The 72,089-nt window shown below is 46.9% G+C and overlaps 2 protein-coding genes across 2 annotated transcripts; one reads left to right on the top strand and one right to left on the bottom strand.

Annotated features, from left to right (window-relative positions):
• Window positions 1-24,239: 24,239 nt before the first annotated feature.
• LOC149337227 (uncharacterized) lies at window positions 24,240-29,420 on the top strand. The gene is made up of 2 exons (XM_089553638.1): window positions 24,240-25,260; window positions 29,416-29,420. Exons 1-2 carry the CDS (start codon window positions 24,312-24,314, stop codon window positions 29,418-29,420), a joined length of 954 nt encoding a protein of 317 aa, XP_089409764.1. The 5' UTR covers window positions 24,240-24,311.
• A 7,546-nt stretch (window positions 29,421-36,966) lies between these two features.
• On the bottom strand, window positions 36,967-60,238 carry LOC149337226 (uncharacterized). The gene is made up of 6 exons (XM_089554358.1): window positions 60,181-60,238; window positions 55,800-55,817; window positions 47,365-47,454; window positions 47,170-47,250; window positions 46,293-46,385; window positions 36,967-37,073 (listed from the first exon to the last, which is right to left on the bottom strand). Exons 1-6 carry the CDS (start codon window positions 60,236-60,238, stop codon window positions 36,967-36,969), a joined length of 447 nt encoding a protein of 148 aa, XP_089410484.1.
• Window positions 60,239-72,089: the final 11,851 nt, after the last annotated feature.

The following is a 72,089-nucleotide window of genomic DNA, read 5'->3' as shown; positions in this document are numbered from 1 at the left end:
TCGTGACCATTTTAGACCAAAAAAAGTTCGATAATCATGTTACTAGATATGATTGGGATTCATTTATTCATCATAACACTATTGATACCGCGTTCGATAGCTTCGTCAAGGTATCAGGCGAAATAAAGGAAGTGTGCAAAAAAACTTTGGCTGTGAAGGGACGTAAAATTGGCTGTAAGTGGCTGACTGCTGAAATCCTGGCTGCTATCAAAGAAAAAGAAGCTATCTGGTCTCGATGCCGCAGGGCACCAAAAAATTACAAACTTCGAGCAGGATATCGTTGCATTAGAAACAAGGTAACTGCACTTATTCGCTTATCAAAGAAGAAGTTCTTTGCACAGCAGTTTCGCAGCACTCGTCGCGATGTCAGGAACACCTGGTCTCTGATTAATCAGTTACGTGGCAACCAATGCTTTTGCATTCAAGAATCAGTGGAGCACTATTTCAGTGTTGTGTCGCATATTTTAGCGAATGAGTTTAATAACGTTTTTCGCGCTGAGCGACGGATCGCAGTCCAAACTGTGAGCTCGACGAATATGATAAAAAGCGCATCGCCATCGGCTTTCCTTCCTCTTATCAGAGAATCTGATCTTTCCAGCATTTTGTCTAGTCTGAAACGTAACAAATCTGCCGGACTTGACAACATTTTCATAGGTGATCTGATGAGAAACATTACAGGTCGGAAAAATGTTTTTCTGCTTATCTTAAACGGCATAATTAAAAGTGGTACATGGCCAGAATCACTGAAGAGCGCTCGCATTATTCCTCTGTACAAAAGTGGGAAGAAGAATGATATTGCAAACTACCGCCCTATATCTATTCTTTCCTGCGTATCCCAGATATTGGAAAAACATATACTTTCTGTGATGAATGCATTTATTACTAAACATGGCCTAATGAGTGGGAATCAGTACGGTTTTGTCAGTAGGTAAGGAACACAGGTGCTGTTGGAAAATCTCTCTGATTTACTGCATCAAAGTCTGGAGAACAATGGGGTGGCATTTGCACTTTTTTGGACGTAAAAAAAGCTTTCAACCCAGTAAATCATCAAATTTTGTGCTCTAAGCTGTACTCATATGGATTTAGGGTCCTTTTTTGTCATTAATTGAAAACAATCTTCACAATCGTTCTCAAGCAGTCATGGTTGGGCCTATCTGCAGTGACGCTGTAAGTCGGTTGTGTGGTGTCCCGCAAGGGTCCATTTTATATTAAGGCGGAAGCCTTTAATGCCTCATCGTTGTAAGCAGGAGTTGTCGACAGAAAATGTCACGCTTTTCAATTGGTCGAAATGCTCGTGACGTCACAGTGCGCGAATTTCAAATGGGGCCAATTGTACTTTGGCTAGTAACCATGCAACCAATCAAAAGGATCGTATAGTGATGCTCCAACTAAGTAGGACTGAGTTTAGTTAATTGCTTAATTAATCAATTAGCCTAATTAAGATAGAGGAGAATGAAGAGGTCAGAAGACAGAGGAAAAGAAATGAAAGACGCGCGTCGCAGCAACAGCGTCCGCGAAAGAAGACGCTGCTGAAAAAACGGTACGAAGCCGCGTTCGCTCCACCACCACGCACTTCCCCACTCAGTTCGACGTTGCTCGTTTGATATACGTTGTGTCGAACATCCTAGACAGTTCCAACATTTGACAGGTGAATGACAGAACACGATGGATAGAAATACAATGATATAAATATGAAATAGCCTAATTAACCTTTCTAGTTAGACCGCATAAATCAATAAAACCGAGAACGAAATTGGTCAGCCGCCGCGGTGGCTCAGTGGCTATGGTGCTCGGCTGCTGTCCCGAAAGACGCGGGTTCGCTCCCGGCCGCGGCGGTTGAATTTCTTTGGAGGAGAAATTCGAGGCCCGTGTACTGTGCGATGTCAGTGCACGTTAAAGAACCCCAGGTGGTCGAAATTTCCGGAGCCCTTCACTACGGCGTCTCTCATAGCCTTAGTCGCTTTGGGACGTTAAACCCCATAAACCAAACCAAACCAAACCAGATTGGTCGAGTTGGGGAATCGAACCACGGTCTCCGGAGTGCGATACGAGCACGCTAGCCACTCCGTAATGCCAGCTGAATGGTTTGGAATGAACAAAGGCGCGTCTAGCTAATACGGCGTCTTCGTTCACTCCCATCTTCCCCCTTTCCCTTACGGCGAGGTGCAGGTGTCCACCCAGATATGCGAGAGAGATACATTTCCTTTCCTCAAAAAATAAATTTACCGTCCAGCAAGGCGTACAGCCGAATTGGCGATGGCGTTCTGTGGACTCCCTGGCAGCGTTGCAAGACGCTGTCGCGTTCCACTCTTACAGGCGAAGCTTAACATGTTAACCACACATCAGTAACACACGCAGACAGCCAATGGACGCGTCATTCGCTGGTAGCACTTGAATCATCATTCACAACCACATTCGTGGCAGAATGCTGTACTCAGGCTTTCGCCTTGCACCACTTTAGTCGCCAAAGTGACTCGTAATTTTTCTTTGTTGTTTAACTTATATGTGCACGATATATGTGACCATAAGAAAGCATCCACCATATTCCTTTACGCCGACGACATTTCACTAGTTTCAAGCAACCCTTAGTTTTCATATGCCCTGGCTAACCTTCAGGAGGACGCTATTAAAGTTAGTGATCGGTTTGCCTCAAATTTAATACAATTAAATAGCACGAAATCCAGACTTAGGTTGACGAGAACACAAAGAGCAGTATGAGGTGTGTAAATATATGGAACGTACACTTGGTACATCTTTATGCGGGTTACGAAAACATATAATTAGCGTCCCGTCGGTTAAGTATCTTGGTATTACATAGACAGTGATTTGGCATGTAATACTCACATTACTCACATTTGTAAGAAACTCAGAAGTGTTGCATGCTTGTTGTTTAAATTGCGAACTATGATGCCATTTCCTATTAGAAAATTAGTCGCACAGGCTCTCGGCTACAGTGTCTTAAGATACGGTGTGTGTTGTTTCTTTAACTGCTCTTTCGCATGGAAATGTCGGGTTAATAGGATTTTGAAAAACATTGCTACAAGCGTTCTCTACTTGCCGCAGGAAAATTTGCCCAACAGTATTTTTAACGCAGCCGGTTTGCCTTCTGTTGTCAATCTTTTTAAACAAATTGCAGTACTGAAATACTTTTGAAACAGCGCATACAGGCACATAAATACGAAACCGGTACCGTTGAGACATATTCCTCCTTATCATAAACCGAGAGTGCGCACTCACTACGGCAAAGCAACTAGACAATATTACGTGCCAGCTATCTTTAACGAAATACCGGACCATTTATTTTCTTTAACCGCCCGCAAAAAACTGCGTGTTGCTGTTCAAGCGTTAGAAAACCTAACTAACCAATGGTGAGAACCTAAGAGAACCATGTACTGAAACCTTATCAGTGCTTTTTCATTCTGTTCTGTGCCAAAATTTTTATGTTATTTATATTTACGTCTTTTCATTTTCTTTTGCTTTCTGATGGAGCTCTAACGTAGCGCGAAGATTGCCGCGGCGGCCAGTTGTCGCCGCACAAGCCCACTTGTGGCTGTGGCGCTTCCGTTTTCTGTATGTTCATGTTATACTGAATAAAGATTATTATTATTATTAATTGTTTTCTCACTAACGTGCCTCCTGTAGCCACGGAAATAATATTCCGATTTATCAACGAGCCACTGCATATTCAAAATCTTAGGTAAAAAAAAAAATTGAGTGGTAATGATTATATCACAGCCCTGGCTGTCGGCCTCATGTGGGGCCAGGATTTGTGAAACAACAACAGATTTGGTGATTGTTGTCACGGACTAGAGGACGACGAAGCAGGTAATTGTGCGGCACTGAGTGTTCCCGCTAGGTCAGCAGCCATTGAATCATCTCCATGCCATCAGTCAGCTCCTTTCATTTTTTGGCTTGCCGCAACATAACAAAATATATGTTCCTTTGAGTTGTTAAGCTAAAGCATTAAATAATCACGAGGTACAATGAGTCCTGTGGCTCGATTAGCGGCGAATAGCCAGCTGACACAGTTTCCACAAACAATGGACCCGCACGCTTCTAATATCGTTTGCCATATTTGAAGATCGAAATAAGTTTCTAAATAGCGTTAGATATTAGCATTCAATAAGGACCGAAACGATACGCTAGCTTAAGTTCCTTTAGGGACAGCTAAAATTACCGAGTTCAGCAAGTAAAAAGAATGACGGCTTATACGGTAGCCATGGAGTAGTAGGAAGCTCGCAGTCTCTCTAGGTGACGCCGCAACCTTACGGCGTGGACACATATCGTGTCAAGTAATGACGACAGATTGGCACTCTTTTCAAGCGGTGTGATACACAGGGTGCTTCAATGCGGGGAGCATCACAACTCCTCTAGAATTATTTTATGTTCTGACGTGGGTAAGAGAACAGTGGTATTAGGGAATGCATTAGAAGCAAATTCAAGGAGTTTGCATCATTGGAATTCAGTGCAACTACGCATTATTTTCTTGGTGGTTTGTCCCGCATTTATGCAGCTATATATGACGCTTAACTTGTATTTTACATCTAGATAGCCTCGAAGCTGCGAGCTAGCTTCGGATCAACGCTCACGCTGCTGGCTATACCATTCTCTTCTAACTCATCGGCTGAAGCAGCTGCTGAGCAGTTCAGGTAAGAGTCGTATTTGTTATTAATGCGTTGAAATTTCTTAGGACCACCGCCTCAAAAAAAAAAGGGGGGTGGGGGGAGGGTACCCTCTCGCGATCGAGTAAAGGCACATGTAACGCTGTCACTTTGTAGTGCGTCTGTGGTTGCGCGATTTGTAATAGTACCATGGAGAATATAAATGCCCTTCAGAGTCATTAATATTTGGAATTCATTTTTCTCGATACAAGAAAAGTTTCGAATAAGCTTCCTATTAATCCAGTATCAGCAAGAAGGCGAATAACAATGTGTGCTGCATTATCATGAAGATTTTAGTGACAGCGACTACATCTGCACACAAATCCATCCCTTCTGTAAGCAATATTTCTGCCTAATCGAGAAGCGTTGTTTTATTAATGGCAGGGATAAATTTGAATTAGTTCAGGCGGAGAAATAGGGAAATAGGAAATAGGGCCGCCTCCTGAAATTCTGTCTGCAGAATACATATTCTCACGTTGGTAATAAGCGGCCGAGGGTGAACACCGGCGCAGCCCAGGACGTGCGCTTCTAGAACACACACACACACACACACACACTTCCTCCTCTTCTTGATAGGCGCTGGCGTCATTAACACCCCTCCTCCGAAGGCATCGACCCGATGCCGCCACGAACGCAGGAGTGGTCGTGTCTAGAACAGTTAGTGCGCTTTTTCGTAGTAGGGCTTCAGACGAACCACGTGGACCACCTCCAGGCGGGGTTGGCCTCGAGAGTGTTGAGTCTCGTGAGAGTCGACGTCATAATTCAGGGCTTCAAGGCTCCGCAAAATTCGGTAAGGACCGAAATACCGGCGCAAGAGCTTTTCACTTCGGCCGCGTCGTCGGATTGGGGACCAAACCCGGACAAGATCACCCGGGAGGTATTCAACAAGCTGCCTCTGTAGGTTGTACTGTTGCGCGTCCTGGCCCTGTTGGTCCAGAATGCGAAACCGTGCGAGTTGGCGGGCAGCTTCGGCGCGTTGTATGGAGGATCCAACGTCGTCATTTGGGTTGTCGTCTTCATGAGGCAGCATGGCCTCGAGTGTTGTCGTCACGTGACGGCCATAAACGAGGCTAAACGCCGTCATGTTGGTGGTTTCTTGTACGGCTGTATTATACGCGAACGTCACTTAGGGCAGAACGGCGTCCCAGGTCTTACGTTCCACGTCCACGTACTACATGCAAAGCATGGCTGCAAGCGCCTTGTTTAGACGTTCCGTCAGTCCGCTAGTTTGGGGATGATAAGAAGTCGTCCTACGGTGACTGGTGTGACTGAAAACTAGAATATGGACCAGGAGCACGGAAGGGATGTTGTCTCTGCATAACGCGTGAGATAATCAGTGTCTACGATTATTCACCTTTTTCCGGAGCCTGATGGACGGAAGGGACCCAGCAAGTCCATGCCGACTTGTTGAAACGCTTGCGAAGGCGGCTCAATGGGCTTGAGGAATCCGGCTGCCTTCACGGGCGGAACCTTACGGCGCTGGCAATCCCGGCAATTGCGGACGTAATGTGCAACGTGATGACACAGGCGAGGCCAGTAGTACTTCTCTTGATTCCTGGCTTCTGTTCTAGTAACACCAAGGTGGCCGGAAGCTGGTTTGTCATGGCAGGCGTGAAGAATTTCATTGCGTAGGGTCACGGGATGACCAGCAAGTATGGCCTAGTGTTGGCAGCGAAGTTCTTAAAGAGAACACCCTTACGTATGCAGAGAGACGAGAAAGCGCGCCTGAAGGCTTTAGGAACTCTTCTGCTGGCACCTTCAAGATAACGAATGACGTCGCGAAGATCGGGGTCGGCGCGTTGGTGCTCGGAGAAATCGTTGGAATGTATTACACTAAGGAATACTTCATCATCGTCAGCAGCGTCACCCGGAGCTGGTTGCACAGAAGCACGATATAAGCACTTTGCGTCTGCGTGTGGGCTACTGGATTTGTAAATGACGGTGATATCGAACTCTTGAAGTCGGAGGCTCCATCTAGCTAGGCGGCCGGCAGGATCTTTGAGATTGGTCAGCCAGCACAGGGCGTGATGATCGGTCACTACTTTGAAGGAGCGGTCATAAAGGCGTGGTCTGAATTTGGAAACTGCCCGCACGATGGCGAGGCATTTTTTTTCAGAGGCAGACTAGTTGGCTTCTGTCTTGGAGAGTGCGCGGCTGGCATAGGCGATGACACGTTGTTTGTCCCGCTGAACTTGAACGAGGACAGCGCCCAAACCAATGTTGCTCGCGTCGGTGTGGATCCTTGTGTCAGCCCGGGCGGTGACTGCAGGCGGAGTTGAAGCTCCTGAAACGCCTTCTGCTGCGGTGGTTCCCACTTGAACAGTACATGCGCTTTCGTCAGATCAGTAAGGGGAGAAGCAATTTTATAGAAATTTTCCACAAAGCGTCGGTAATACGCGTATAGCCCGAGGAAGCGACGAACTTCCTTTTCGTCACGCGGTGGTGGAAAATGGGCAATGGCGGATATTTTTTCGGGATCCAGAAGGACCCCTTCTTGGTTCACGACATGGCCTAAAAACTTTGACTCTTCGTATGCAAAATGGCATTTTTCGGCTTTTAGAGTAAGGCCTGATGACGTTATGGCCTGCAAGACCTCCTCGAGGCGACGAAGGTGCTCCTCGAAAGACGGGGCAAAAACGATGGCGTCGTCCAGGTAAACCAGACAAGTTTGCCACTTGAAATCCGCAAGAACGGTGTCCATGAGCCTTTGGAAAGTCGCGGGTGCCGGACAAAGACCAAATGGCATCACCTAAAACTCGTACAACCCGTCTGGAGTGATGAATGCTGTCTGTTCGAGGTCTCTTTCGTCTACCTCAATTTGCCAATATCCAGACCTGAAGTCCATGGAGGAGAATTAACTTGTGTTGCATAAGCGATCCAAGGCGTAGTAAATTCTGGGCAGCGGATACACATACTTTTTAGTGATAATGTTTAACCGACGGTAGTCAACGCAGAATCGTAAGGTGCCGTCCTTCTTCTTCACAAGCACTACAGGTGCCGCCCACGGGCTCCTAGAAGGGCGAATAACGTCGCTTGCGAGCATTTCTTTCCCCTGTGTGCTAATCGCGTCACGTTCTTTGGTAGACACTCGATAAGGTGACTGTCGTGGTGGCGGAACATTTTAATCTGTAATAATGCGATATTTCGCAAGATGCGTCCGCCCGACGCGTGGCGGGGACGCGAAGGCACCACGGTAGCGATTGAGCAGTTCCCGCACTTTGCCTTGCTGCTTGAGCGGCAGGGTTGGGTTAATGTCGCACTTAACACCAGTAAGTCCGTCGGGCTCAGTTGTTGAAGCAGTTGTTAAATTGTGCACACACCTAGTTTGACTAAGAGCAACAATATACGCCACAGTCGTCCCCTTGTTAAGGTGCTGTTGTTCGTTGCTGAAATTGGTGAGAAGAAAGTTGGCTTTGCTACCTTCGAGGAAGACAACCGCCCTGGCAACGTAAATTCCTCTGTCCAGAAGGAACAGCTGCTTGCTTTCGACGACACCCTCAATTTGCCGTATGTGCTTTGAGCCCATGGTTACCACTACACTGGAACGTGGAGGCGCTGTCGCGTGTTCGTCCAGAATGTGCAGCGCCGCTGGGAGAACACTATCCACGGATATGGCCTTCTCGGTCGAGAACTTGACGGACTGAGATTGCAGATAAATAGCTGCACCGTTTTCGGTCGGAAAGTCCATACCGAGTATGACGTCCCGGGAGCACTCGGCTAACACTACGAACGTTGCCAAGAATGTTTGGCCTTGCACAGTTACCCTCGACATGCAAGTTCCCGTAGGTGTAATCAAATGCCCCCCTCCAGTACGCATCGGTGGGCCGTCTCAAGCGGTTGTAATTTTTTTAGTGCCGCGGTGAATTGTCCACTAAGTACGGAATAATCGGCTCCAGTATCCACTAGCGCGGTTACATCGGCGTCGTCAACCGAAATCTCTAAGTCGGCAGTGGGTGGTGTCTTACTTTGGGGATGTCAAGGCATTCGGTCTCGGCTGCGGTGCGTCGAAGGAGTTCGGCACCGAGGAAACGTGTCGTGGCCATGGAGGGGTGCGTCAGGATATCGGCTAGTTTTGAGGTACGTGGGCTCAGGAAACATCGGTACGGCTACGGAATTCGGCGTTGGTTGAGAACTGTCTTGTGGCGATGAAGGATCTTGCATATTTTGCCGTTGAGCAGCCGCACCTCCAGAGGCTGCTGCATCTAGTTTCCCCTACGGGGACTCCGAGACCGACCTCGTGCTGGAGAACTGTAGCGACGCGGTGATGGAGATCGAGAGAAACAGCGCTGTACGGAGTTCGCTTGCGAGATCACTGGAGATCTTGCAAGCGGAGATCGCAGGAGATCGCTTGCGATCTCCTGCGATCTTCGCTTGCAAGATCTCCTGCGGTCGTTCACCATACATTGGACGAGGACAACCGACGGGGAATCCTCGAAGGCCCATATCCTTGTATGGCAAGCGGCGCCAAACATGTCCAGCCTCACCGCAATGGTAGCACAGCAGCTGATTGTCTGGCGCTCTCCAGACATCCGTTCTGTGGCGTCCTAGCCGCTGTGAAGAATTTGGCTGGGGAGATGGAGTTCGTGTAGCGGCGGGGGCGGGTGTTTCGTAACGTGGTTCGGGTGGGATGGAATAAAACGGCGTGTGACGGCGGCGTAGCTGAGATTCGGGGGCTGAGGCTGCACGGGGCCGGGAAAAGGTAGTGGTGTACAAGTACCTAGAGCTTGCTGCACCTCCTCACGGACAGCGTCAGCAAGTGTGCTAACCTGAGGCTGTTCCTTGACCAGAAAGAGCTTCGCCATTTCTTCCCTCACGATGCATCGAATAATCTCACGTAGAGAATCTGCCGAATTCACCGTGGCGCCCTACACAATGGCCGTGAGCATCAAAGCTGTTGTACGGTCGTACTACCGACCCTCATGTCAAGAGACTTTTCGATGGGGCTCGCCTCCTTTACGAAGTCAGCTACAGCCACTGGAGGACTTCGAACCAGGCCAGCGAACAGCTGCTACTTGACACCTTTCATTAAGAAGCTCACCTTCCTCTCCTTTGACATGCTCGGGTCCGCACGTCGGAAGAGTCTTGAAGGGGCGTACGGTGCATTAACGACGTACCCAGCACCTGCACCAGATGTCACGTTGGTAATAAGCGGCCGAGGGTCAAAAGCGGCGTAGCCCAGGACGTGCGCTTCCAGAACATTTTCACACACGCACTTCCTACTGTTCTTGATGGGCGCTTTCGTCTGCACGAGCGCTGGCGTCAAATTTCACTTTCAACAACCAGTTCTAGAGGCAGATATTTGGCACGGCTATGGGTGCGTCGGTATCCGTAACCTGTGCCAGCCTCGCTCTGGAATCTATTGAAAATTAGTCTCTGCAATCGTTCCATACTCGTCCAAAGCTCTTCTTGCGGTATGTGGACGATTGTTTCTGTCTAATTCCCCGCAAGGACGCCAAACCGTTTCTGGGTCATTTTAATTCTTTTCAACCGAAATTTCAAGTCACAATGGAAGAAGAAGTCTCCGAAAGGATTGCTTTCCTTGACGTCCTTGTTCTCCGCACTCCCGGTGGCCTTGCCACTACTGTTTCCCGGAGACCCACACAGGGATCTAGACGCTTGTATCTAGAGTCTTCGATGATACAGACCACTCTCGCCACACTAAATAGGACGCAAGGAAATCTGTCATCTGATTACGCAAGATCATTTCGACGCACTTTGAAGAAGACATAAACGCATGCTTTTTGCCTGGTTTCCCCACTGTGAACAAGGAAGCCGTAGGGCTTCCGAAACGTTAGTACGTTTCATTAAACTTTCACTTGGTCATTGACCCTTGTTTTTATTATCGTCAGAACTTTGTGTTATCTGGCTCTATTGCAGGAATATATACACTCCAGACATCGTGGTCTCAATCGGCCATTTTTTTAGCACGGACAGTCAATTATCTGAGTGCCGTATTACTCCTCCCACATTCCTTGAAGTCCCAACATCCCATGTGCCTTCCTACAGTCTGGTGAGTACAAATGCTTCCTTTGTTGTAGCCGTTGGTGTAAGGCTGCCATTAGTCAGCCATCTCTGTACTGCCTGCAAGTGAACATATGGTACCATAGCTCATTCGAGGTACAGCGAACATTTGTTGCTCGTATTGCATAGATATTTATACCAGGGGGTACTGCTTGTGGAAAAAATTGAACCTGCAAAGCCACGCAGACAGAGAGTAAAGTCCGATGGATGGAACCAGCTTCTATAAATAAGCGAAATGGAATGGAAAAGTACTTGTTCACTGAACTTCCATGCACGCCAACGATGGCGGACTGGTAGAAAACACTTTGCAGCCATCAACAACCCCCAAAACTGAGGAGTGAACTAACTGGGAAACAAAGTAAAACGGTTGACCTGGCTGCGATCTATTGCTATCGAAGCGGTACAAAACACGATTATATGAGGGAGCTAGATGCAAGAGAGGCCCCGAACGCTTGAAAGAACCATTATTAGTCCTGCTGCGTATTTAGACGCATGTGTGATAGGAATCTCAGAGGCAACCGACCTCAACAAAGAGAAAGAAACACGAGTGTTCCAAACAGAAGATCTGACTTTCTCATAGTGTATTTGGTTTTTCTGTTCCATTGCCTTTGCTATTTGTTGAGTTTTATTTTCTCAACTAACAGAGGCATTTACGCGCAGGGATAACGAATTCAGTCGAGGGTACAGCGCAAGTTCTTGATTTGTTTTGTATTTTCATAATTTTTTTGCAGCGCTTTGTAAACAATGTAACGCACAACACTTTGATATTGATATCGTCAGTGGGAAGCTTACTGGCGTGACCAGAGCAGTCCTTCATGCCTCAGTGCAGGATGTTTTACATCCAGCATTACATAAAAGACAGATTTAGTGGATGGTTATCATAAGAATTACGAAAACATTTTTTGTGTATAATATGACACGTTTGCCCATTCAGCGAAGGGCTTTCAGTGCGGCGCTCCTCAAGCTGCTGCCGCCAGTCTGGGCTGGTCAAGCTGCGTTGGTCATCGAGGCCAGAGCTGCATAACATGGCTTCTAGTTGGGATGTGTTGGGTTTGGGGATAAGAAGGAGTGCCAGTTAGAGCAGTCGGCCCGCTCAGGGGCATCGTATGGGAGCGGTATCCATTACAGTGCTAACATATAGGAATATGTTAGGATAGTGTGGGGTGTAGTTTGTGTAACAAGCTCAGATAAGTACATACATTGATTTATATCTCTCGCCTGATGACGGCCTCGTCTCGCGTGAGTCGTTTGCGGGATGGTGGATATCTGTGCGTACCCAAGCTTGATGCTGTAGCATACTCGCGTGCTGGTTAGACACTAGCTCCGGTTGCTTCGGTGAAAGACGGCAGTCGCTGTCGAATCCTAAGCCGTGGTGGCGCTTGGGGGGAGGGGGGGGGGTGACAGCATACGCACGCTTGTTGCCAGGTGGTGACTCAGAACCAGGGGCCTTACCAGTACGTTCTTGGACGAGGCCGTGGCGTAGGATCTGAGGATTCTTGCCGCGTATCTGGATAAGAGGTCCTTTCGGTAGTTTCTACATGCAGCCTGTGGGTCTGTAACGACGTATTTGGAGCTATTTTCGGGGCCATAGAGGATGACTAAAGCTATGGCTGCTTTCTCCTCTTCCAATTTTACAGTGGTTGCGATGGATGCTGTCGCGACTGTATACCTAGCAATTGTACCGCGTACCAGCGCTTCATTTACAATATGCACTGAGGAGTGACTTACAGTTTAGATGTTTTGCTGTGGCTCACAAGGAGTTAATGAAGGATTATAAAAAAAGGCCTTTAACAGTTTCGTATTGCCAGTTCTGCTACATTTAACAAGAAGTGATAGCTAGCCTAATATCATTCGTTAGGAAAAACGTGTCACTTAGGCTCATTTAAGGTTCTTCATATTCGGAAATTGTTGGGTTAGAGTTTGATTTAGGATTGTTTTATTCTTCTGTGAAACACGAAGCGCTGAACCTATATTCAAAATAAATACTGTGTCACGAGATTACAGAGGTCTTATACTGCTCAATGCGTGTGAATAGCGATAATAAGATACCTACGGGGCGTCAAAGACACTTCCACGACTTGTTTATTGCGGATTAGTTATTGGGATAGACAAGGAGGAAATCAACACTGATCCGAACAGCTGCGGAGGGGCTGTCACGCTTCCGAGGTTAGGAAGCCTAAGATAACGGCTTCCCCAGACACTCACAACACAACAGCAACAGCCTGCAGACGGCTAAAAGCTAACTCATTCCAATGTCGCTGCATATACAGTAAGATTTGGCCTACGCAATACACCTGAGAACGCGTGTGCTACGGAGAGATTGCCACCCTCTACCACTCGACATTGAACTATAGGGCGTACCGGATAGAACCCAAAATTGGGAGGGGCGTACCGGATAGAACCCAAAATTAAAAACCCCTCAGTCGAGCATTGGGAGGGGCTTGAATCCAACGCAGACCCGCAATATCAGCTAGCGCTGGTTGAGCAGGCCGAAGAAGCAGCAAGAGCCAATGTGATCCTGAACCTAGGAACACCACCCCTGGCTCTAGACCCAGACCTCTAACCCCTTCCTATTTAGCATAATAAAGTTTTAGGCTACTATTATTAAAGCGAAAGCTTTACTACTTGCACTTTCAGCCTTTGCCGTGGCGCAGCGGTGCCACCACCACCGGCGCCTAACGCCTGCGCTCTCCGCTAGGAGCGCAACAGGTGCTTTGTGACGTCACGCCGAAGAGAACGGCGACCGACCCGCGCCGTCGCAAGCCGCGGCGGTGCCACCACGGCGTGGCCTCCGCGATCGAAGCGCTTTTGAGCGACGGCGCGCGCCGCCGCCGGAGCAGATCGCGGCGGCCACGACCACGGGCGCCTACTCCTGCGCTCTTCGCTAGGAGCGCGATTGCGGCGTTACGCTGAAGAGATCGACTCACGTCGCTAGGAAGCAGTAGCTGTGCCAACCACCAGCGCCTGAACATTGCTTCGCGGCGATGCCGCCTATCACTAGGGAGGCTCGTCGTAATGCGCGTAAAAGAGAGCGGCGAGCTACAGAGACAGAGGAAGAGCGTGAAAGAAGACTCGCTAAGCGACGTGCCCAGTATGCGGCTCGGCGAGAACGTGCGAGCTACATAGATTAGCCAAGTGATCACCACAGCACCACCAAGATATACAACAAGTTTCACACAAGCACCACAACAGCACGACTATTATGTGACCGAGGGCGTAGCCATGGGTATTGCTTTCGCGATTTCCCGGCTTAACCAAGTTGAGCCACAGCCATTTTTTGTTGTTAACAATGCCTGGAAATTATAAGTACCTTTGATATTACCACTCCACTCACATTGAATACTCTGCGCTTGACCTATCGACCAGTGCCGTTCGTTATAGTTGGCACGGCTATGGTCCGTGTGACTGCGCGTTAGCAACAGCAGCGTCGCGAAGGTCAGGAGGTACCCTTAGCGTTGAGATAATAGAACAATGGTCGGCATAATGATAGCTTATAAAAACGATGACATTTTGCCGCCTCACTTGCAGCGCTGTTTTTTTTAAATAGTTCTTTTATTTTGTAATATTATAATTTTGGAAGCATTTGCGGACCTATAAAATCACAGCCGCTTTCCCCCAGGGCGCGATTATTGGTCAGGATGAGCTCGTTTCCGAAATTCTTTACACAGTTTACACAAATGATGACAGCATGTATCAATGGCACGGCCAATAAACTCCTTTGCCACTGGATGGATGGATGGAAACAACTTTATTACACAAAAAAAATCTTCCAGGGTGGTCCCCTACTGGTCCAGGAGTCCACGGGCTAGTGCTTCGCGTAAAGCCCGATCCACTAGCCATTTCTGGCCGGCGGGCTGAGCGGTCCGTAAAGCAGCCTCCCAGGAAGAATGAGTGGGATTGGGGATGGGGGATACTGCCTTTGGGGAAGGACATTCCCAAAGGTAATGGAAAAGTGTGGATTTGGGCACGCCACAGGTGTTACAATCAGGAGGAAAGGTGGGATGAAAGCATGAGAGGCGGTGGGGTGAAATAAAGCAGCCTGTCTGTAATTGCCGCCATGTGGCGCTGGATAAGGGCGACAAGGTACTGTGGGGTGGTGGCAGTGTCATGCGGCTGAATTTGTAAAATGTGGTAATTTGGTGATATGTAGAGAGGACCGAAGGGGCTTCTTGCGCAGGGTTGGGTGCCTGATCCTCCGGGGTCCGGGAGGAGAGTTCTCGGGCCAGCGCATGAACGCGCTCATTACCGGGGATCGAGGCATGCCCAGGGACCCACGACAGAGTAACCGTTCGGTCGAGAGAGGTGGCCGTGGTAAGAATACGGTGTGTTGCCGGAGTCGCCACGCCCTTTAGGTAGTGGCGGTACGCGGCCTGTGAATCTGTGCAAATTTCTGTTATGTTTTTGTCAATGATGGAGTGGGCCAGAGCAAGTGCGATGGCGGCTCCTTCCGCCTCTGCAGGCGAATTAGTTGGAATAGTGGCGGCGGCCCCCACTGTGCCGTCTTCATAGGCTGCGACTGCCGTGAAATATCCTGGTTTAGAATTTTGTGCCGCGTCGACATAAAGGATATCGGAGCGGTTGCTGTATGTTTTCGTGTAATAGCTCGCTCGTGCCTGCCGCCTACCGTGATGGAGACTAGCACTCATATTGCGCGGTAGGGGCTTCTGATATATGTGATCCTGCGTGCGCAGAGAAATCATGTAAGGTGTAGGACTTGTTGGGGTGGGAATTGGTGGATTGAGACGTAGCTGTCGCAGTAGGCATTTTCCTGTTTCCGTGCGACTCAGGCGGACTAATTGGTTGGTGCGTTGAGCCTCTATTAATTAGATCACTGTATTGTGGGTACCAGTGACCAGGAGACGTTTCGTGCTAACCGTCCGTGGAAGACGTAAGACAGAGGTGACAGCCGTGCGTATTAGGATGTCTGCCTGTTGTGTTTGCCGCTGAGTGAGTATGTGGTATGGAAGGTGGTATGTAATGCGGCTAATGATTAGTGCATTTGTCATATTGAGGGTCTCGCGTTCAGACAGCCCATGATTGCGTGCTGCCACCCGCCTGATAAGTGCAGCGACCTGTTTGGTCTGTCTCTGCAAGAGCTGAAGGGTGGCGGTTGCATCGAGTGTGTTGTTAATTACAAGGCCGAGAATATTCACCTGAGGCACAATGGGCACTGGATTCCCGTACATGTGCAGTTCAATCGGGGGGTCACTGGGGAGGGGTTTCAGCTGCAGGAGTTCCGATTTATTTGGAGAGCAACGGAGGCCTGTGTTTGCTAAATGAGTGGTGGTGATGTCTATGGCAGATTGCAGGATATCCTGGGCTGTTCCAAGGGATCCTCCCGTTGTCCAGAGGGTTATATCATCTGCGTATATGGCTGTATATGGCTGTATATGGCACCACTGGTAAAGGCCCTTGCTGCTGTCCCTTTGCCACTGAACACACCCTAGTAGCCTACCCTATTGGACCCTAGTCGCCTATGAATGGTTCGTTATATTCATGGCTGAGGGTAAGGGCACCCTGCTTCTTGGTCTAAGTTAGTACTATCGGTTCGAATTCGGTTGTCCAAGTTGATCTTCATCGTAGAGTGGTGACCAGGGTAGCGGGCATGACCCCGAGCCGAACCCGCCAGCTTTGTACACATGTACGTAGCTTTCATTTTGGTGTACAACTGATCGTAAGAACAGAACAACGAAAATTATGATGCGAAACAGGGGGATCGAGGCTAATGCATTTATGGCGGTAAAAATGAACATACTACTAGTCTGTACCAATCAGACAGTTTGTTGTTTTGCACTTGATTTCTGTACAAGAGGCGTCAGCATGTTGCTTCGTGAGTGTCCTTTGCAACGGCACGCTTAGAAGCGCGGGGTTTCATGAACATATTTCACTTCGCGAACTTCCTTTTGCTCCACAGATGTCGGCGCACACCAGTGTGGCTGCTCTTGCGGACACGGGCGCTAACGCGACCATGGCAGTGTCTGTGGCGCTGTTCGGCCGCTGGTACAGGCCCCTACGGGATCAAAATCAGCTCGGCGGCAACCATTCGTGGCACGGCCACCCTATGGACCGGTGCGACAAGATGAACGAGTCGCAAATTGGTGGCATTGAACCGGTGAGTAATGGCGGGGGGACAGCAATGTACTATCAGCAAGAAATGAAACGCGAACAACACAAGCGAGCCCGCACAGCAAAATACGCAGCTCTCAGCCAGGAGAAGCACAATGCTAGCTCCTACTATTGTTATTTCAAAGGCGCGAAGACTCTTCTTTAGAAGTATTATTCGACTTTGCTTGTATTTCCAATCCAGGAGCCAATACGTTGCTGTTTTTGTGTTTCCACCTGAGTTTTCTTGTTCGCGTTTCATTCGTTGCTGATGGTGCCTCAGGTGAGAGCGTTAGAGGTTGAACTTGCACGGCGAGACTGGAAATGATGTGCTGTCGTGCAAGTCCAAGACACCATTTACTTCGGAGCAATAGCGCAAACAGGACAAGGGACCAAGAACAAGTACACACACACTGCGCTGTGTGTGTATACTCGTTCTTGGTCCCTTGTCCTGTTTGCGTTATTGCTCCGAAGTATGAAGCAACAAGCCCGAATTTCAACGTTGTTAAGGCCATTTACCTCCACACACGGGGGAAAAAAATGTGCCACCTTTGACTGCCATCATCGCCAGCGGATTTATCTCGTATACGGAAAGCCCCTTCTATTGATCTCTCTTCACATCGTTAAGCAGACATTGTGCGCGCTTTATAGGTGCGTGGAGAAGTCCTGGTTTGTTAATTTTTGTAGCTTATTTTTCAGATTTTTATAGGGCAGCAGTGAGGTACAAATAGCTCGAACTACTGCAAAAAAGAAGAGCACTTCTTAACATTCCATATATGTCGAAACGAATGCCACGAAGCCTTTATTTTTACTAATTACGGCATATGTTGAATGGCAAACTTGGGCACGCAAAGTGAGAATGTGCAGTGCGAATATACCGGGTGATTTTTTTTTTAACTTTTAGAGATTTTTTCTAACAGGTGCGAGAATGCGTTAGTGCGGTATATTTAGCATTTGAGAGCACTAGAATCGAGGGGCACAGGCGGTAATGTAAAGTAGATTATTTTTTGCATTTCGCGGGCATCTGCAGTGAGCCGAAAAGCTAATATGTAACAGACGGAAAGATAGGAATTCTTCAGTCGGACGTTTTGCGGAGCGTTATACAACTTCCTAGTTATATAGTTGTATTTTTCGCCGAACACAGTTGCTTGCAAATTTGGTTAATTACAGTCGGCTAATGATGCAATTCAGCCTAATGCAAAAATAGTGTTACTTGCTTCATACAAGAGCCAGCAACATGCATTTTTAAGGCGGAAGCCTTTAATGTCTCATCGTTGTAAGCAGTTGTCGACAGAAATGTCACGCTTTTCAATTGGTCGAAATGGTCGTGACGTCAAAGTGCGCGAATTTCAAACGGGGCCAATTGTACTTGGCTAGTAACCATGCTACCAATTGAAGGGATCGTATAGTTGTGCTCCAAGTAAGTTTGACTGAGTTTAGTTAATTGCTTACCTAACCAATTAGTTCAATTAACCTTTCTAGTCAGACCAGATAAATAAATAAAACTGAGTAAGAAATTGGCCGAGCTGGGTTGGCGAGGTTTAGGTGGCCACCGAGATATGCGAGACACATTTCCTTTCCTCAAAAACCAATTTACCGACGAGCAAGTAGTATTTGTCCGCGTTTCTGATTGGTCCAAATTGTCGTGACGTCACCACGCGCGAATTTTGACGGCTGTCCACCGAAATATGTGAGACCGTTACTGCGGTCTTCCTTTCCTCAAATACAATTTTCGACTAGTGTCTACTGAGATATGTGAGACAGTTAATGCGTAATTTCCTTTCCTCGGCCCCTCTTTCTTCTTTCACTCACACTTCCTCCCTTCCTGTACGCTGCGGCTCAGGTGTCCACCGAGATGACAGAGAATTACAGCGCCATTTCCTTTCCTCAAAAAGCGTTGCGTTCAAAGGGCAAGGCATCGCGCCGAACGGATGGTGGCGTTCCGTGGACTCCCTGGCAGCGCTGCAACACGCTGTCGCTTTCCAATCCTAAAGGCGAAGCATAAGCGTCATTAATGAGCAGTTAATCAATGCACCAACAAAATGGGAAGTGAACAATCGCGTAGCAGAATGCAGCACTCAGGCTTTCGCCTGTCACCACTTTAGCCGCTAAAGTTCCTTGTAATTTTGACGTGTGTCCACCGAGATATGTGAGACAGTTACTGCGTGATTTCCTTTCCTTGAATACAATTTTCATTTTCTTCATTACGGGCCCTGTTTGTCTTCTTTCACTCCCACTTCCTCCCTTCCTCTACGGTGCGGTTCAGGTGTCCACCGAGATGACAGAGAAGTAATGCCCCATTTCCTTTCCTCAAAAAGCGTTGCGTTCAAAGGGCAAGGCATCGCGCCAAGCAGGTGGTGGGGTTCCGTGGACTCCCTGGCAGCGCTACAACACGCTGTAGCGTTCCACCCCTAAAGGCGAAGCTTAAGCGTCATTAATTAGCAGTTAATTAGCATTGAGGCATTAATAAGTAATTAACCATCAATTAGTGATTTGTCATCACTTATTAATTAGTACTCAATTATATGTGACGCCACCAGTGCCACAGAAGCAGCGAAAGTGGTGCGGAAAACGCTTTCGCCTCTACGCAGTTTAGACAGTCAAAGTGACCCCTGAATTTTTTCGCATCGTCTTAGAATGCTTTGGCATCTTTTTAAGCCCTGGCTAATTTTAACAGGGACACCGTGTATATTGTCGATGCATATCTTGTTGCCTCTGGGCTGCTTCATTGTTTTCTTCTTAATACTTCGAATTTCATCACTACATACAAATGAATCCTAGATTTAACTTAATTTAGAAAAAAGTGCGATGATGGCGTAGAGGTAGAGTATCTGCTACGCGGGTAAGAGGTCCGGTGTTTGAATCCCGGTGCCGCGCCATTCTCCACCAGTTTCTTAAAAAAAAATTCCGCGTGTCGATGGAAATGCATAACAAGGCCTGGGATCTGGCCTGGTCTCGGTGACCAGAATCGGCAACGCAGTACCTCACCAGAGTGGGATATGGAAACCAGTACTACTGGTGTAGTACTTCGCCAGAATGTTCTTAAACCAACTGACCCTCAGCCCTCAGTCCCCAGCGACTGCGGAGCAACTTATAAAGGCGGCGGTCAGACCTGTGACGCAGCGGAGGGTGCTAAGGATCTCTGGCTCTGTACAGGCCACCATTGGAAACAGAACCTGGAAACCTTTAACGCTAGAAACATCCAGTGAGGATAGCCTAGCAGTGCAGTTCGAGGAACTAGCGCGTATTAAGTGGGATGTCATAGGGCTTATTGAGGCTAGGAGGGCAGATGAGGCGTATACAATAGTAAGGGTCCCGGCTGCGGTGGTCAAATTTCAATGGAGGCGATATTCTAGAGGCCCGTGTACTGTGTGATGTCAGTGCATGCTAAAGAACCCCAGATGGTCGAAATTTCCGGAGCCGTTCACTACGGCGTCTCTCATACCCTGAGTCGCTTTGGGACGTTAAACCCCATAAACCAAACCAAACCAAACAGTTAGAAGAGCAGAAAGCTGGGCAAGTTGGTTGATATGCATACTGCATAGTATGCATATCAGTATGCATAGCGCTCGTTCTTGTCTCGTCTTGCTTTGTCCTCGTTTTTTCTGGGCAAATTTTTTCAGTATGCAAACCAAACAGTACTAAGAGCTGAGCATGTACTGTGCTATCGTGGTTTAGCGAAGAGACGAGAACTAGGCATGGGGCTCATCAGCAATTAGGATATAGCTGGCAGCACAGAGGAATTATGCAGTATTAACGGGAGGATGGCAGCTATTGTAATTAAGCTCAATAAGATGTACAAGCCGTAGGAGGTGCAGGCCTACGCACCCACATCCAGCTTTGATCACAGATCGTTGAAAGCTTCCATGAAGACGTGGAAGCGGCAGTGAACAAAGTGAAATCACAGTACACTGTTCTAAAGGGCGACTTTAGTGCGAAGGCAGGCAAGAAGCAAGCCGGAAACCAGGCGGTCGGTGACTATGGCATAGGCTGCTGGAATAGCAGGAGGGAATTATTAGCAGTGTCCACAGAGAAAAATAATTTACGGACCATTAATACCTTCTCCCGAAAACGAAAGAACAGGAAGTAGACGAGGATGGGCACCAATGGTGAGAATAAAAATGAAACAGACTTCATACTATGCGCTCACTCTGGTATCGTGCAGGTTGTGGAGGTCCTCGGAAAGGTTCGTTGTAGCGACCAAGAAATGCTAAAGTATCGAATTATTTTAGACCTAAAACAGAACGGAAGAAATTAGTGAAGCGGAAGCTCATTAACCAGTTAGCGGTAAGACGGAAAGTTAAATTCAGGATATCGCTGCAGAACAGATATTTGGCTTTAGCTGAGTAAGAAGATCTCAATCTTCAAAGAATGAATGATAATGTCACAGCTATCATTACGGAGTGCGCACTTGAAGTAGGAAGTAGGATGGTTCGACACGATACCAGCAAGCTATCTCAGGAGACGAAAGACCTGATAAAGAAACGCCAAAGCCTTAAAGCGTCTAGCCCTACGGACAAAATAGAACTGTCAGAGCTATCAAAGTTAATAAATAAGCGCAAGGTAGCCTATGTAAGGAAGTTTAACATGGAGAAAACAAGCATGCTCTGAAGGACGGAGCTAACCTAAAACCACTGATAACCGGAAGTAAGCGTTACCAACAATGTATTTACTAAGGTAATCGCAAATAGAATCAGGGCGATCTTAGACTAGACTTAAGCAACCAAATGATCAGGCAGACTTTCGTAAAGAGTACTGGACTATAGACCATATTCACACCGTCCATCAGGTGATAAGAAATGAGCAGGATATTACCAACCGCAATATGCATAGCCAACAATTCTGGACAAAAGAATTATTGAACAGAAACGAGATTATGGACGCAATATTTACGCATATTGCAACATTTCACTATAACAATTAGTATGTGGCGCCGCGGTGGCTCAGTGGTTATGGTGCTCGGCTGCTGACCCGAAAGACGCGGGTTCGATCCCGGCCGCGGCGGTTGAATTTCTTTGGAGGAGAAATTCTAGAGGCCCGTGTACTGTGCGATGTCAGTGCACGTTGAAGAACCCCAGCTGGTCGAAATTTCTGGAGCCCTCCACTACGGCGTCTCTCATAGCCTTAGTCGCTTTGGGACGTTAAACCCCATAAACCAACCAAACCAATTAGTATGTATAGCAAAAAACCTGTATGACAGAAGCCAACAGCCACAGAAACCAAGCGGCACAGGGGAATTTTCTTAAAATTAATTTATTTATTTTGTGGTGTTGAACAATTTATAATATTACTGAATATGTCATCGCTTAAAGCTAATTGATTAGAAAAGCAGAAGAAAAAACAACCACATGCCGCCGGTGGGATCCGAACCCACGACCTCCGAATTACGCGTCCGGTGCTCTACCTCTGAGCTACGGCGACGGCTGTCATACCTTCTGCTTTCGGGGGTATTTATGCTTACAACTAACCTAACCTTGAGAGTGTTCATCAGCGCCACCCACGCTCATGAGCGGCGGACGTAGAACGTCCTGAGTTACTGCAAGTGTGACGTAGAACGTCATCGAACGGAGAGGGTGGAAGCTGTGTGAGAACCCTCTTATGCTTCCTATGGCATCAATGCTGCCAGAATCGAGGCCCTCACTAAGCAATTAAGCAAACAAGGAAGGGGAATGAGGGGCTCGTTGTAAATATGACAGAAGCCAACAGCCACAGAAACCAAGGGGCACAGGGGAATTTTTTTTAATTCATTTATTTATTTTGTGGTGTTGAACAATTTATAATATTACTGAATATGTCATCGCTTAAAGCTAATTGATTAGAAAAGCAGAAGAAAAAACAACCACATGCCGCCGGTGGGATCCGAACCCACGACCTCCGAATTACGCGTCAGGTGCTCTACCTCTGAGCTACGGCGACGGCTGTCAAACCTTCTGCTTTCGGGGGTATTTATGTTTACAACTAACCTAACCTTGAGAGTGTTCATCAGCGCCACCCACGTTCATGAGCGGCGGACGTAGAACGTCCTGAGTTTATTCTGATTTTCTAATCAATTAGCTTTAAGCGATGACATATTCAGTAATATTATAAATTGTTCAACACCACAAAATAAATAAATTAATTATAAAAAAATTCCCCTGTGCCCCTTGGTTTCTGTGGCTGTTGGCTTCTGTCATATTTACAACGAGCCCCTCATTCCCCTTCCTTGTTTGCTAAAAAACCTGTATTAGTATGTATAGCAAACAACCGGTATTTTGAAGCATCCACGGGCATAGCGGTGTCTTTAGTTCGCCTTACTCTTTCCCCTCCTCCACTAGACCTCCTTTCGTCTCACACTCACAGTTTCAAGTAAACAGGCGATTGATAATCTGTTTTTCGCAATACATTACCTTCCAGAATTTCATCACCGTGTTTTTTTTTAGAATATCAGTAATAATTACCATTGATCAGCCGGAGCATCCTTGCTTGGTGTTAGAGTTATCCATCGTTATAGCCGGCAGGGGCCAAGTGAACTCCCTTTTACGCCGGTCTTTCTTTCTCGTATCGCGTAGCACACTGCCGCCTAGAATCTCGGGTTAAACGATGCCGTTTTGCAGAGCAGGGCTGTGGAAACTAAGCAGTTAATATCACACAAGTGGTAGTAAGGTTATACCTGTGATGTACAATGTAGGCGGATTAGGGCGGAGGTGTAATGTTTGCTGGTTATTGCCCAACCAGGTCTGCAATGCATCGTCGGCTTTCAATACGACAACCGTGCAAAACCCTGCCTACTTCTGCCGGGTGGCCTTCAACGAGACGCTTGACAGGGTGTTTGTCTACGATGATAGCGAGTCCCTGCGCTTTAAGGTGAGTGTCATTACTTGTTAAACATTCACGGCCGATGCTGCAGTGTCGATGCCCACTGCGATGGGAACCGACCAAAAAAAAAACATGTTATGAAAGAGAACTGAAAGCCCTCGTTTAAGCACCCAGCATATGCATATTCCTTTCTTTTTTGCATCAGTGTACATCATTAGAGAAGGTTATTTCTGATAGTCTCTAGATTTTGGCATCTATTACTGCTGCACGGCTTTCCCCAAGTAGCACAACAGGCAATCGGCCCAGTATTCATCATCATCATCATCATTTATTTGACACTTAAAGGACCCTTAGGGGGTATTACATGGCGGGGGGGGGGGGGGTAGAGTAGTACATTCAACATGACTCACATTGGTGAAAAGAAAAAAGGAATCAATAAAACAAACACAGACATCAAAAGCATAAATAGAAATAATAAATATAAATATTGTAGTGTAGCAGCCGTGCTCGCTCACTGTGGTGAACTGTAGTAGTGAAAGAAGACGACGATCCTGAGGTGTGACGCTCGCTCGCAGCCCGAACGCTTGGCCTGCACCTTTGCTGAACGTTGCAAAGCGTCCTAGGTTCTGCTCAGCCACAACCCCATCCTACATTTGGTGGAGGCTGCTGTAAGTTCCCCCTCTCGTCCTCATCCTGGAGCTCCGTAGCCGCACCTTACCTTCGCCGCCAGTTATGCCTGAAGTCACCAGCCAGACAGCCCCCATCCCGTCGCCTACCATCCTGTGTTCTGGCGGGCTCCGGCAGCGAGATCCCAGCGTCTTCAGCGGTGCCGACGACCACGATGTTGACGACTGGTTGGCGACTTACGAGCGCGTCAGCGCCCACAACAAGTGGGACGACGCCACCAAGCTTGGTAACGTACTATTCTATCTCAGCGACGTTGCCAACTTGTGGTTCCGCAACCACGAGGCCGACTTGCCTACCTGGTCGTCCTTTAAGACCAGCTTCTCGGAGGTATTCGGCCGCCCAGCTGTGCGCAAACTGCGCGCCGAACAACGCCTCCGCGCTCGCGCTCAGCACGCCACTGAAACATTCACCAGTTACATAGAAGATGTTCTAGACCTGTGCAAGCGCATCAATCCATCCATGCCGGAGGCCGAGAAAATTAGCAACATCCTGAAGGGCATCTCCGACGACGCGTTCCAAATGTTGCTCGCCAGGAATCCGCAGACGGTGGTGGATGTCATTCAGCTTTGTCAGAGCTATGACGTCCTCAGGAAGCAGAGGAATTCTACTCGCCGCTCCGGAGTCATCGACGAGTCCCTTCCTGCGCCGGCGGTCTGCAGTCTGGTCTCTGACTCGGTCTCCCTGCTTCCCCAGATCAAGGCCTTCATACGGGAAGAAGTGGCCCGCCAACTGTCCCTACTGCCTGTGTCTGGCGACCCTGCGTCACCCATAGATCCCACCCTTCGACGCACCATCCAAGAGCAGGTCGCCGACGCTTTGCCCTCTAGCCCTCGGCCTCCGCCTGTGGCTGCCCCCCTCACCTACGCTGAGGTTGCCGCCAGACCCCGACGCCCCGAAGTCTACGTTAACCACCCATCTGTCGCACCGCTACCACCTCCGCCGGCACCTGTCCATCGTCGCCTGCCGCCTCGCCGTGCCGTCATGAACCCATGGCGTACCTACGACAACCGCCCCATATGTTACGCCTGTGGCTTGCCGGGCCACGTCGCCCGGCTTTGTCGCCAACACCCGCCGCGTTTCCGGGACGAGGCAAGCCCATTCCACTACGACCCTGCGCCTCCCTCGCAACCAGTTCCCTCCGGCACCCCTGCGGACTCCTTCCACCTTGACCGCTCTTCATATTCTTCACGCCGGTCGCCTTCTCCCCGTCGCCGATCTATCTCTCCCATGCGCCGGCGATCACCCTCTCGTCCGGAGGAAAACTAACAGCCGCAGTTCCGGAGGCAAGAACTGCGATTCCATCGAACTGCCCAAGTCCTCCGTCTTCCCCTGCGAATGTTATCGAAGTATTTATTGATGGCGTCGCCGTTCTCGCCCTTGTAGACACGGGCGCTGCTGTATCCGTTATTAGCGCAGCCCTTCGCCGTAGACTCCGTAAAGTGACGACGCCTGTTTCGAACTTTTGCCTCCGCACTGCAAGCTCGCACCGCATTCAACCTCTAGCATTATGTACAGCTCGCCTTGTTATCCGGGATGTTGTGTATATCACCGAGTTTTTCGTGCTGTCCTCCTGTTCTCATGACGTCATTCTGGGCTGCGACTTTCTAACCCTTCATCATGCGATCATCGACTGTGCCCGTGCCAGCATTGAACTTTCTCCGCTCTGCGCTACTCTGCCGTCCGACACCTCTCTCCGCCTCGGTAAAATGCTGGTCGCTGCAGATACTGACATCCCTGCCTTCTCTGCTGCCCTGGTTCCCCTCACTTGCGCCTGCGATCCTGATTCAACTGTTCTCTTTACTCCGACCGATGCCGCTGTCCGTCGCCACTGTTTCCTCCTTCCGTTCGCCCTTCTGACTGTCTGCGATGGCCACAGCGCAATCTATGTCACGAACCCTTTTTCTTGTCCATCAACGCTTCTCCGCGGCGAATGCCTGGGCCATGTAGAATCAGTCGATCACGCTCTTCCATACTCCGTCTCTGACGAACCTGCCCCTCTCCAGATAGATGCCATTGGTTCGCCTCCTGCTACGCCAAACCAAGACACCGTTTCTGTTTTTTCCCGATCTATCGATGCCAGCCTTTCGCCGCACCAACGTGATCAGCTCGTCGCATTACTTCAACGTTTCCGTACGTCCTTCGACTTCCCGCACAGCTCTCTTGGCCGCACATCCGTCGTCACACACAGCATTGACACCGGAACGCATGCCCCTTTGCGCCAGCGTCCTTATCGCGTGTCGGCCCCTGAACGCACCGTCATTACCAAAGAAGTGGACGACATGCTTCAGCGCGGCGTAATCCAGCCTTCTCACAGCCCCTGGGCCTCTCCCGTTGTTCTCGTGCGGAAGAAGGACGGATCCATCCGCTTTTGCGTTGATTACCGTCGCCTCAACAAGATTACGCGCAAGGATGTGTATCCACTTCCCCGTATTGACGATGCCCTCGACTGCCTGCAAGGCGCGGAATTCTTTTCCTCATTGGACCTCCGCTCCGGCTATTGGCAGGTGCCCATGGCTGCTGCTGATCGGCCAAAGACGGCCTTTGTTACGCCCGACGGCCTCTACGAATTCAATGTCATGCCGTTCGGCTTGTGCAATGCGCCGGCCACATTCGAGCGCATGATGGACACAGTTCTCAGCGGACTCAAGTGGCACACGTGTCTGTGCTATCTGGACGATATCGTCGTCTTTTCTCGAGACTTTTCGTCCCACCTGGCCCGCCTCGAGCGTGTCCTGCAATGTTTGACCGACGCCGGCTTGCAACTGAATTTAAAGAAGTGCTGCTTCGCAGCCCGGCGGCTTACCATCTTGGGCCACGTCGTCTCCAAAGAAGGCGTCCTTCCCGATCCTGCAAAACTGCGCGCAGTCGCCGAGTTTCCCCGACCCACCTCCCTGAAAGAGCTGCGTAGCTTCATCGGGCTGTGCTCTTATTTTCGCCGCTTCGTACGCAATTTCGCTTCCATCCTGTCACCCCTGACTGATCTGCTTGCCGGCGACACCAGCCTCTCGTCTTGGACACCAGACTGTGACGCGGCGTTCACAACGCTTCGGCGCCTGCTTGTGTCCCCGCCGATCCTCCGCCATTTCGACCCCAGCCTGCACACTGAAATTCACACTGACGCCAGCGGCGTGGGCCTCGGTGCCGTGCTGGCTCAGCGCAAGCCCGGCTGCGCCGAACATGTTGTTGCGTATGCCAGCCGCACTTTGACAAAGGCCGAGCGCAATTATTCCGTGACAGAGAAGGAGTGCTTGGCAATAATTTGGGCTATTGGAAAGTTCCGACCTTACCTATATGGTCGCCCGTTCTCTGTCGTTACCGACCACCATGCACTTTGCTGGCTGTCGTCCCTCAAAGACCCTTCAGGCCGTCTTGCTCGTTGGGCGTTGCGCTTACAAGAATACGACATTGAAGTCATCTATCGATCTGGCCGTAAGCATTCTGATGCCGACGCACTATCGCGGTCTCCGCTACCTTGTGACTTAGACTACACATCTTTCGCCACCACTGATGCGTCCTCCCTTGATATTGCCGACATGCCGTTTGAACAACAACGGGACCCCTGGATCGCTTCCCTCCTCGCTCTCCTGTCTACACCATCTCAGCGACCTGCGACCCGCACTCTCCGTCGTCAAGCCCGCCACTTCGCAATACGGGATGGCCTCCTTTACCGCCGCAACTACCTTCCCGACGGTCGCAAATGGCTCCTTGTCATTCCTCGCCACCTGCGTTCCGACATCTGCGCCTCTTTTCACGCCGACCCCCAGTGCGCTCACGCCGGTGTGGTGAAGACCTACACGCGCCTTCGACTCCGCTTCTACTGGCGGGGAATGTACCGTTTCATTCGACAGTACGTTCGCTCCTGCCCGGAATGCCAACGCCACAAAACCCCTTCTCGCCGTTCCATTGCTCCGATGCAGCCCTTGCCTTGCCCCATGCGCCCATTCGACCGCGTTGGCATCGATCTCTACGGGCCCCTTCCCATAACTCCGGCTGGACACCGCTGGGTCATAGTGGCAGTCGATCACCTTACCCGCTACGTCGAAACGTCATCTTTGCCATCCGCGTCTGCGCCCGACGTTGCGTCTTTCATCCTGCATCATCTCGTTCTACGCCATGGTTCTCCTAAGGAGCTTCTGAGTGACCGCGGCCGTGTCTTCCTCTCAGACACCGTCGAAGCCCTACTTCGCCAATGCCGCATTGTTCACCGCTCTACTACGGCCTACCACCCTCAAACGAACGGCGTTACTGAACGTTTCAATCGCACATTGACCGACATGATCGCCAAGTATGTTGCCTCGGACCACTCAAACTGGGACCGCATTCTCCCATTTGTGACATATGCGTACAACACTGCCACACAGAGCACAGCTGGCTTCACTCCGTTCTTTCTTCTTTACGGCCGCGAGCCTTCCTGTACCATGGATACCGTGCTTCCGTATCGCCCTGATATCTCCGAGTCTCTTACCCTTTCTCAAGCAGCGACCTATGCTGAAGAATGCCGCCAGCTTGCCCGCTCTTTTACAACGCAAGATCAGAATCGCCAGAAGCACCTTCGCGCCCCTACCAGTCCGCTTCCGTCCTATACCCCAGACTCGCTCGTGTGGCTTTGGGTTCCCTCCACCAGTCCCGGTCTGTCCACAAAACTCATTTCAAAGTACCACGGCCCGTACCGTGTCGTCTGCCAGACCTCTCCAGTCAACTACATCATTGAACCGCTTTCGCCGCCGCAAGATGCGCGCCGTCGTGGCCGCGAAACAGTGCACGTTGACCGTCTCAAGCCGTACTACGATCCGCCTACCATCTGTGCGCCCTAAGTCGGCAGGATGCCTCCTTTTTCGCCGGGGGGTAATTGTAGTGTAGCAGCCGTGCTCGCTCACTGTGGTGAACTGTAGTAGTGAAAGAAGACGACGATCCTGAGGTGTGACGCTCGCTCGCAGCCCGAACGCTTAGCCTGCACCTTTGCTGAACGTTGCAAAGCGTCCTAGGTTCTGCTCAGCCACAACCCCATCCTACAATATAAATAATATTGGAAATGGATTGTTTCACTGTGGTCCTTTGTAGAACCAGCCGTTGCCAATACATTTCTAATACTGGGCCAATTACCAGTGCAGTTTGAGTCAATTTGTGTGTTTACATGTGAATATTTTAGCTTGAATTAAGAAGTAAGTTAATTACGCCAGAAGGAGTAAATTACACCCTTCCTGGGGCATGATGGAATTGGAGGCGTCTTCTTAGCGAACTTCGAAAGAAATGATAATAATTTACATGCTGCATAAATTTTATAAATGGTGTAGATTATTCCCTGCGGAATAAGCGATGATCTAGGTTTTGTAACGACTGTCTAAAATTTTCGCAATCACTGCTTCCTACACTTGTTGCATCCCCAGTTGTGCCACGCCAGGGAACCAGTGTCGTCGTTGAAGTACGGCATCGTGGCCTACGGCCTGGAATACGCAGACAGCGAGAATCACTGCTCGCAAGGAGCCTATGGCCGCCTACGGACACTGAGAAAGATTCTGAATCACGTCATGCGGGCAGGCGCGAAGGACTTTTATGTCGAAAAGTGCATCACTGAATAAAGCATGCATTTCTTTTTCAGCAAAGATTCGTATGTGTTGTCGGCGTTCTTATCTCAGTTAAACAGCGCGCGAAATTTCGAAACGAAACTGTCACTACTTTTCAGTTGCCCATGTGTTTGCAGATGCACTGCGCAGCGTTTCAATGTCCGGTATGCAAAGAATGTGTGGCCTTCAAAAACAAAAGGCGCAATTGTAATTGTGATTTCTTAAATATCTTAGGGCTGACAGATTTCAAGCGGAATGTACGTTGGGCTGGGATACGTTATGTGAAATGCGATCTGATATGAAATAGGCCATGACAGTGGTCTGCCTGCGTTCCAACTCATTCCAACAGACTGCACTGGGAATAACACTCCATCTTCGCAAAGAGGGCAATAGCTTGCGTCTCGACATGTCATCTGCTGTGCGCTTACCACTCGAGGGCTGCAAGATATATTGGTGTCTTCTGTCTTGATACGATAAATTTTTTAGCTATTTTTGTAGAGTCTGAGTTTTTCGTGTGAAGTGACGAAAATAAACAAAATTACCAGGTACACTTAAGGAACCTACGTGCGGGTAATGCAAAAGCATCGCCATGGTATTCCAAATACATTCTAATTATATTCGAATTCCCTCTTCCTTTGCATTTTGTGCAGCTATGAATGATTTGTACTGAGTGTTACTGGTTTTATATTTTCCCACCTTTGATGACATCACGATATTGTGACAAACCTTTAGTCCAGTAACGCTGCCACTTTTTGAGCTACGCCGGAGTTTTGTGCCGATGAGCCTTTTAATGCTTTGGCCTTATAATAAATGCATGAGTTTAAAACAATTTGCGGTTTGTTGGAGTGCAGCAAGCGGCTCCTATTCTCAACACAGAGGAGGACGTGGCGTTACTTTTGATTTCTGGTTAAAATGAGGGTCGTGGAACTCCTTTAACTTGAGCTTTGCATGGTCTTGAAGGTGGCCAGTCATATCATAACGTTGCTGCTCTGCAGGTAGTGAAATCACGTTGGCCATTTGGCTTGCATTTACCACTCTGTTGTTGTATCGGTCCTCGGGAGACACCCTGGAAGGGTGTCTCCCGAGGACCCGAGGGTCCTCCCGAGGGTGTCTCCAGAACGTTCAGTTGGACCAGTGTGCACAGATGCTTCCTTGTAAAACAGCGCGAACTACGACGGACAAGAACAAGAAGGACACGAGAAGAGCTCTGCTAGCTCGTCCCGTGTCCTCCTTGTTCTTGTCCGTCGTAGTTCACGCTGTTTTACAAGAATGCGCCTGGAAATGGGTACTTCTTGGAGGAGCGCATTAATTAGTGTATGTTTGCTTTATAGTTTAGCAGATATAAACAGTATTCACAGGGAACTACGGCGCTGTCATCAAGATCATTCAATCTGCCATGAAGCCTTGAATATTAAAGGTGCACTGAAGAGGAATCAACTCGTATTTTTACCACTGCAACTTGCTCTACACGTTCAGAGCGCTGTTAGAAACTTCAAATTATTGCCCTGTGCGGGCGATTTATCTCATTTAAATCCAATTAACGTCTGGCTCCGGCCTTTTTTTTTAATTCCCCGCATAGAGTGGGAAGAATCGACCAACCTTTCACCCAGTCCCGTGGCGGCTTGCCGCTCTGCCATCGGCGGAGTGATACGTGGTGATCGGCGATGGCAAAGAGTCCACGGGTATCTTTATTTCTGTGGGCCTAATTCGCAGCTATCTAGTCTCTGACTACAATAAAACTTGGGTTGGGCCTAGTTGGTACATGATGTTGTGAAGGTATAGGTTGCGCAATCAAAGGACGAACCACGAAGAAAGACACAGAGACACACACAAGCGTGAATAGATAGGTCTAGTCTCTGACTAGACCTATTTATTCACGGAAACCTGAAAGAAACGAAATAGAAGCGAAAGCAGTCGCCACGCGACTGCCTGACAGGCACTCCATGCGTTGGTCGACTCCTCCCACCGTAAGCAAGGAATTAAAAAAAGGCGGGAGATGGACGTTAATTCCATTTAATTAGGGAAATCAGCTGCACAGGGTAATAAATCGTAGTTTCTAAGAATGCTGGGAACGTGTAGATCGAGTTCCCGCGGCCAAAAGACGAGTTCAGATTCCTCTTCAGTGCACCTTTAAGTAAACCTGCAAAAACGTCTTCCCTACAACACAGATACGATAGTTCGCTACTCAGGTCAACTGCGCTGCTGCGCAGATTTCTACAATGGCAGGTTGCACGACTTGTATTTTTTTGTCCTCTGACCACCTGCGGCCTGACCACCCTCTGGCTCGCGGCCAAAGGCAGTTCTCAACAGCAGGACCTAGTTGTGTCTTTATTTCATTCGACGGAGCTCGTCATATTTCATTCGACGTCCGTCATTCGACGGACGGACGGCATCATTTTGTGCTGTTAAGTGTGATTCACTACGCTCTATTGATCTGTCGTTCAGCATTCTCCCTGCTTCATCGATGGAGCGCCCTGTCATGGTTGCCGTCGTAAGAAAAACCTTGTTCTTAAGCGAAAACCCCGCCAGTTCCCCTCAGGTGGTGTATCTGTGAGTGAACTGAAATGCCAGTGGATAGAAATATCATGATGGCTGGATAACTCTATCACAATTGTTATCAGAGTCCTAGATTTCTTCATCTGATTCATCTGAACTGCGAGCGTCGTTAATACACCTTACTGGGGCATCAGTGGTCGTCAGATTCGCGTCACTCTGCTCCCAAAAGACCTGGATTTTGCCATCGGTCAAATGCTGCCTTGGTCTGTACAAAACCAGAACAGAGTAGGCAAGTGCTCAATCCGGTAAGTGCAATTAAAACCGCCATTTACATCAATGTTTTCCTGGCGTTTGACAGTTGCTTAAGTAAGAGCTACTGTTCATCTAAATTATTTTGGAGTGCAAAACTGCGCACAAGCTTCGAAAGAGTTAAAGGAAACTTCATTCACTTATGGCAGAAAACTCGCACGGACAGGACAACGCCATCTTCAAGTCCTCAAACTGCTGAAACGTTAAGGCCCGAAACGTCAACTACATAGAGGGCTGAGAACTGAGCTTACAAAATCGGGTGATGCGGGACTGCATCCTAGTAGTTCATTTCAGGAGACTTAGTGAGTCCAAATTAGAAGGCGCTCCATTGGGTATCTACCCATGGAATGAGACGCAAAGTGAACGATGCAGTTCGGAGCAGTCATAACATGTTGCTGTGTTGCCTATGTGCAAGGAGCCGGAAGCAATGATTATTACTTACTAACCTCGGGTGCCAGAAACAAATACGCTATTTCACATTGCCTTAGATTTCTAATAAAACAAATGTACGAAAATTGTTCGCACTAACACCACGGTAGACTGAAATGCACAATATTTAAATGTTTGCGCTCAGCTCAGACACAACACGCTGACAAACATGCTGGTATTTTCACTTCATGATGCAGCTCATTATTTAGAAGTAGCGAAAAAAATGCTTTCAAAACTCAAGGACAGCAATAAAAAAATTCTACTTGCTTAGAACCGAAGTTTTTGAAGAAGGCGAAACACATTTCAGGGAACATCGTAGTGGGATCGCGCGCATAAAATGGCGCTTTTCTGCAGCAAAGAAATTTCTCCTTGCTTACTGGTACTCAGAAAAAATTAAATTCCGCTCAGAGCATGAAGTGGACGGGCCATGCCGCGTGTTCATGCGGACATCCATTACATCAGGAGTGACTGATGATGTTACGCTTGTAACATGCGCTTTGAGGCAACGAAAACAGATTTGCAAAAACATATGATTCTACACCCTCTGCTGTTAACAAGATTTTTATGATTGCACGCTTGCATATCTGCTACTAGGCGTGCTACTGCTATGCAACTCACTTTTCCAACTTCTCTACGCTACAAGCCACCGATGCAAGCATCACTTTGCACCGTAATTCAGCTTAATAGCCCTATTTTACAGCGACAGCTGTTAATCGCCCGTTCGTGAGTTTTGCTTCGTAGTAGTACTAATAGTAAGTAGCAGTTGCAGCAGTAGTGGCAGTAGCAGCAGCAGTAGAGCAGCAGTAGTAAGTAGTAGCAGTAAGCAGCTGTAGTAGTTGTAGTAGTAGTAGTAGTAGTAATAGCAGTAATAAGTAGTAGTATTAGTAGTAGTAGTAAGTAGTAGTAGTAGTAGTAGCAGCAGCAGCAGTAAAAGCAGTAAGCAGTAGTAGTAGTAGTAAGTAGCAGCAGCAGTAATAGTAGTAGTAACAGTAGTAGTAATAGTAGTAATAAGTAGTATTAGTAGTAGTAGTAGCAGTAGTAGTGAGTAGTAGTAGTGGTAAGCAGTAGTAGTAGTAGTAAGTAGTAGCAGCAGCAGTGATAGAGTAGTAACAGTAGTAGTAGCAGTAGCAGTAAGCAGTAGTAGTAAGTAGTAGCAGCAGCAGTAATAGTAGTAATAACAATAGTAGTCGCAGTAGCAGTAAGCAGTTGTAGTAGTAGAAATAGTAGTAATAAGTAGTAGTATTAGTAGCAGTAGTAGTGAGTGGTAGTAGTGGTAAGCAGTAGTAGTAGTAGTAATAGTAGTAATAATAATAATAATAATAAATGTTTTATTGCACATAAGTAGCAGTATTAATAGTACACAATAAGTAATTGCACAATAAGTAGTAGTATTAGTAGTAGTAGTAGTGAGTGGTAGTAGTTGTAAGCAGTAGTAGTAGTAATAGTAGTAATAAGTAGTAGTAGTAGTGAGTGGTAGTAGTGGTAAGCAGTAGTAGTAGTAGTAAGTAGTAGCAGCAGTAATAGCAGTAGTAACAGTAGTAGTAGCAGTAGCAGCAAGCAGTAGTAGTAATAGTAAGTAGTAGCAGCAGCAGTAATAGTAGCAGCAACAGTAGTAGTAGCAGTAGCAGTAAGCAGTAGTGTTAAGTAGTAGCAGCAGCAGTAATAGTAGTAGCAACAGTACTAGTAGCAGTAAGCAGTTGTAGTCGTAATAGTTGTAACAAGTAGTAGTATTCGTATTAGTAGCAGTAGCAGCGGTAAACAGCAGTAGTAGTAGTATCAATAGTAGTAGTAGTAGTAGTAGTCGTAGTAGTAGTAGCAGTAGTATAGCAGTAAGATGGCGTAGTCGTCGGCGTAACGCGTTGGTGTGTTCCCATCGAACCACCGAGAAGGTCGTTACCCTGGAAGGGATATGACGTGGAGGAATCCGGAATTGATGGATGGTTACCGCCAGGACCATCCGGAAGAACCATACGGAAGGTTGTTCGCGACCAGTGGCGAAGTGAGAAGATTCCTTCATCATAAAAATGCCCTCACTGCGAAGCACCCGCTTCCGACACCAGTGCGCACCGCCTACTGTGGACATGCCAGGAACTTCGCTGGTGGCGCTTGTGTTCTTTGAAGGGCAGGCCTGTCTTCCACTATAGACTCGGATTTTTGCTTGTAGTTGATGAGCCTTTACGCTCGAACTTTACGTGACTTTTTACACATAACTGGACTGTATGCTTGTTTTGTAACGTTTCATAACGTCACTTACTGACAACACCTTTTATGCCGTGTGCCAAATTTAGCGTCACAAATAAGAATAATAAAAATGACTGCCGTGTGAGCAGGAGGGTATGGCGAGAGCGCAAAAAGGCGGCAAAGAGTAGTAGGGTTGCCGTGGAAGGAAGAGGGTACGGCGATAGCACAGGAAGGCTCAACCGCAGCGGGGTCCCCACGCAAAGCGTCCTGGAGGTGGTTACCTTGACAGGTGGAGGAAGAGTACGGTGAGAATGCAGGAATGTAACACGGTCCTTTTGTAGCAGGTGCTGCTAAACAAGCCGCCCGAGAAGAGGGTGATCGGTGGCGCCGCGCGCCTAGAGCTGCGGGTTGGAGAGAGGAAGCCGTAAAGCAAGAAACTGGGCGAAACTGAAAAGACCGTTCTAGAAATGTACATGCATGAAGTCGGTTACATATTAACTACCTCATCATATCGTAAATTATAAATACATTAACAAGTGCCGTTGAATATCGAGTTGCGCAGTGGCGACAGCCTGTAACTTTTTTAATTCCTCCGCCAGCCTGAAATCACCGGCTCCTTATTAACTCTCCATTAGCTCTGGACGTCATGGCCAGACACCTGTATGCACTGTGCGCGTAGCCCAGCAAGCAGGCGTTGGAATCAAATAATTCTATGCCTCATTCACCGTTCGTAGATGGTCAGGAAGCACCAAATTGGTTTTTGCGGAACATCCCACACAAGGGGAGTTCTAAAACATCGCACCTCACATTCATGCGCCGTATCCTCGTTCTCACATGTTTCCGAACAGTCGTTCCAGAAAGAAAATAAACTGAAATGGCGGTTTCCGCTCTGTAATGCGAGATTCAGCGAGAGCTGTTTTCTGGCAATATATGAAGGCGAAATACCAATAAGGGTTTGTCATATTCTGCGCCTTTATTTGTCATCTGATTATCGGTAGTCGTACACAGGAATTCATGCCTTCAAAATAAGTGCGGTACACTTTAATTTAAGCATCAGCATGACATACTGCTTGTTATCGAAAGTGCTGTGGTGTTATTGGTTCTGGAAGCCTGAGCTTTCTTGAGAAGAAAGATGCTGGGACGAGTGCGCGTTCAACTTTTTCACTACAGCAGCGATGGCTGAGTGCACAAGCCGGTAGTGCTGCATTGTGTCATGCCGAGTTTCAGATACTCGTTAAAAAACGGCTAGAGAGAGAGAGAGAGAGAGAGAGAGAAATTCATGAGCGCTGAGGTGCAACAATGTGAAACTTCCGAGTGAAGAAATTTATGGTAGATGTGAAATTTTGCATAGTTGCAAAACCTTGAGAGCAGCGGTGGCTTCGAGTGTGTAGGATTGTATTCTGGTCGTAGTGCAGATAATATGCCCCAAAACGGGCAGCTCGGTCATTGAAAAGGATGCCGTGCGTGAAGAATCACCGAAAGATGGTGCGCAGGTTCGCCATTTCAGATTTATAGGGTTCCAGATATCAGGAGATCGATTAAGAGGTGGCTTGAGTCTAGACCTCGTGAGGCTCAGTCCATGAGCCACTGAAAAGGACGCCCGGAGTTACTCGGTCCAAAGGACATGCGGAGAATTTCGAACATAGAAAGGTGTATCTGTGATGATCTTTGGCGTGACCTCTTATGCTACATGTACAATCGGGGACAAAAGTGGCCAGTATTCACCGCCACTGGCCGCCTAGCGTCGCCAAGTGGTCCGAAAATGGCGCGTTCATTTCGTGCGGCAAGCAGGGCTGGCCCGGAAGCGTCGGCTTTGCATCTCTTGTGCCTGGTGCGAGAAGCAGCCCACGCAATGAGTCTACAAGCTGATGCTCTTACCGACGTATGCTACCAGTGTGATAAAGCACCGGCAAGGTGTTCCAGCAGCTCGCTGCCGGTCATGAGCAGCGGTCATGAGGGGCTACGCGGTTTACGGCGCTGTAGTCACAAGAAGGGCACTAGTGTGGAATTTCGGCTTTGGATTCATATGAAGGAAACATGAGCAAAGACTTCCGCATAGGCAAGTCATATCGAGGTCGGGAATGTGGATTAACCCTTAGCGTACCAAACGCAGCTTTTCAAAGGACAAAGGGGGCCGCCGTATGGACGGGAGGACCACAGGCAGTGGTATTGTGAAGCAAATTATGTTGAACCAGTGCCTACCAGTGGGTTGTAGCTCTGGGAAGTCGTGCAGTATGGCCACAAGTCGTGCTCTACTACTTGGTTCAGTGAAGTAAACTCAACGCGTGGTGCCCTGAGGACTTGGCTTTGTTGTCGGTGACAAACAAGTATGAAGCTGTAGTTTGAGGACGCTAAGAGAAAATCAGAGACGGCATGGATGGTCCGCCCCGAAGACTGTAAACTTCAAATCTGCTATAGCAAGGGTTCAACGATCGTAAGCTGAGCCCGTGAGCAGCAAGCGTATTATTGACTGCCCTCAAGAGACATGCACTCAAGCGTTTATCGACACACGATGCCGCCATGATTGCGCTCGCTTCCAGGCCGTTGTTGATAACGAGGAGGACACTGCAACCATGGCCGGTGCGGAAGAACACTCAGAGACGAAATTATAGCGCCATCGCAGCACAGCATGGTCCCCCTCCGTACTGGCTCCTATCCTGCCTATACATGGTTTTGTGGAACTTTATTTGTTCTGGCTACACTGCGATTTAGCCCCAGAACACTTCCTGCTTGAAGGAAGGGCGTTTTCCAACAAGCAGTTAGCTCAGGAAAAAAAAAAGAAGCATTGAAAGCTGGAATGTCGCCTACACCGGTGCCTTATCAAACACAGCGCGGAAAGCTTTGCATGCCGCACTATGTTGTCACAACCAGCGCGACACGCGCCGTCTGCACAAGCGGAAACATTTTCAAACGCCGCGGCACTGATACTGAAAGCGCTTTTTGGGTGATAGTATCACCATCAGCACCCATGTTTGTTTGTAAACGACAAAACCGTGTATAAGTCACAGGGTGCTATAAGTCAGTCTGCGTCGTGATATGTTTCCTGTGATCCAACACAATCGCATTCTTGTTTGCTGGGGCCTTGCGGAGCAACGGTTCGTCGGGTGCCATGGGGTTGCTTGAAAGGCTGATACTGTACCGCTATACACGCGATAATTTCCTGACAGTGCATGAGTTTGTTGGGAGAAAGGGAGGAATTTTTGGAGCGAAAAGCTCCACCTCTCGCATGTGAGGCTGAAGGTCAAATCAAGTGAAGGCTCGCCGGAGGTGTGGCTAAGACGTCACACCACGTGACTTGTCGCAGCTGTACCGCTCATTCCGCCGCTGCGCGGACCGCCTCCCCGACCTCTCGCTCTCGCCAGTAGTGTAACGTTACTAGCCACTTGCACGTGGGCTGGGAGAAATGTCGAGGTGAAAGGCTCGTAACTAGTTTAGACGACATTGGCTCTTGAACGAGAACTTACGTATTGCAGCGCACAGGATTCTTTCCATTTCACCTTCATCAAAAGGCGGCTACCGTAGCCAAGGTTCAGTTCCATGATCTTGGGCTAAACGCCTGAATTCTGTATCTACTCAATCACCGCGGCGGGCGAGCTATGCTACATACGGGACAGAGAATAGGAGCTGTCGGGAATCTCACTATACTGGTAATGTGGTACTGATTGTCCAGAGGATGGGCGTGTTCAAGTAGGTGGAGGTCCAGGGGCCTTGAATTTCCTGTTCAAATGCAGCTAAAAGGAGTCGCTAACATCGAAGCGGTAAGGTAGAATTTTTTTAAGCGCAGCAGATGGCAGAACATAACCGCAATATCTAATGCGTACAATTTTAATGTCGACACAGGCGTCTTTGTATCACTGAGAGGCGCCTCGTTCCGGACGTCGATGATCTGGTTTCGGCAACGCCATTTTCGGGTTCTGACGGCAGAGCATTAGGGACATCGCATGATTAATGCCACCAGCCACTGAAACAAGTTCACAATTTTGTTGAAAACATAGCAGATGGTAATGCAACTATAAAGACATTCACATTAAGACGGAACCGATGGAGACGGGGAGGCAAGAGGGGAGAAAGAGGCGAGGTTTTATTTGCTCTATTCAACTCCGCCGAAAAAAAAAAGTGGTTTTCTACACTCGCACCATAGAACCTTTCTCGATAAGGGAAGCAATTCCATCTGCCCCGCACTTAATCAGCCTGTAACCCTTAAACGATTAGAAATACCACTGGCCTGTTTCCGGGTGAGGGTATGTTGTAGAAATGTGTATCTTCACCTTCCCATCAAACTGTACCTAAAAATAGAGTAAATAACGTTACATCTTTATGTGGGAAACAGAAAATCGTTATCAGTAGATGTCGATAAAATAGTGTTGTTACGCATAACGAAAGAAAAACTCAAAATAAAAATGCCTTAGTGTTGTCAAAAATTCAAGCGCTACTTGGATGGCCCCTATACAACACATGACATAATCGTTAGTTAGTTAGTTGTATGGGGTTTTATGGCGCATAAGCAACTATGACTATCATGCGCCAAACACAAGGTTAGAAAACATGACATAATCGGCATCACGAACACTTTGCTTTGTGCTATATAAACATAGATGACCACATAATAAAATAATCACCATATGACCATACACAAGGCCTAAATAACAGAAAGCATTGGTAACATGTTGTGCATAAGTCAAATAAATTATATAGCTGAAGTTGAGAGACTACTGCGGACCGCTCTCATTTTTTTTGTGTAATAGATATCAGAGGTTCTCTTAATTGCAGGAGATGATATTACACCTATTAACATAAACAATAAGTGTCACGACTGTCGTTTATATACGCTCTTATCATCCGAAAATTTGGCACTTTACCTGCTATCTAAAACTACTGGACACTCGTGAGGCTCACCACCATCATAAATATTAGCTCTACTTTGCGTGCACAAAAAGTTTAGTTTTCTCTTATTCCTCGAAGCATTGCAGACTGGAATAACTTACCTGGAAAGGTCACAAAAGCTGGTAATCTTGAGGAGTAACGAAACTTTGGCATTTATAGTTTTTCTTTGCTGTTGTTTTTATGTGCCAATTGTTGTTTTCTACAAATTGGTGTCGATGTAGGCAATAAACTGTCCTCACTACGTTAAACGTAACCTGCATTAGTCAGACCTACCAGTTTTCAATGCTTTAATGATTCTTACCCCCCATTTGGACCGAGTTGTTATGCTTTCATTACTGCATAACAAAGAAAAAGAAAATAAAACGACGATTGCAAAACATTATGAGCTCCAATATTGCGACCTTTATGGTCTAGCTTGGTGCGTTGCTTACTTAAGAGATGATATTACCAGCTCTGGAAAATTCCAGACAGGATTTGAAATCCGGATGCGTGGCAATTTGTACACAACGAACAGAATGCTCATGGTTACGAATAATTTCCGCAATAACTTTCATCTTTTTATTCTGGACCTTCCCCCAGGCTGGGCGAAGGACGCTTCAATTATTGTGGCCTTCGTAGCACTGTTGCGCAGAAGCCAGCGTAGTGACTGAGCGAAATCGGCCTAGGCTTTATTCCGCCATGGTTTGGTCTCGTATGGTTTGTACCGACGACGTATTAGCGTCCATCTTCTCGACGGGCGGTTTCGTCGACGCTGTCAGCAGAGATCCTCCTAACGGCGTACTCTTCCGTCCTGCAAACGGCATTGATTGATTCCATGTATAACTCCTGCTTCTGCTTCGAACAGACACGTAGTTAGGTTAGCAACATTGTGATGCCAAGAATGAAAGGGCAGAGTTTATTGCGCAAGCGAGTCAGGTATGTTTAGTAGCTGCGAGTGAGAAGGTCCTTTTCCTTGTACCTTTATTAAAGAAGTAAATATTACTGCCGCTTGCTTTTGTCTGGTAAGGCACTGACCTCAGCGAAAGCTGTTTGTCGTTGCTGCTGCGTTCGGTATTTCTTACATTCGGGTCACACTACAGGCAACGGCATGACCGTTGTGTAACGCCGTGCGTTCTCGCCCTGTAGAGGTATGCCCTATCCGAATGTGACTTTACTCATGATGTCATATGCCGCGTGATCTGTGCTTGTGGTTGAGAGTGAAACTTTCTTTCTGCTTATTTCTTTAGAGAAAAGTTAACTCATAACCTCAATGAAAAACAGAAGTATACAATAATCATTTAAATAACAAACAGCTTCATGCAGTATGAAACGGAAGGTTCGATAGCCGCGGTCGCAAGTAGAGGACAGAACGAGAGGTGCACTCAAAACGGTAAAGAGGCCTGCCTCCCTTCTCATGAGTTCAGTCGCCTCTCAGGAGAAAAAGACACCTGAAAAAAAAAAAACTTTTCGGAGGCGGCTTCCAGTTTTACACAGCTACACTCCCAACATGTAAAAGGACACTTTTGACACTGGTTTAAGAGACAGGATCAGTGCACTGAAATCAAACGACCGAGGTTCTCTGAGAACATAATGCGTACGAGGTTCACGTGGATGACCAGTGGTCAGCGAAGCAATAAGTTTTGCAAAAAGGGCTTCCCGCTCCCAAGCATGAAGACGCACGCTGCCCACATTCTATCTCGCAGCTACCCGGACACTGAATTGCGTCACACAGGTGACCACACACGTAGCGCAGTTTCTTTCTTCCATGGAGGAAGGAAACAATTAAGGAGAGGCCGTCACATCGCATTTTTTGTAGCTGAATATGACGGCTCCCGCTCGCTAGTTGACCGCAGTCTCAGCGCTTGCACATGCGCACCAGACATCCTTGCGTCTCGTGACAAGGCCGGCAAGTGACAGACGCGCCGATGATGTAGACGACGCCGTTATGCTCAATGTTACTATTGGCTGTGCTTAGACTTTAGGCTGTTCTTGGACCTTAGACCAGTAGGCCTTGCGAAAACACGGGACTTCCGGCACACTTTTTGTCATACAGCTCAGATAGCGAGCTTTCCTAAGAAGGATAAACTTTCCTTCATCCGGGTTACCCTCGCAGCCGGGGACTCCAGCGCCTCCGCGAAACCGCTTTTGCTGTCTTCACGGCAACCTGGTTATACTTTTGGCTAATGTGGTACTTGCCGATAGTACTTTGTAAGGAGGAGGAAAAAATTATTTTGAAGTGTGTCGGCATACAAGGGGGAAGAATTGGTCCTTTCGATCCTTCTTGCTGGGAGGAGGCCTCAGTCCAGGGCACCGCTGGCCACCGTGATCCGATGGGCAAGCTCGATCAGTCGTCGCTGCTCAGTTGACTTAGTGCATGCCAGATAGGGCAGCTAGTTTGACAGATATTAGTTTGGGCTTAAAAAAAAATAAGAAAAAAAAGTGCCCTGCTAGAGTGAATTACTCATGTGGGCCGCCGCGGTGGCTCAGTGGTTATGGTGCTCGGCTGCTGACCCGAAAGAAGCGGGTTCGATCCCCGCCGCGGCGGTCGAATTTAGATAGAGGCGAAATTCTAGAGGCCCGTGTATTCTGCGCTGTCAGTGCACGTTAAAGAAACCCAGGTGGTCGAAATTTCCGGAGCCCTCCACTACGGCTTCCCTCATAGCCTGAGTCGCTTTGGGACGTTAAACCCTATAAACCAAACCAAACTGTTCATATGCGCATCGTTGCTCCCGCAGTCGCGAACTAGGCACCATCCGCTCTGCCCTACCTAATTTTGTCGTAAGTTAAAGGCATGCCGTGCGCTCGTTACAGGCAGATCGCTTGAATTGCTACTGGTGCTTAACCTTGCAGAAATATTCCTTTGGCTCGATGAAGCAAAATCGACAGCATGTCTGCAAGTGTCTTGTTTAAGTGTTCCCTTAGTCCCTTTGCCTGCGGATGGTACGCCGCGGTCCTCATGCGGTGGTGTGTGCGGCCCAGAACAAGATGTTGCACTCTCTCCACAGAAAATGGTCAGTAATCGTCAGTAATCAGAACCTCTCGGTCAGTAATCAGAACCTCTGATGCGCAATGCCTCAGGAGTATTTGATGAACGAAAAATTTGACGAACTCCACGGTGGTGCAACTGGGAAGAGCTGCCGTTTCCGCGTAGCGCGTCAGGTGATCAGTAGCTACCATGATTTCCCTGTTGCTAGAACTTGATGAAGGGAACGGTTCAGGATAGTGCATTCCAGTTTGTTGGAATGACCTGGACAGCGGTTGAATGGGCTTTAGAATAGCGGCTGGCTTGACAGGCTTAATCTTACGCCGCTGGGAGTCCCGGCAAGTTAGTAAATAATCCGTCACGTCGGCGGATAGACAAGACCGGTTATACCTCTTACACTGTCAAGCGCAAGCCTGATAACGTTCTGAGTGCTGAAAAAACTGCAGATGTCATATTTTTTAAAATCTTTATCATCAGGTGTGACAAAGCTTGCGTGCACGAATGCATCCCAGTTCGCGTGGGTCTTTTTTGTTCCAGAGACTTCCTTTCCTGGCTCGTAGTTATTTCATCCCTTTTATCAAATTTTCCGCTACTGATGGCAGCATCTCGTTCGTGTAGCAAATATATCAAGTGGCGTCACTTGCATTCGCACGGAGTTTACGGGATGTCGTTATGGAATGGATTATGCTCGAGTAGCAGCATCATTGTTGACGGTCTTTGAACGAGCAGAGTAAAGGCATTACAACCCCTTTTCTAGGCTATCACTATACTAAAGGCACGTAGAGGTTTCGCTTATTGCGGTCGTAATGTCTAGGATATATACGCACGCATGAACCAACCGCTTTTATACAAGGAAAAGGAATTCTAACTGAGGAAATACTTCTGTTCATTAGTCAACAATTATTTGTGTTTTCATGTTGGTGTCTGCCCTGACTGGCATTCAACAAGGAGCCATCATCAGACGTGACTCACAGTGACGGCAACATCAGACATCAGCAAACGACAAATCAACGGACCCTCTCATACCTGCTCACTATCGGTTGCGATTTACACCCAATAGTGACGTACAGTCGCCAACCAGCTTATGGTCGAGTCGCTTCCCACGGGCGCTCGAGAGCCGCAGCTAATGTCATCGAACAACAGTGACCAGTTCCAGAGGGCTAATGAATCCGAAATGGAAAGTGGATAATGCATCCTTATAGAAAACGTCCCAAGGTAGTCATCCACATAAAGTAATCATCCTGCGACGTACAGTCTCCTTGGTGAAGCCCTTACTATAGATTGCGGTCGCCCTGAGCCATGAAGAGGTTCGTTAATACCGGGGCTATGGTGCACCCTGTACTGGTTCCCATTGTCTGAACATAGTTGCACTATAGAACTGAATTTACCGCGGTGTCAGGTAAGACGACAAAAGGTTTGGTTTGGTTTATGGGGTTTAACGTCCCAAAGCGACTAAGGCTATGAGAGACGCCGCAGTGGAGGGCTCCGGAAATTTCGACCACCTGGGGTTCTTTAACGTGCACTGACATCGCACAGTACACGGGCCTCGAATTTCTCCTCCAAAGAAATTCAGCCGCCGCGGCCGGGATCGAACCCGCGTCTTTCGGGCCAGCAGCCGAGCACCATAGCCACTGAGCCACCGCGGCGGCACAAGACGACAAAAGTTCCGAGAAGTTGCTGACATTGGTTCCAGTTTGGTTATGGGACTCCATAATTCCGTATGAGTCGCTGCTCTCTTCGACTGCTTTCGAGACGGCCGCCTGGGGTGCGTTAGAGCATATTGAAAATCAACCGACATCGACATCGACTAAAAAGCAAGGTGTGTGTTGCTAACCCTGATTAGAGACTTAACTCAGTAGAAATTGTGCTTAACGAGTTTCTGGCTGTGTCGTACGAACTGTGCTAGTGTGAAAAAAAAAACGATCCAAGAGATGTCGTCTGTGCTGGTGGAAATACGAGCTGCCATTGATAATACGAACAACCAAAGCCGACGAAATAATGTGGCTATTTATGGTTTAAAAAAAAAGTCTACGACACCCGCGTCACTTCTCAAGCTTGTCACTGATGACTTTTAATGGCAATGAAGATTGAAATCCTAGAGGGTGCACCTGTGCTATAGGAAAAATGCGTGATAACAACAGGCCGATGATTCTTCATCTTTTTAACTTCACTCAAAAGGCGGAGGTCTTCTGGAATGGCCATTTACTATAAAGCGCTGGCTTGATGATTACCCGCGTGAAGTTGGTAGCAAGAGTGTGCATTTGCGAGAATATGCATAAGGAGATTAATGTCGAGGGGTTCGCTCAGGGAAGGCGATACAAAGGGAAGAGTGAACAAAAAAAAAACAATAAGCATACCAAATAAGAAAATAACGACGCGAAGAGCGGGTTTGATGTTATCTTGTGTTCGTCTCCCTCTTGTTTTCTTCCCCACATCTCACTTCGTACTTATAGTAAGGTTTACTTTTGTTCCTCGCGCCCGTTTCTCTTTTTGTCTGCTATTTTTGCTACTTGGTAATAAACGCTCAGCTGGCGATCAGCGCTCTCCCGTGTCTCTTTCTTGAGTTTTGGTGCACATGTGCTTTGTTACCCTCACTATGCAAAATTTTTAATTGCAATATCTACGACTTTAGTGCGGTTAGGGTTACCTACTGCTGTTCAAGGCTGACAGCCAAGAAAGCCGGGAATGGGAACCTTCAGCGAGCGCTTTCGTCCGGCTGCGCGGCGATGGGGCGAGTGGCTAAAGTAATATTTTTTTTTTCAATTTGTATACCATGAGGTCGGGCAACAAAACGTTACAGAAGAAGTTTAAAAGGCCTATATTATTGATTATCGAAAGCATTGATAGGGGAACTTTACACTTAAGCCTTTACGATATGCGCGATGTTCATAAAACAATATATGGAAATAAGTATACTAAAACTTCACATCGGGCTTGCAATTTTGACCACTTGGAGATCTTTGACACGCACCGAAAACATGGCGCGCACTAGGTTCTGCTTTTTTTCATCCAGACACCACTAAGATTGGATAAGTATAAGCCATCTAAAAAAAAAAATGAAGCGCCTTGTTATCCCATTGCTAATGGCGCAGATGAATGCTTTAGTGACTGCACAATAAGGGCACCCCATTCCTCGAGCCCGGATTATTCCGTCCAGCAGCCACAGTTCCCTACCTGAGTGACAGGCACGCATATACGTACCTTCGGATGCATTCGACGCCGCCGTATTCGGTTCGGAAGCGTCGATCGTCCACTCCTGGATGTGGTCATCGTACGACCTGCCGGTCACTTCATCTGCGAGCAGGCGAACACGGAAAAAGGATGAACTCACCTCGCTGAGACCCAGACCGTGGAAGAGTCTGGCGGGCTTCTTCTACATAGCCTCAAATATCGGCTTCGGTTATGGATTATTTCATTGTATGAAATAAACTTGCAACGCTAGCGATAATCTCACATTTCCTCTCGTACTCCAGCCGCCATCAGTAGACAGGACACAAAATGTTAAGTAACCCACAGTTATTTGGGACGGTCAGTAGCGCACAGTCAGAATTTAAGTGGCGCTTGCTGAGCATAATGTGGATACGTAGAATTGCCTGCGAAGCGGTAGCAAGCAGAACGGACAGCTCGTGAGGGAGGTGCAGAATTGTTCCTTGAATTCCCGATTTCAGCGCAGTTCATACAGTCTAAGCAGCTTTTTTAGTCGCCTTTCAGTCCCCATCTTCACTTAGTCTGTACGCGCGCACCACAGAAAAGTTGCGAAGAAAAACCCTGCAGGAAACACTCAGGCGTTAGCTGCACACCGACTCTCTTTCAATCAGGGCAGGAGTGACGCGAAGCCATCGAGGGCAAACGCTTAATACGAACGCGATTATTAGTTGTCTCCTCAGCGGGATGAGGGGTAGACGCGCTACACGACGCAGAGAAGCCCAGGACGCATCCATTCGGCCTACGGCTGAAACATGCCGCTCATGTCTTTTTGTTTTCATTACTTTTTTGCACCTTGTGTGTTTTAAAAATCTATAAAATGATGTTTTGCACATCCTGTACTTCGCATGAGTGGAAGCAGTATAAGCTTTACCGGCTGATTCCTCGGTGGTCGTTGTTGTTTTTCGCCTTTTCCGGTGCTTATGTCGCCTGGTTTTTGCTGTTGCAGCTGCCCCTGAAGAGCGGAGCATGAGAGAGAGAGAGAGAGAGAGAAGAGAGAGAGCTCGACGCCTATACTTGCCAATTAATGAGACGCTGAATATGCAGAGAGTTTGCGTCGTGCTCATACCATATTCGGCAGGACTGGACTCCGTTGTCTCCTCGAAGAAGGAGTATCGTTTCGTGATCCCGTCTTCGGGCATGTCTGCGGTTGCCATTTCTGGATGGAGTTAAAAGCACAATGGATCCCTCAGCGCCTGCTGAACAAACTGCCGAGCCGAGCCACATTCTTTGCCCACCGGTGATTTAGCCGTCTTTACTGGCATAGACGCGTTTCAGTTTTTATCTGAGCAGAGCACTGCACAGCATGCCAGTTTAATAAATAGCGTTAGATTCTGTGACTTTCTATAAGAATCATGGAGTTCGCACGGCCGTCTACCTCGAATGAACCGAGTGCACTATGCATGTAACCAGCGACTCTGACCACTTGTACGGAATTCACCATCGAATGCCCTCAGAAGCGCTCTGTCAAAATATAATCACAAAACAGTAGTGATATACAAAATTTAATACGAAGAGTAAGTTTCAGATCGCACCGAAGAGAGCCTGATTCACGCACTTAAAATAATTAAAAACACTCTGTTCATCGGAGTATTACACAATTATAGCATTGCAGCATCGTAGGTATTTCTACAATAAAATGTTGCCTTTCTTTAGAGTGGGTGGCTTGGCTGTTGACCATCTAGTAAGGCACAGCCGGCCCGAAGAAGCACCGAAAACGCAGTCTGGTTGATCAAAACACAAGAGTTCGGGAACCACGCTCTTGTGTCTTCTTCGCTTGTGCTTTCTTAATTTTTCCTGGGTATATTTGGTTTTCCTGGCCATCCCCTACACTTGGGATGCTTCGTTTTTTGGTTTGATTTATTCTGAAATTCGGAGGAGAAAAGTAGGATTTCATTTTGAGAGTTTATATTGCGAGAGAAATCGTGCTCTTTCAGAAATTACTTCAAAATTCGTTCAGGGTTGAATCCCCGCGACAAAAAATAACGATAACAAAGGGCACAGGAAAAGGCCCATTCTTGAAATCAGAAAGCTGACCGTTCCCGGAAATCTCACTCAGCAGACGCTTCTGTTGCCCTCAAAACTCTGTTTTTTATGGTGAAAGCTGTGCCTGCTTATGGTGTCACAAAATATGGGCATGCATTCAGCGTCAACAACGAATCAGCCTTCTTGTGGATTGCAGAGAGGGCCGGCAGTAATCAGACCCCAGCTGATCGCGCTTTCTATCTGGTTTTCGCAGCAACCTGGGATGAGTGGTCAATCAGAATGGGAAGACGAAAAACCGTTCTATCCTTTCCACAGGTCGTCTTTTCGAGCCACATTGAAGGGAGCTTCGGGATTCCGGATTCTCCCATATTAAGGCATACCCAGCATTCCTGGCAAAAGCGTTTTTCGAAGGGAAAGAGTTTATGAAGGCAATTTTGTCATATATTTTATGATTTCCCTACAACAGTCAATGTACCCGCAGATCTCCCCTCGGCAGGTGTTTTCGGGTGCAAGAATGGAGTAAAATCAGGCTTTATCCGAAAACGAAGGGCGCTACCCATACTCTATTTTCATGCATAGCGCGCAGCACTGCCACAGCTGGCGCGAATATACGCACGGGCTACGTCGGCGTCCGAAAAGCAGGTTGCGATACGACCAGTCAGAGACAAGCATATTCGTCGCGGCAAAGCTCAAGTAACACGACTGGCCACGTCCTGAACTTCGCTTGAGCTCTTGACACATTTTCGCCCCCTCCTCACCGAGAGCTTGCTAGGCGCCGGAATAACACTTGGCTAGCACGCCTATTCGCCCCAACTCCATTCGAATTGAAAGGTACAGTCTTTGTCAAAAGTAACCAGGCTGCATGATGGTTGTTAAAGGTAAGGACTGAGGGTCTTCTTACCTTCCAACAACTTTTCATGATTAGGAAAGTCACAAGGGCTCCACTATACAAGCTAGAAGCAAACCATGCAGCCTGGTTACTTTTGACAAAGACTGTACTTCACCGGCATTCGCATTGAAAGGTACTTCCCCATCAGTAATTATTGTAGTCAAAGGCGGTTCACTATTCTAGCGACTGGCTCTCTTGACCGCAATTCGCACAGCCTATCTTCTCCCACAGCCAAGCGACTGACGCCTAGAGAAGTGCGAGCGGAAATATGCGGAATGGTATGCTTTTGCGAGCGTACTACTTGCGCATCTTTGAGGACATCGCAAGCTAAATGTGACACTCAGTGTACTCGCCGAACGCTCATTCCTCCCCGTCGATTTTGTGGCGCCTAAATTTCCTGGATTTATATATTTTAACCTAACATATATCGCTATCCTTACTTCACCTCAGTTAAATGTCGCGACCAAGCCGATTTCTTCTCCTTTATTTTTTTCTAGAACGGGTTTAACCTGAGTTTATTCACCAATACCTGTGCAACTTTTCATCTAAAGGTCGCTGCTCTGACCTAAATAAATTTTTAAGCTTTTTCTTCGCCTACAAATATCGAATTCCAGGTCAGTACAGGCAGAATACATTAGGATGAAGTTGGTCATCGATGGATATTAATCAGTAGGCTGCTGATCATGACGTAAAGAAGCCTTCCTAATTCTTGTGTTTGCTTCCTCATCGACCAGTTGAGCGGCTCCTTCTTGGCACGGAGGCTATTTAATACAGACATACTGTGAACACTTCGCTCTAAATAGGATAACGCAGAGAAAAGGAAAGGCGAAGGAGCGTTTAAACAAGAAACGCAGTAATAAAAAAAAGAGCACCAGTTATGATACCCCTGAAAATGAATCTAGCGCCTTTTTTTTTTTAACGGCGGGTATGTCTCTAGAAAGGCTGTTGTGGTCCCGCGATGCGCTTCGATTGGAGCTTTGAGAGAAAGAAAGAAGGACAACTCGAACCGTGGAAGATCACAGGGGAGTAGAATGACAGGCTCAGCTATGAATTATCTGCATAAGTTGGTGTTCTGAAAGTATATTGTATGCAGTAGGAAATGGAAAAATAGGCAGCGACATGCCAGATAATGTAAGTCAGGCTTCGTTTTATAGCTTAAATACCCGCCGCGCGACTGTTGCTCGGCAGGGTCAGACCTGTGAAATAGTCATACAGAAAGCATAGCGCGGTATATACAGAGGACGAGGCGAGGAAAGGACAAGCGATTGTCCTGTCCTTGCCTCGTCCTCTGCATTTACCGCGCTATGCTTTCTGTGCAACGACGAACCAACGCGCCCAAACATATTCGCTCCTGTGAAATAGGTTTTAAAAAGTTTGAACGAAATAATGAGCTTAACACTACTCCGGTAATTACTTTTTATGGGCCGTATAATCAGTTATTACTGCCTCATGCGTATATATAGATCCACTATTTCCTCTAGTTTCTCACCTGCTATAAATTTCACTTTCCCTACAGCACTGTACTTTGTGTGTTTAGGTTCTCAGTGATGCACCGCGATTTCTCTCTTGAGTATCTCACCATTTGCTTGATAACGGCGAGTTATCTCTTTATCAGTGCTTAGACGCAGCGTCATGAGTCTCTTCATATCATGACGCAGCTACAAAATCCATAAGACGGCTCTCCCGTCGCAAGCCGCCTTTATGTGGTCCTGCTGCTGCTAATGTCCAACACGAGGAACTCCCCACGGCACTACCTCCTCAGCCTGTCATTCGATTTTTTCCAAGCATGCTTCGCTTATGTGTTGCCGAGCAGAAAGTTCTGAAATCGTCATGAGCTGAAGCCTGGCCGGCGATACCTAAGAGTGCCTAACATGAGCACTCCCGAGGAGCTTACGCCTTACCTTGCACTATAGAGCTCAATCTCTTCTCCAGATGAGCTCCGAAAAGAACACCGGCAAGCCGTGGCGAAGATGAGTTTATTGGTTAACGCCATTAGAGCCCTATTAGATAAGCAACAGCCTCCAATAGATAGAAGCGCATGGCTCCTAGATGCCCCCAGTCTAGTGCTTCAAAGCTGAGTAAGCCACGGCTTCCCATGCAGCTATCCTTCTTTCTTGAGGAACTTAAACGTACTGCTACTTATCAAAACTAAAAGACTCAAGCGGCAGCCACCTTTTTGGCTTGTTTTAAGTCCCCACACAAGACAATAACAGTGGTCAAGCCGCGTAGACAGGACGGACGGAATTAATTTTATGAATGATAACCAACATGAATGATAACCAACAGACTGATTGTATTTTTATCGACTTTTCTAAGGCATTTGATCGGGTAGCACATTGTTGTTTAATTGCCAAATTCTCTGCTTTAAATATCGACTCATTGACGCTATCCTGGAGTAGAAAGTTCCTCTCATTTCGCGAACAATTTACCAGTGTAAATAATTGTTCATCCTCTCTCTCTGAAGTATCGTCCGGTGTTCCCCAGGGCAGTGTCCTGGGCCCGTTACTATTTTTAATATAAATTAACCATCTGCCAACTGACATTACCTCTAACAGCCGTTTGTTTGCTGACGACTGTATTATTTACCGCAAAATTTCTAATCCAACCGATCATATCGCTTTACAGAAAGATCTAGACCATATAACAAACTGGTGTTCCAAGTGGCTAATGCCGGTCAACACTGATAAGTGTAAATTGATGACTTTCAGCCGTAAACTTTCAAACTCTTCTTTCACCTACTCGCTCAGCCGTAATCATGTGACAACAGCGTCCTCATATAAATATCTCGGCATTCACCTAAATCAAAACCTTTCCTGGTCGACACACATTAATAAAATTACAGCTAAGGCTTCACGAACCCTTGGATACTTAAAGCGTAATCTTCATGGTGCACCATCTGACACTCGAAAACTAGCCTACCAGACGTTTGTCCGCCCACAACTAGAATTTGCATCACCCATCTGGTCACCTCACCAAGCGTATCTAACACGTAATCTCGAATCTATACAGAATCGTGCTGCACGCTTCATCGCTCGCGATTATAACCGGCATTCCAGCGTCACTGAGATCAAGTTATCGCTATCACTTGAGTCTTTAGAATCACGTCGTGCAGTAGCACTTCTTTGCTTATTTCATAAAATGGTTTTCAGTCTTCACAGTCACACATTACCTTAGTCACGGCCCTGTCGCACATCTCATCGCCTCCATAATCATAGCAGCTTTACGCGCATTTTTGGTCATACAAAAGCATTCAACATGTCTGCTCTCCCACGTGCCATAAACCATTGGAGCAGCCTTCTTGACGATGCTACTAATACCAGAAATCCTGCTACGTTTCGTGATAAGATAACCGCAATCCTCGTCTAGTGTCTCAGTTCTCTATGTTTTTGCGAAAAACCTCTTTTATTGCTGCTTAGTGTGAACTAACTTGTGCACTTTTTAGACTCACTGTCAAATCGTGTTCCATTTCCATGTTGCCACATTTTGAAACTTATCTAATTACTGTGTATTGTATTACTTCAGCTATATTCTACTCAGTGCCTCTTGCTAACTATTGTATAACGTTTCTCTTCAGTCGTTTTTTTTTGCGCTGTTCTTTAACTTCTATGTACTGCCCCACTAACCCAATGCTCCAATGTAAAGGAGCTTGTGAGTAACTTTATTTATTTATTTATTTACAAATACTGCTAATCCGAATTGGGATTGTGGCAGGAGGGCTTAGTAAGGTTAACAGAACGCGGCCAAGCATAATCGGAATATTCAACTGGTCAGCATGTTAAGAAAAACAACAAACGGTAAAACGAAAATACAACCGAGATGTGACGAAAACAATCAAATAACACATAAAATAAGGCTAATGTCGGTAGTATTATACAAAGAATAACAAAATGTTGAAACATTGCTAGTTGTTATAATGCGCAGACAATAAGTAAACAGTAAATATTATAAGCGTACACTGCAAAGGCATTAATAGTATAGGTGTTTAGTTTATGTAACGCTGCATAGTTTGACAAAAAAAAGCTTACACATAAAAAAAAACAAATAACCGTGGGTATAATAATAAAAGAACGCAAGCAATCAGGAATGAATAACTAATAACATGACATACTCTCAACTGCAGTATTAAATTTTGTCAATGATGAACAGTTAGTAATGGATGGATCAAGGCTTTTCCATTCTCGAATTGCTAGTGGGAAAAAAGAATTTTTAAAGCAGTTAGTATGGAAATGATACTCACTTAATGTATGCGAATGTTTATGACGCGTTGATCTTGCTTCGGAAAGGGAAATATATTTAGTAGTGTCGAGTTTTAGATGTCGATTTATTGGTTGAAACAGGAGTTTTAGTCGTGCGACTTTTGCACGGGTCTGCAATGATTTTATTCCTTCAGTTTTCATGAATTCAGTAGGCGAATAGGTTATTTTGTATTTGTTAAATATAAATATGACTGCTTTTCTTTGGACGGCTTCAAGTTTGGTTATATCTTGATTAGTATAAGGAAACCAAACGACGTTAGCATATTCGAGAACAGATCTAACCAAAACATTGTAGGCTAAAAGCTTAGTTTAAAAAGGGGCTAATGTGAGGCGTCGTCTAAGAAAAACGAGTCGTTTCAAAGCTGTTGAGGTGATTTTGTCCACGTGAGCGTTCCACCTGATGTCATGGGTTATTAGTACGCCGAGATACTTATGATTAGTCACTACAGTAAGTGATGTGCCATTTATAGTGTACCGAAAGTCGGATTTATGTTTCTTTCTAGAAACTGTCATAACAGCAGATTTAGTAGCGTTGAGTGTCATCTGCCAGTCAGTGCACCATTTTGCTATAGAATGTAATGCGTTGTTAAGAGCTTCATGATCCTCTATTGTATTAATTTCGCGATAAATTACACAGTCATCGGCGAAGAGTCGTATATTAACGTTGAGATTAGTCGTCAGATCATTTATAAAAATCAAGAAAAGAACAGGTGCCAAGACACAACCCTGAGGTACACCAGACACAACATTTACTACGTGGGAGGCTTGATGATTAATTTCTACAAATTGTGTTCTGCCTGATAAGTAGTTGCTAATCCAATTAACTATACAGCCATGACCTAGAGTTGATTCTAGTTTATTAATTAGTTTAATGTGTGTAACCCGATCAAATGCCTCTGAAAAATCTAGTAGTATTAGATCGGTTTGCTTTTGTCTGTCTATGCTGTGGGATAAGTTGTCGACTAATTTTAATAACTGTGTTACTGTCGAGAGGCCTTGGCGGAAGCCATGCTGAAATGGGGAGAGTATGGTTTCACTTTCAAGGAAGACGGTTATGTGTTTTAGTATGATGTGTTCGAGTACTTTAGACACTGAACAGGTGATAGAGATGGGTCTGTAATTAGAATCATCGGTCCTGTTTCCTGATTTGTGTATCGGAATAATTTTGGCTATTTTCCATTCCTTTGGAAGGGTACATGTTGTGAGGGATTTATTGAAAAGTAAGCAGAAATACTTAGCCATCCATTCGGCGTATCTTTTTAGAAAGGAATTTGGGATGTTGTCTGGTCCCGGTCCCTGTTTTGTGTCTAGATTTAACAACAGGTTAAGTACCCCAGTCTCAGTTACAGTTAGTGATTCAATGTGTTTCGTTGTTCGTGAGGTCTGATGAGGGACTATACCATTATCGTTAGAAAAAACTGACGCGAAGTAATCATTCAGTTCGTTGGCTATCTCAAGGCTTTCTTCTTTTGAGTCTGGGTTTTCAGTTTATCTTTTAGGATTAAAGTAGCTCCAAAATTTTCATGGGGACGTTCTTATAAAGTTATTGAGGGTGTTATTAAAGTAATGTAAGTTAGAAGCCTTTATTCGATGTTCCATGCTTGGTATTGCATGGTTAAGATTGGTCCTTGTTTTCGTGCAAGGGTTCACCTTGAGGGCTTCTTTACGGCGATTAACTTTGCGCTTAGCGTGTATGACTTCGCGGGTAATCCAGGGGTTACGTCTTTTTATTTGCTTCCTTCTACGTGGGAAGAACTTATGAATACAATATGAGACAGTCGTTTTAAAGCTGTGCCATAAGGATTCAATGTCGGAAGAGGCATCGCTTGCAAGTTCTTTGTATGTGTCGAATTCGAAGAAAAGATGATCTAGAATACTATTATCGTCAGCTTTAGTGACATCATGAACAAAAGTTTGCGGTCGTGGCGAGGAAAGCGTGCTACTGATAGGGACACTGGATAAGATTAGTTTCTGATCGGAGATTCCTTGGGCACGGCGGCACTTCAGGCATGAATAAATAAATAATTATTTTGGCCCTCATATTTCATTGCCGTCATTCCCTCCTTGCGCAGTGGAGTAAACCGGGAACTGCACCTGGTTAACCTCCCCGGCTTTCCTTTATTGCCTTTTTTTTTCTCTTGAGCCACTTAGCTAGGAAATGCCATAGTAGCAAATCAAAGAATGGTAAGATGTGCACCACTGACTATTGTTTTGCTAGGGATAGAAAGCTGTCACTCGACCTCCTCCTTTCTTTCTGTATCGCACGGTTATGCAGAATGAACGTAGTTTGATGTTTTACCAAATACTGTTTATATACGAGCGGTACGCTGATCACGAGAAGATACTACAGACAAGAAGAAAACAGGCGCTTACCCATAAAGTTCTTGTTGCCTGAAAGAAAGTACAATGGCCATATAATAAATGCATTAATGAAACCATCGGAAGTAACAATAAACCTGATCGAGGCAGGAAGAGTTTAAAAATTCTCTTCACTTCGATCTGTTACATTGTTCACAAACGCCGCGCGAGTTGGTTGATGAAAGTGACAAAAGGATACGGCAGCATCTCAGCCAGAAAAGAGCGAAAAAAAATACAACTGGAATGAAATCGGGATGTTATTCCTGCCCACGAATACTGTCTGCACTATGTGGTTTAACGAAACTTGTCTGCTGATGCCGAATAGAAACTACAGAAGAGGTAAATGGCTATGCCACGGGGTTTTGTTTTGAATCCGGGATTTTTTCAATTTACGATCATTATGCGAATAATGTCCTCGCTAACATGGCCGAAGAACAGCGCCGGGATGCCGAGCTGCGCTCCATTATCGACCGCCTCAACTCCGCCCCATTCGACCCTCCGATGCGCCGCTTTGTGCTCCGTGATGGAGTTTTATACCGCAGGAGCCTTAGCCAGGATGGCCCAGACCTCCTTCTCGTTGTCCCCGAGCACCTTCGCACTGTTGTCCTCCAAGAGCTGCATGATCTTCCCACTGCTGGTCATTTGGGTGTCTCCCGTACTTACGACCGCGTGCGTCGTCGGTTCTTTTGGCCGCGCCTCTACCGCTGTGTACGCCGCTATGTTGCTGCCTGCGATGAGTGCCAGCGCCGGAAACGCCCCACCACTCTGTCAGCCGGTCTGCTTCAGCCCATTGACGTCCCACCCGAACCTTTCCATCGCGTCGGCTTAGACCTTTTGGGACCATTTCCGGAATCCGCCTCGGGCAACAAATGGATAGCTGTTGCCACAGACTACGCTACCCGTTACGCGATCACACGCGCACTGCCCACCAGTACGGCTAGGATGTTGCCGACTTTCTTTTGACCGACCTTATCCTACATCATGGAGCTCCCCGTCAACTTCTGACCGACCGAGGCCGATGCTTTCTGTCCAGAGTTGTCGCTGACATTCTTCGATCGTGCTCTACAAAACATAAGCTCACCACCGCCTACCACCCGCAGACGAACGGCCTCACAGAACGCTTCAATCGCACTCTCACCGATATGCTGGCTATGTACGTTTCTCCGGACCATCGCGACTGGGATACCGCTCTCCCCTATGTGACCTTCGCCTACAACTCCTCCCGCCATGACACTGCCGGTTACTCCCCTTTTTATCTTTTGTATGGCCGCGAGCCCCTGCTGCCTCTGGACACGCTGCTTCCCACTTATACTGCTCCGCCGTCTGCATACGCCCACGACGCCATTACTCGCGCTGACCACGCTCGCCAACTGGCACGCTCCCGGCTCCTCGCTTCCCAGACCTCTCAGCAGGAATTCTACAACCGCCGTCACCGTGTGGTCTCCTTCACCCCTGGCTCCCTCGTCTTGCTTTGGTCGCCATCTCGCCGCGTGGGGCTCTCTGAAAAACTTCTGTCCCGCTACATCGGCCCGTACCGTGTCCTGCGCCAAGTCACCGCAGTCACCTACGAGATCGATCCGGCCTTCCCCGGTGCCACGTCCTCTCAGCATCAGACCGATGTTGTGCACGTCTCTCGCCTCAAGCCCTACGTCTTGCAGTCCCCCTCACTGCCCTGATGAGCACCGCGACGGTGCCTTTCCGACCGGAGGGCCATGCAACGAATAATCTCCGTGAAGACGACGCAGAGGAAGTGGCCGGTGTGTGCGCGCTTGCCGCTCGGGACTAGCTGTGATCTGGACCCTGTGCTCCGGTCGTCCTTGTGCCGACATAGACTTCGGGCCACGTAACAATATGCTGCTCCGTCAAGGAATACGGCCGTCAGCAAGAAATGGTTCCCATGCAGTTGACGCTAACGTTTCACACGGGTCACGAAATAAGGATATCTCTGTGTTTCACGGTGCTGTCGAGTGTTGTCCGCATCTGAGAGTCCACATCCACCTGCCGGGTGAAAGCAGCGTGATTCAGACAGATATGTACGCAATTTATGGTTGAGTGATCGGGGCTACCCAAGGAGAGATCACTTTCTGATGGAAGAGGTGTTGTTTGACTTCGTTACCCCGTCTGGCGGTTGGCACAAAGTAAAGAAATTTTTACAGCAACAGCTCTAAGTGCCTCGTTACTGGAGTTTGTGGCATCGACGTTCGCAGAGAGGAGGAGAGGAAAGGAGGGTGAGTGAACGTCTCTTGTTGCTGCACATGCTTAGCGGAGGGCTGTAGGAGGGAAATAGAAGCGCCGCGCCATTGAAGACCCAGCTCAGCGTGCAGCCGAGGCAGCAAGCAAGATTATGAAAAATAAGATTCCAGCTTAAGTACGTTCTGTAGCAACCCCGGCGAAACGCCGTCTACGGCAAGATCTTGCTATCCGCGTTGCCGAAGCGGAGGATAAGAGGTTTCAGGTGTGGGAACTGGTCCCCTTCGGTTTGCTTCTCCTCGATGAGTCTTCCCTTCTTAGTTCCCTTAACTAACCAGAGAAGGCGCTTTGTTGCAGCTACACGAGCGCCACGGACAGCGTGATTGCTGCGCGCGTACGGGAGACGACTCACTCTTTGGCTCGGGAACTCGTCGCGTACGGGCAGTTCAGCGTGGCGCTCCGCTCTCCGCCAACGCGGTGAGGCCTCGTGGTGGAAACATGTTCCCGCCTGTAGAACTTTCTCCCTGGCCCTAGCGTCGGCGAACGTTCCCATGTAACCTTTCTGGTGAGTCGGACGAACTTGATTGTTTAGCGTATTTTGTTGCTAGCTCGCGTTATTGTTGTTGCAGCAATAAATGCTTTGTTTGTGCCAACCAGAGTGTCGTTCCTTTGTTTCCTTCAGAGCAAGGCCCGCTGGGGTCAGTGGGCGCTCGGCAGCGCGCGTGATCGCGGGGTGGGGTGCGGCGGCTTTGAACTGAGTCAGCAGCGGTTAAGCGGCGAAAATGTATTTTCTCCCTATTACAGCCCTACAATACAATAGCGTAGGAGGTGGTGTAGCTTTTCTTGAAGTTCGCGTTACGGAGTATAGAAATCATACGGTGAGAATTTTTTATAGTGGCGCAACTGTTTTAAAGATCCTTTCCGGTGCGGTCGGCTTCGTATCATGCCGTTAAGAATGAAAAAAATTAACAGGTTCACTTCTTACTTGGGATGAGAACAAGCAATGGCTTAGATTGTAGCGTGTTCTTGCTGACGCGCGATTACATTAAAGTATTTAGGGTGGGAAACAGGCCTTCATATTTACTTTTGTTTGACATAAACGGACACGATAGAGATGGAAAGAATGCTACAAGAATACAAGGATACAATCTCTCTCACAGCCTAGACGGAACGGTTGTGGAGCAGTGGCTTCTGGGTTTTATGTGCGTTTTTTTTGTACTTTGAACTGATTGGCAATGACGCCTACAGTCACTACAGAATACTTATGGAAGCGAATTCGACAGTGTAGGTTTTAAACTGAGCCCAAATAAATCGGCTTTTATAATAACCGACGATACCAAAGAAAAGGCGCTCACAATACAGATCCATGAAACACAGGTAAAAGGTGTAGAAATACCTCGTAGTTTGGATAAACGAGGGCAAGATGAACATGGAAAGCTATAAGCAATATATCAGGGCGAAAAGGAACAATAAGTATGAGAGGCTGAGAGGAACATGGAGAGGAGCAGTGGAGCCAGGGGTTACTTTTGTGAATGCGGTTGCGCGATAGTGTCAGGTGTTCAAACGGGGCTTGCAATCCGCCGCCAGTCCTTGGACAGTTCGATGGAGACGCATAAATCGATGTCACTCCACGAAAGCAGCTCCGGCCTCGGCGGCGCAATCGTAGTTAAGATCAGAATGGAGAGACATCGTATGAACTAGTCGTTCATTACAAAAGGCGGAGCCAACTGCGTTGCCTTGCTGTACTTCTGAGCTATATCGAAATTGCTCTACTTTTACGGAAGACCATTCAGCGTCGTCAGCGTCCATCATTCAATCTGGCCTGAAAATTTGAAAGGCCCATCGGGCTGCCTCTGTCACTGGAATTTAAAGGCGCCAAAACCACACGCACAACACAAGAGAACGGGACAGAGCGCCTCCCGCTCTGTCCCGTTATCTTTTCTCTCGAGGGAATTACCATGTAGCCCAACAAGAAGTTCTGTCACTGGAGTTAGCACTGGCAGCTGTTCGAGGTCACCGCTATCAACAAGTTCGGGCGCCACCACTACGATGTAGACGCCCTGTCACGAGCCCCTATCAATGGCTGCATCCCTAGGCGGATATACGACAGCACGGGGTGGATGCCCTCTCAACTTTTGAAGCTTTAATCAAGAGAGGAAGGCCAACTGAAGCGGTGGTCTGCGGCTTCGCAGGGGAGAGCGCTCACCGCCAGACGGGAAGGCGACCAGCAGGGCGGCGATACAGATGCAGGCCACGATGAGCATCGGGACGGCGTACAGCACTAGCGGCATGGGTGCCGAAAGGCCGGAAGAGTGTGACGGCTCTTCCCTGCGGGCGGAATGCGCGCACGCCGCATAAGACTGGAGGGCATAGCAAAAGACCTGACGTCTCTTGAATCATTGGTGGCGCTTCATTTCCAGTGCTAGCACAGCGCAGGTAAAACAGCGAGAATGGAGAAGATTTTCGTAGTTTATTATGGCACTGGCGATGAGCGAGGATTTTCCCCAAAAGACCAGCGTTTGGCCGAATAACTTGCCATAGTTAACCTATACGAAAGTCAAGTAGTTCCAGAGGAAATTAGCTGACAGAACGTACAGAACTGTTTGCAGAACGTAGAAGAAAAGACAACTACATACAGCTGGTGCGACTCCAACCGACGACCACAGCGTTTCGAGTGCTGTGTTCTGCCAACTGCGCTAAACGGGTGCTGCCTCCTCGCCGTCTGCTTTCTGATGGATTTGCGTTACATGTAGCCTAAACTTCAGAATTTCTCATGCATAAATTAATAGAGCTCCGAGTGTCACGGTTTGATCGTGGGTTTGGATCCTGCCGGAAAATTTGTTCGTTTTAGTACCTTTAATAAATTGGATCTCAAGTATAAGAATCGTACAACCAACTTTCCACTACAATCAACACCACCATAGAAAAGAAATGAACACTCTTGTAGGCTTTCCTTGATCTCAGCTGCTGTCGGCCCTTTCATATCAATATCATGACGAGTCTTCATCTGACTACCCTTATTTGCTTGACTGCCAGAGTTCAGAGTTTAAGAGATCGCATTCTACGAGGAAATAAGGTTTAAAAAGGACATTAAGTCAACGCCTTGTAATTTTTCCTTAATAAAACTGATTATTTAGCTCTTCGTGACGCTTGGTAATTAGAGCAGCAAAAGAAATATCTATCATTGTGGAAAATCAATTTGAAAACGCTCAATTTAAAATGTTCACGTTTTCGTGTCGCTTGAATAAAACTCCGGTCCATAAAGAAAAGGACTCCGTGATCATCGCCCGGAAATAAATGGCGGTGTGGTCTAGGCTCAGTGATCTGCAAACGACAGCGTCCTTATCGTCACCGCGCTTTGCTTGCTTCGAATGCCAGTGGCAGCAATGCGTGTATTACATTTTTTTGGCACTTTATACTTTATAAAAAATGTGTTCTAACGGAAAGATGCCCTTTTGTTACTAGAACTAGGTAATAAATTGCTGCAAAATAAATTTCTCTGGAGTGACCAGTTCACGGAAGAGAAAAATGCCATAACGTCCGTATCGTTAAAGATTGTCATATTGACATGACATGGCATAAAAATCCGGAAAGAAAGTTACAGCATTTCGTCTATTGAAGGATATCACTGAATGACTAAGCTGAATGACTGAGCCTCACTCCTGTCATATTTTCTGTTGTGTTGCGAACTGTAGCGTTGCTGGTCTTTTTCTTTTCTCTTTGTAATCCCATGCGCCTTGATTAACTTTAAACTACTGTGAAAATTGAACTGAAGAGTTTATTGAGTTTTAATGAATGTAACCACCCTTCTGCCTTTGATGTGTGACCCGGGGTGAGGCCTCGTCAGGAAGAATGCCAGCAGTTTCTTCCTTTTGTCTCATCTCGTGGGCATGTACTGTGCATACAAGTTCACGTCTGAATAAAAATGATGATGATTGATTGATTATCTCGTGCTGCTTTTACTTAAGCGCCGAATTTCTGGTGAAATTAGCGTGTTGCCATATTCTCTGGCTCGCATTAGTTTACACTTTCCCATCACAAGCAAAGTGGTGTAATCGTCCGGGTACTTTTCTGTACACGAGGTGTGACATTGTAGGAACTACAGCTGGAAGTTTTAAAATTTGCTCAACCTCGGTATTCTTGGGATCGCTGATTAACCACAACATAATTTCCTTTTCTTGCAAGTATGTGTGTCATCGTCAATCGAGAAATTTCAGTTTTCCTTGCTGTGCTCTGAAATAAATGCTTCAATTACGTTGCATCGAGGTAACACAACTAAAGGCACCCCAAAGATATTCAATATTTTTTCGCAGAAATTAAGCTAACATTGCAAGACTTTTCATTTTTATGTGGTTTATTTTTGCTTCATCACTGATGTTATTTCATGACGGCGAGTTCTGACAACTCATGTAGGAGTTGCTAGCGCACTGAACTAGCCTCTGCTGTGGTGTTCCGCATGCCTCGGCTTTTCTCTTGTCGCCACAGCCAAGTGAGAACAAGGTCTCCTTGGCTGAGCTGCTTTCAATTCATGATTTCACCAGGCCCGCACGTGCTCGTGGAACAAGCTTTCGTTTGGATTCTTCCTGCTTGCTGGCAGTATGAGGCTCGTCGAAATTTTTGCGTTGGTGTTTCCATCCTTATCCGATGAACCCATTTTTTTAAATGCGCATACTTGTTGCGAAACACGGCTCATATATACATTTGGTGGTGAACTTATTTAGCAGAGCGGAATGCAGTATTTCGACGGCTAGCCTTAATCAATGGCTCGTTCGGACTGCATTGCCGCGAAATTGTTTTTGTCGGTCGCCCACGATAGAAGACAATTGCTTTGGACTATGAATAGAATTATGCAAATATGAATTTTTACGATTGACTGTAGAGCGAATTGCTTCTATGATACCAGTTTAGTAGCTCGAAATCAATTTCAAGGTTAACACCACGTTGTTGCCTTTTTTTAGGTTTCTTCAAGCTCCCTTCAAATATAATTAAGTTCAGCACATGACGCTTTCTATAAATACCGAGGTAGAAACTTAATTATCGGTACATTCTCATACTTACGATTCATCTTTCTTGACTGTTAGAAAAAAGAAAATAGGTGCAGTGAACAAACTGGAGCACAGGTTTGTCCGGTGTGCTTAAAGTAACACCTGTTTATACGAAGACAAGTCCCCTTGTCGAAACGTTGGCTCTAGCAAACTGAGGTTTTCCCCTCCCTTGTTCATTTTGTGATCGCCAAGGACCATCTACCGCACCCTCTCTCTACCATGGACCTGTTTATATGAAGTAAGCTTGGTTCGCCTATTTTTTCACGCATGCCAAAAAGCGAGTGCAGTTCACGGAAGTTTTCGTTTAATGAGTCTATCACCTTATATTGTTATTGCACGAGTGTATGCGTCTATGCAACAACGACAGGCCACAAAAATCAGCTCACTCAGACAAACTCAATGGTATAAACGGAACAAATACTACGCCTTCGCAATTTGCGTTTGGCTGTTCGTATTTCGTACACGGACAGGTTTCTTAACCCATCAATCTCAAAATTATAAAGGAATCAAAGGAGAAAGTTGTAATCTCGAAAAGATAGCTATTGCGTCGGAATTCAAGAGCAAATGTTCACATATTTGTTTATTGTCGCTGGAATTTGAGAAATCTGTAAACCACCAATTTGCGACAATGTACAAAGATCCACTTGTGCAAATAGTCCTAGTGGCGAGGAAAACATTCTTGAAGGCTTTTGTATGGTCTTTATAATAAATGTACTAGAAAGCGGCCGCGCCGCGGTGGCTCAGTGGCTACGGCGCTGGGCTGCTGACCCGAAAGACGCGGGTTCGATCCCGGCCGCGGCGGCTGAATTTCGATGAAGGCGAAATTCTAGAGGCCCGTGTACTGTGCGATGTCAGTGCACGTTAAAGAACCCCAGCCGGTCGACATTTCCGGAGCCCTTCACTACGGCGTCCCTCATAGCCTGAGTTGCTTTGGGACGTTAAACCCCAATAAACCAAACCTAACCATTCTAAAAAACGTTCTTGCTAAGCCAGTGGGGCAGATTGCATTCGCATCCAGAGGAAACCACATGACCATTTTCTCCCTGTTAATTGACAGTGGAAGGTTTTTGGGACAGGCTGTTCTCATTTTCTCCCATCTGTTCTAGTAAGCTGTTTTGAAGGGCCAGTTCAGACCCTCGCTGTTTTTTCGCGCTGTAATTTCAGTCATCAATCTTGCTGTGCTAATGACTGATCGCTTAAGCGTACAGGGAGTCGGGTTCATCACCGTCACTGTCACCAGTGCAGCAGCTCAGAGTAGAAGACTGAGGGGAAGATGCTCTTTGAAGAAGAAGCTTTGACACAGGCAGCAAGGGGGAACGCTCCAGGACTGCGCTGACCAAGTGTTCAATCAGTTCACTCGCACTAGTTTCGTAATTGCGGTCATCACTGGCAAAGATCGTGTGGGCTCCTTCATGTCGTGAGGAAAGGCTGCAGTGGGACGAGGGGGTGTAATTACTGTGGCGAAGGCGGATGGTGATAGCGAGGTATGCGCTGTCTTGAAAAGCTCTTTAACATATAGAGTTGGTGCCATGTTCCGATAACTGTGGCTTCCGCCTTTCGCCCCTGACTTAAGTTTTTGCTCCGGGCAGCAGTTCTCACGATTCGATTTTCTGCCAAAATACTCGTCCGTTGTATTCATGGCTCGTAAGAGCGCGATTTACAGTTTATAAGTAAAGAAAAGTGATAGTTTTATAGGAGAATTATCTTGAACAGATATTGAATGACGCAAATGTCCAATGTCGCTATTTCACTGTAAATTCAAATAAAAAATAATTTGCCGCAAAATGGCGGTTCAAGCGACTGGCTCGACAGACAGAATTTCCAAATGTACAAGGAAAGTGCATCATTTATGTCAAACATTCTTGGATAGTAACTTTGAATATTGAAGTATTGTACGGTTGTGTTATGAAAAAGTTGAAGGTCCATTCTTCCGATGTGTCGCAAGATGTTTCTTTTAGTGTGTTTCCATGGACCGCATCGAGCAGTTAAGACTGCCATAGAAAACCAATGTGGAACGCTCTTGACAAGCATTGATCGTTGTGGTGAAATCTTCCAATATATGCAAAAACTGCGTTCATGAACTGGTTTCCGTTCAAAAATGTTTTTGTCCAGAATTGTTGGGTATACCGGTTCTCCCCGCAAACGTTCTAACAGTCTTTCCCTAAACACAGCTTACTGTCAGGAGCGCCAAATGATTTGATAAGAAATAGCCGGGTGCTCAGACTCTGGCAACGAAATTTGTCTGTAAGCTCAGCGAAGTAATGAATACACGGCGCGTAGTCAGTGCATCGAAAATTCATGGCACTACACGTTAAATAGTTAGAATGTTGTGCTACGAGAACTTCAGGCACTTACTTATGTCGCCGTACGCACTCTCGTACACGCTGGTCTCGTCTGATGCTGAAGATAAAGAATCAGAGTGCCAAGTCAATATCCTGCATTAAGCTGCTCTCAAAAGTAGGCATTTTATTGGTCGCTTCGATTATTTCACCTGAGCGGTCCCAACAAATGGCAAAGTATAACACAGTGCGAAACACCCTATGAGGTAATTTTCTATGATTCAGCCAGCCTTCCTGAGGGAATACTGGCCATAAAGAACAGGTGACAACAACCTGCCCTGGAAGAAAAAGCTAGGCGAAAACAAAAGATGAGCCCTGGGTAACCGACACGACGCTTGTTTCGTTACATTTCCCGCTTAGTTTGGCACAGTAGGTGGTGCTCTTGCCGCCATCAGTGACGCCGGCTAAGCTTTTATCCTGAATATTTCGTTGCGCTTAGAAAAGCGGACGCAGTCAGAGACGGACGAGACATGCATGTTAGTGTACTTACACTTGTCGCTCATGTCGTTCGTGCTGTCGCTCATGTCAACCAGCCAAATGCGTCCGGCAGGAACCGCTTCTCTTCTTCCTCTTCTTCACTGGAAGGAATGGCTGCCATCATGGGGTGGCGCTTATTTTTCACAATGGCAAAAAAATAAACAAAATTGCTGTTTGTGAGGAAAGGAAATGGCGCAGTAACTGCCTCACATAATTATCTCGGTGGACACCCGAACTACGCCGTAAGGAAAGGTAGGAAAGAAGGAAGAAGGAGGAGGAAAGGTAGGAGTGAAAGAAGAACGAGAGAAAGAGATGCCGTAGTGGAAGTCTCCTGAATTATTTCTTCCACCTGGGGTTCTTTACCGTGCAGTGACATCGCACAGCACACGGGCGTCTTTTGCGTTCCGCCTCCATCGAAACGAGGCTGCCGCAAACGGGTTTGAACCCGGGTACTCCGGCTCAGTAGGTGAGTGCCCTAACCACTCAGTCACCGCGCTGGGCACAATGGCCGTCTATTTTAAAATAGGGACTTCCAGCCAGGTATCACAAAATTTCATGCCAAACAATTTCGATAAAAATATATAGATAATAGGAAAATTGTAAGATACTTTTATGTAAATATTGAAGGTAATGTTCCATTCTTGTGATGTGTAGCAAAATCTCTCTTTTAAAGTGTTCCCATCGACGGCATCGAGCAGTTAAGACTGCCATAGAAAAATAATAGGGAACGCTTTAGACGATAGCAAAGCGTTAATAGAAAAGAAAAATCAAGACTGCCGTCGGGTGATCTGCAGATAATTGATTGTTATAGCGAAATCTTACATTGTATGAACAAATTTCGTTCGTATAAGGTTTGCCCTCAAAAATGCGTTCGTACAGAGTTGCTGGGTATGAGCTTGAAACAGGCTATGAATGGCCTGCTTTTATTCTTTTTCCCGAATCAGTCAAAGAGCCCAAAACCGTTTCAAATCAGCATCAATAAAATTTGGTACATTTTTCTGCTCCCATCTGATCTTGCGAACTTTAGACCAAGGGCGACACAGTTTAGGTTGTTCAAAACGTAGGTATAAAATGCGTCACATTTTACAATGTGCAGCGCGACATTTATTTATTATTTCATTTATTTCTGAATACTGCAGGTCACTGCTTGGCCCAAGCAGGAGTGAATTTACATTGTTACATAACCAAAAGAATAAAATTATACAATATTAGCAGCACACGGATACAAAACATACACATAAACAATATTAGCAGGTAAATAGACGATTTAACGGATCAGAAAAATTTTGCGAGTAAAAACATATATGCTGGTAACGAATTCCAATCTTGCAATGTTCGAGGGAAAAAACTGTATTTAAAACTGTTAGTCTCGACGAAAAGGACGGTAAGTGAATGCTCATGAACGCTCCGAGTCCTTCTCACTAGAGGACGCTTAATGCACTCCGGAAGCTTCAGTTTATTTTTTCCCGTTAAAGTATTAAACAAGAATACCAATCTATTAATCTTTCTGCGGATTTCTGGTGTAGGAATGTTATTTGAGATCATGAACTGCGAGGGAGAGTCTTCCCTTTTGTACTTTCAGTATATAAACCTAACCGCTTTCCTATTGACTTTGTCCAGGACCATTATGTCCTTTTTCGTGTACGGGTCCCACACGACTGAAGCATATTCAAGTAAAGACCGCGCACAAGTTTGGTAAGCCAATTTTTTCATGTGTGCTGGGGCAGTTTTTAGCTTTCTTCGTAAAACCCATAGCTTTGCCATGCAGTTAAACCGCAATGGACATAAATGGGATGTTGTACATTGTATGCACAATAAAGCTGCGCTCACTATTCCTACTCCATATTATAGTTATAGCTAGAGCTTCTCTCATACATGAAGTGCGGAAGCTGATTGACGCGGCGAGCGCATGAGCACCTTCCTTATTCTAAATGAGTGAATGATCCGTCGTATTTTGTTTTGTTCAAGCATGCAACCATGTCATGCTTTGCGGTCTGCTGCCGCCGAAAGCGGTTACTGTTCCATTTTCGGACGGACGTAGTAATTTTTTAGAGGCGTTAACTCGCACCAAAATGATTCTGACGTGAGAGAGGCGGATAGCATTTGGACTAAGCTTGCAGCTGACACTAAAATCTCCATTGCGCATTTGTTTTTCATAAGTTCCGGTTCAAATCCGTCTTTCATATATTTTATATCGAATGGAATTCGTTGTCAGATGCGTCATCTTTTCTTGTCGCAGGGCGAATTGGGTCATATTAAACACTTGATGAGACTCCGCGCAACCTATGTTTGCTCATGTATGTAGAAAACTTCTGAAAAATTCTTTTGTGAGGTTTGCTGCGGTGTCACTTAGCTGAGGGCCACTGGAGCTTACCCGGCAGTCATGGTTATTAAAAACTCCTTGTGCACTCCATTTAGAGTTCTGTGGCATATTCATAAATCATAAAACATCAGCTGGTCGCTTGGACTGTTGTAGGGTGCGTGCACCTAGCACCTCTGTTTTGCTATAGCTTTAAAAGCAAGAGAGTGCTTTTTATCCCCCCATCTTGTTGGGAGCCGCTTCAAGCCGATCGTCCATCGTTTTCTCCCTACCTCCATCTTCCCTATAATGAAAAATAAAATTATCATTTTATTATTTTATTCATTTACTTAAAATTGTTCCTGCGCCTTTCTTGCCGCATGTCGGTCAGTAGCAGTGGGGTAAGTACTGCATGTCTATTTCCTGCCTTCTTATTGTAAGGTTTATTTATTTAAGCGTACAGCGATAGCAACTAATCACGTTGTGGCAAGGCTTGGGGAGCAAAACATGTCTCATACAGCGTTCACAAGGTTACTGAACAAAAATTTGCATGGCACGTGAACAAAAGATTTACCAGAAAAGGAAAAGCGTACTATAGAGCTACAACTTGCAGCAAAACCAGGAACACAGAATGACCACAAGTCAGGCACAGTAGCTTAGTTAGGGATGGCGAAAAATTCTTAAGGGAATCTTTCAAGCCTGATTAGCGCATTTTTGTACTTACGAGGTAGTTTTATGCACGCACAAAACGATTTAAGGTTCTACAAGAAGCGATATATGCGTCAACACAAAGTACACTATACAGAACTAGAGACTAACTATGAAGCCAGAGAGGTAAGCACTGAGTGAGTGGTCCTTTACGAGATCTTCGGGTAGCGTATTCCACATTGTAACAGCTTGGGGGTAGAAAGAGAGCCTAAATTTAGCATTAGTGTTAAACCGGTATTCTGTGAGAAATATACTTTTGTTTAGACCTTGTGGGACTAATATTAGGCGCTAACAAAAAGGTTCTTAAGACCGAATAATTTCCGTTGCTGATAGTTGGAAGATCAGCTTTCTTCAAAAGTTATGTCGGTAAGTCATAACGACTGTAATTGGTGTATAGAAATCTCAACGCATTTTCGCACTTTCTAAATTCACTTTACTTTTATTTATAAGGGGAACCATGCAATAATAGTGCATTCTAGCCCAGAACGCTCAAGTGTCTAGCACGGCAGCAGTTCAGTCTCCGAGGAAGCAAACATGAGGGAGAGTCTAACTGTGCAAAGCGCAAAGAATCCCTCAGATTCATTACTTGGTAGATGGTTATCCAATTTAAGACGGAAGACATCATCTATAGCTTAAAAATGTATAACTAATTATTTAGAATCTCTAGCGACACGTATTTTCATGGAGACATTTCAGTTTGAGCTCGGATGATAGACACTGTAAGGTTTGAACACTGGGTTTGTCAACGTTTTGTGAAGCAAAGAAAAACTGCTCAAGAATGCAAATGATTCCTCTTGCACAGCTTAGTTTAAATGTGTCCGAAAATGATGAGGTTTCTGCCTCGAGAACAAAGCTAACACGTGGTATGAGGCCACTAAACCGCAAGAGTTTAACGTTCTCACATCGCGACTGCAAAAGACTACAGAGGGTGTTTACTACATTCGAATCTGAGGAAAAGCACGGACTCGTGCTGCGTAGAAGACGACGGTGAGCAGGCAGTGCCGCGGGACGGAGCAGACGGAAGTTGATGAAGACGACGATCTCCAATGCACAGCGCGAGAGAGTGGTGCAGTTTAATACAAGGCGTGTTAGCTGCGGCGATACCCTAGGAGATCTGTTCGCCGCGGGTTCGACTCTCAGTCATGGGTACTGACTGATTTAATTTTTCTCCTTTTTATGGTTTGACCTATAACTCCACTGAAGGCCAAATTTACACGGTCTGCGACTGAAGCCCTGGGTCCAATAATGAAGCTTTCGCTTCAAAACTTTAGAGATCACTGCGGCAACCCGCACTGGGAGAATACGAAATCATTGACGACTCCACGGCACTCGTTGTCTCCCTTTGCCCGTGTTTGCACCTCTTTGCTCCGAAGAAGTCTCGATGCGCATTTTGGTTTTTCAAGTTTAGCGCCATTGCTGCTTTCTGGTCCACCTATTATATCCTCGTCCAGGCTATTCGACCCTCCTACGACTTTTGCTTCTAATTAAATACTTAATTTTTCTGTCAATCAAACGTTTTGTTCCATTAATTGTCCCTCATCTAACACATTTCAATCCATTTCGAACATTATTTTCACTCATTTGCCTATTTTTCCGCTATTTTGCGTACACGGTTGTTTTCCCGTCCTCTCACTATATCGACGCGCGCGCTATTTGAAAGGTTTTTCCACATTTTTGGCTCTAATTAGTTAACTAATCATCCTATTGACATATTTTTTTGCGCACCATCCTCACATCATCCCCTATCGATTAGAACCATTCGTTTGATCCTACCTCTTCGAAGAACGCCAGAACTGCTGCCGACACGTTTTGCGGACACGAACTCGCCGGCATACCCAATAAATACTTTAGCATTAAAATGTATCGCTGCGTCGCCTCACGGATTAGCAGCCGGCTATAAACTGCACATGGTGCGTCCCTTCGTGCTGGTTGTGTTCTTCGTCCAGCAATGTCCCAATCCTGCGGCGCGATGAACAAAGGAAATCTTCGGCATCGCTAAGCGGTGTGCTGCTGTAGTAAAATACAAGGAAAGTAAGAAAGAGGGAAAGGGAAAGAGAAAAGGAAAAAAGAGGATAAATGAAAGAAACGAAGAATGAAGGAAAGAAAGTAGGAAGGCAGGAAAGGAAGGAAGAAAGAAGGAAAGAGAGAGAAAGGAAGGAAGGAAGAAAGAAAGAAACGAATAAAGGAAGAACGAAGGTGGAGAGGAGGAAAGAAAGAAAGTATGAATGAAAGGAATCCACAGCATACGCAATAAGCACCATACAATGACCACACAACGAAACGTACTATCGCGATGAAAACAAACGCGAACAACACGGCATTTACTCGCTCCGACGTGCCAATTTATTTTGATCGCGCATTTACCTTGGTAGTAAAAAAAAGATGTTAGAGTAGTCCTGGAATGCATCACGGACGACTCTATAGCGTATTTTTCCTTCGACCGAAGTAAAAGCGGGATGAAATGAAATGTGAACACCGGAGCTCTCAGGCTCCACTCTGTTCGCGTTTCTGTCCATCGCCCCTGTACGTCCGGACGTAATAAAAAAAATGGTGGGATTCAACTATTCTTGAGCCCAATGTATCGAGCTAAGCTCTGTTCGGCTGTTCGGCTAGCGAGGCTTGCTTGCCGACGAGCTACATCCGCCGTACGACCGGATTCGGCCTGACACTTACGCCGAAGCGAGCTCACAGACGGCTCAGCCATCGGCGCATCGTCCACGGCAGTGGTGAAAACATTTATTAAAAAGGGACAGGAGGTATGTTTGGATCAGCCCGTAAAGGACCGATCCTTACAAACACTAGGTGGAGGACCCTAGTATGGGACCCCAGTGGCGGGGGCCGCCGCCCGGGCGCGCCCGACTGAGGCCTGTTGGGCCTGTAAGTATTGGCAGCCGAGCAGGGTCGCCTCTCAGCACTCCCGGACAGGGTTGCGGTTGGGGGGGGGGCTTATTGTGCGGAGACAACCGTAAGGCCTGTTTCACATGCTGCGAATTTCACAGCACCGACTCGGCGAATTCGGTGCCACCGCTGATGCCGCAATGCCATTTACGCCCAGTCCTTTCGCATGCAACGCCTAACGTGCGAATTCATTCGGAGTGGCACGCAGGGTTGCTTGATGTTTGCATAGGTGACCCGTAAATAAACGAGACAGTAACGCAATGTGGAATATGTTTATGTTGTTGCAGTCATGCGATACAAGGTAGCATTCCTGATGTTCTTAAAGTAAACAGTTGTGAATTTATTTAAA

Source organism: Amblyomma mixtum, chromosome 7 (assembly GCF_055824585.1).
Source record: "Amblyomma mixtum isolate Tamu chromosome 7, ASM5582458v1, whole genome shotgun sequence".
Classification (NCBI taxonomy): domain Eukaryota; kingdom Metazoa; phylum Arthropoda; class Arachnida; order Ixodida; family Ixodidae; genus Amblyomma; species Amblyomma mixtum.
Note: the sequence above shows the minus strand (reverse complement) of the source record. Positions and strands in the feature narration are given on the sequence as shown.

Bases quoted from the DNA above. Each gene is read 5' to 3' on its own strand.
- LOC149337226 (XM_089554358.1), bottom strand. From the start codon at position 60,238: ATGCTCATCGTGGCCTGCATCTGTATCGCCGCCCTGCTGGTCGCCTTC. The intron at 47,251-47,364 runs GTATGAGCACGA...TCCGCTCTTCAG, and splicing joins GTCCAGTCCTGCCGAATATG to GGGCAGCTGCAACAGCAAAA. The intron at 46,386-47,169 runs GTAAAGCTTATA...GCCTGCTCGCAG, and splicing joins GACCACCGAGGAATCAGCCG to ATGAAGTGACCGGCAGGTCG.
- LOC149337227 (XM_089553638.1), top strand. From the start codon at position 24,312: ATGCCTGAAGTCACCAGCCAGACAGCCCCCATCCCGTCGCCTACCATC.